Below are 71037 nucleotides of genomic sequence, written 5' to 3' on the forward strand. Positions count from 1 at the left end.
GCATTAAGAAATATATCTATCTCCTTCTTGAATACATCTAATGACTTGGCCTCCACTGCCTTCTGTGCAAGAGAATTCCACAGGTTCACCACCCTCAGTGAAGAAATTTTCTCCATCTCTGCTCTAAATGGCATACCCCATATCCTGAGACACTGACCCCTGGTTCTGGACTCCCCAGCCATCGGGAACATCCTCCCTGCATCTAGTCTGTCTAGTCCTGTTAGAATTTTATGTTTCGATGAGATCACCTCTCATTCTTCTAAACTCTAGTGAATATAGGCCTAGTCGACCCAATCTCTCCTCGTATGTCAGTCTTGCCATCCCAGGAATCAGTTTGGTAACCCTTCATTGCACTCCCTCTATGGTGAGGACATCCTTCCTCAGATATGGAGACCAAAACTGCACACAATACTCCAGCTGTGGTCTCACCTAGGCCCTGTACAACTGCAGTAAGACATCCCTGCTCCTGTACTCAAATCCTCTTGCAACGAACACCAACATACCATTCTCTTTCCTAATTGCTTACTGCACCTGAGTGTTTGCTTTCAGCCACTGGTGTACAAGGACACCCAGGTCCTCCCCTTTTCCCAATCTATCACCATTCAGATAATCTGCCTTTCTGTTTTTACAACCAAAGTGGATAACCTCACATTTATCCACGTTATACTGCATCTGCCATGTTCTTGCCCACTCACCCAACTTGTCTAAATCACATTGGAGCCTCTTGGCATCCTCCTCACAGCTCACATTCCACCCCAGCTTTGTGTCATCTGCAAACTTGGAAATGTTACATTTAGTTCCCTCATCCAAATCATTGATATATATTATGAATAGCTGGGGCCCAAGCACTGATCCCTGTGGTACGCCACTAGTCACTGCCTGCCACCTGGAAAAAGTCCTGTTTATTCCTACTCTGTTTCCTGTCTGTCAACCAATTCTCAATCCATGCCAGTATATTCCCCCCCCAATCCCATGTGCTTTAGTTTTGCACACTAACCTCTTGTGTGGGACATTATCAAAAGCCTTCTGAAAATTCAAATACACCACATCCACTGGGTCTCCCCTAGATATTCTACTGGTTACATCCTCAAAAAACTCCAGTAGATTTGTTAAGCATGATTTCCCTAGCATGATTTCCCTTTCATAAACCCATGCTGACTTTGTCCAATTCTGTTAATGCCCTCCAAGTGACTCTCTCCAAGCTGGTTTCTGTCCAGATCAGAATAGGACTGTAGAAAGGATTTTAAACTAGTAAGGGAGAAGCATTTGGGTGAATATAACAGCAACCCTCCAGGAGATCACTTATCCCTTAGGAGGTAGGAAGGTAATGTTAAATTTATTTAGAACCTTGGTGGGACCACACTTGAGCATTGTGTGCAACTCTGGTCTCCATAGTTTTAAAAAAAAAAATTGAAGCAGTGGAGAAAGTGTAGAAAAGATTTTTAAAAATGTTACTGGAATTGAGGGACAGTAACAAATCAGGAAAGATTGAGCAGGCTGGGGCTCGAGGAGACCGGATCGAAGTCTTTAAAATTATGAAATGGTTCGATAGGTTCTCCATATGCACCTTGTTTCCACTTGGTCAAGAAACGATAATACACCAGTCACAGGCTGTTATTTGTGAACTTTGGGGCCATTTCACTAGTCGAATTAATTTTCTTTTTACAGAGAATTGACAACATAGAAACAGGCCATTTGGTCCACCTTGTCTATGACAGCATTTATCCACCATATGGGCTTCCACCCATTCTAATTACACCTTCCCACCCTACCTCTGTATCCTGCTATTTCCTTCCCCTTATGTATCAAGCCTTAAATTGCATCAATGCTATTTGCTGCAATAATTCCATGTGGCAGCAAAAGAATTTCCTCCTAAATTTTTACTTGATCTGTTCGTGGCTTTTATATTTATGTTCCATTGTCCCAGAATCTCCCACAAGTGGAAACAAGGTGCATATGGTGATCCGATCGCACCCCCATCATAATTTTGAAGACTTCTACCTGGTCTCCTCTCAAAGAACCCCAGCCCGCCCAATCATTCCTGATAGTCATAGCCCCTCAATTGTAATAACATCCTTGTGAGTCTTTTCTACACTTCCTCCAGTGCTTCTATATCCTTTTCATACTATAGAGACCAGAACTGCACACAATGCTCAAGTGTGGTTTAACCAAGGTTCTATATAAATTTATCAGTACCTCCTGTGGGATAAATGGCCTCCTTCTAGGTTGCTGTTATATTCACCCAAATCCTTCTCCCTTACTAGTTTAAAATTCTTTCTACAGTCCTATTTATCTTGACCTGGACAGAAACCTGAGCGGAGAGAGTCATACATGAAGGTGGGGACAGTGGAGAAAGATGGGCATGGATTTGGGAGGTGATGTGTTGAAGGACCTGAGAGGATAATTTTCATGGACAGTAGGGTTGGTGGTGGGTTTTGGAGGGGATGATGGTGGTTTTGAAAGCGAGGTGGACAGCACCCAAGGAGGGAACCATTTACAATGTCAATTAGTATAGGGGCCAGGAAAGGAAGCTGGATGCCTTGCAGTTTAGTGGGAATGGGGTTGAGGAAATAGAAGGCTTAACTCATGATGTGTTGAGGGCGAGAGAAAAGAAACTAGAGCTCGTTACTAAGGTGGGATCAGGGACATAGTGCATGGAGACTTTACCTAATGCATCATCTGTATTTTTTCCTCCCCTGACCTGTACCCAAGGAATGTATGGTCTACAGGGCCAAAGAACAGAAAAATCAACATAGTCTCCCCATAGAAAATGTCAGCCTTGGTACTAACATGGACAAAAGAGCAAAATTCCAGGTGCGGAGAGTGTAATTGCACTTGACGTCAAAGCAGCATTTGACCAAATGTGGCACCAAGGAGCCCTAGTAAAGCTGAAGTCAGTGTGGACTGGGGGAAAACTATCTATTGGCTGGATAGTTATACCTAGCACAAAGGAAGATAGTTGTGGTTGTTGGAAGCCACTCATCTTGGCCCCAGGAGATAACTGCAGGAGTCCCTCAGGGCAGTGTTGTCGGCCCAGCTATCTTTAGCAATGATCTTCCCTCCATCAGGTCAGAAGTGGGGCTGTTCACTGCTGATTGCACTGTGTTCAACTCCATTTGCAATACTTCAGATAATGAAGCTGTCCATGCCCACATGAAGCAAGACCCGGACAACTTTCAGGTTTGGACTAATAGGCAGCCAGTAACGTTTGTGCCACACAAGCACCTGGCAATGTTTATCCAACAAGAAAGCATCTAACCACCTTCCCTTGACATTCAATGGCATTACAACAACTCGCATTTATATAGCACCTTTTAATGTAGTAAAAGGTCCTTCACAGGAGCATTAACAAAACTTGACACCAACCCACACAAGGAAATATTAGGACAGGTTGTCTAAAAGCTTGGTCAAAGGAGGTAGGTTTAAGGAGCAGAGAGAGATAGTGACTCAGGTTTGTCCTCCCCAAATGCATTACCTCACATTTCTCTGGTTTGAATTCCATTTGCCACTTTTCTGCCCCCCAACCCCGGCCTAGTCCATTGATATCTTCCTGCAGTCTACAGCTTTCTTTCTCACTCAACCGCACAGCCAATTTTTGTTTCATTGGCAAACTTCTTTAATTATGCCCCATACATTTAAGTCTAAATCATTGATATATACACACCACAAAAAGCAAATAGGCAAATTCCCAACTGTCCAGCCTTTGGCCCTCCGTTCACAACATTTCTGCAGCTACCGATCTGCTCAATCACACCCTCACATCCACCACGGATACCCTTGTCCCCATTAAAACCATTACCTCTCACCCTGGTCGTTCCTCCTGGCATGGCCCTCGTCTCCTCTCCCTTAAGTCCAAAGGAAGGAAAATTGAACGTTTATGGCAGACAACTGGTTTAGCCTTTCATCGCCAGATCTGGCTGGACCACAAAGCACTATCGGGTCCTGCTCTCCTCTGTCAAAACTGCTCACTATGCCAGGATCAGCCTGCTTCGCGTCTCCCCTACAAACCATCTTCTGAAACCCCTCTCCCCTGCTGCCTCCATCCTCACCTCCAACAAGTGCAAGGAGCTCATGGAATTCTTTGTCACCAAGATTGAGACTATCCGTTCAGCTGCCTCTGCCGCTTCCCTCCCTTCCTCTAGCCCACCGAGCCAAACTTCCCCCACGGTTTCTCCTGCCCTAGCCCTGAACTCGCATCTTTCTCTAGTTTCTCCCCTCATGCCCTCTCCAAGCTCATCTTGACCATGAGACCCACCTCCTGCTCCCCTGACCCCAATTCCTACCAAACTGATGACCACCCAACTTCCCTTCCTGGCCCCCCATGTTAGCTGATATTGTTATGGTTCCCTCTCCTCAGATACTGTCCCCCTTCCCTTCAATTCTGTCATCACCCCGCCTCCTCAAAAAACCCACCCTTGACCCCTTGGTCCTTGCAAACTACTGCCCCATCTCCAACCTCCCTTTCTCTCCATAGTCCTTGAACATGTTGTCGCCTCCCAAATCCGTGCCCATCTTTCCCGCAACTCCTCTAGTTTCACCTTCAGTGGGACATATTGGCCTTGGAGGGAGTGCAGCGTAGGTTTACTAGAATGATACCTGGACTTCAAGGGTTAAGTTACAAGGAGAGATTACACAAATTGGAGTTGTATTCTCTAGAGTTTCAAAGGTTAAGGGGTGATCTGATCGAAGTTTAAAAGATATTAAGGGGAACAGATAGGGTGGATAGAGAGAAACTATTTCCGCTGGTTGGGGATTCTAGGAGTAGGGGGCACAGTCTAAAAATTAGAGCCAGACCTTTCAGGAGAGAGAGATTAGAAAACATTTCTACACACAGGGTTATGGAAGTTTGGAACTCTCTTCCGCAAACGGCAATTGGTACTAGCTCAATTGCTAAATTTAGATGAGAGATAGCTTTTTGGCAACCAAAGGTATTAAGGGATATGGGCCAAAGGCAGGTATATGGAGTTAGATCACAGATCAGCCATGATCTTATCAAATGGCAGAGCAGGCACGAGGGGCTGAATGGCCTACTCCTGTTCCTAACTCCATGTTTGAATCCCTCCAATCAGGTTTCTGCACCTGCCACTGTACTGAAATGGCCCTTATCAAAGTCACAAATGACATCCTCTGACTGGTAAACTATCCCTCCTCATCCTTCTCTACCTGTCTGCAGCCTTTGACACAGTTGACCACGCCATCCTCCTCCAACCCCTCTCTCCTCCATCGTCCAGCTGGGTGAGACTGCGCTCGCCTGGTTCCATTCTTATCTGTCCAGTCGTCGCCAGAGAATCACCTGCAATGGCTTCTCTTCCCACTCCCACACCGTTACCTCTGGAGTCGCCCAAGGATCTATCCTTGGCCCCCTCCTATTTCTCATCTACATACTGCCCCTCGGCGACATCATCCAAAAACACTTCAGATTCCACATGTACGTTAACGACACCCAGCTCTACCCCACAAATAGCTCCCTCGACCCTTCCACTGTCTCATTTGTCACATTGCTTGTCCAACGTCCAGTAGTGGATGAGCAAAAGTTTCCTCCCAACTAAATATTGGGAAGACCGAAGCCATTGTCTTTGGTCCCCGCTGCAAACTCCATTCCCTAGCCACCGACTCAGTCCCTCTCCCTGGCCGAGGCTGAACCAGGCCGTTCGCAACCTTGGCGTCCTATTTAACCCCGAGATGAGCTTCTGACCACATATCTGCTCCATCACCAAGGCCACCTATTTCTACCTCCGCAACATCACCTGTCTCAGCTCATCTGCTGCTGAAACCCTCATCCGCCTGGAGGTAACAAAGGCATGGGACTAGTCCAATGATCTCCTGGCTGGCCTCCCATCTTCCACCCCCCATAAACTTAAGCTCATCCAAAACTCTGCTGCCTGTACCCTATCTCAAACCAAGTCCCGTTCGCCCATCACCCTTGTGCTCGCTAACCTACATTGGCTCCTGGTCTGGGAACACCAATTTTAAAATTCTCATCCTGGTTTTCAAATCCCTCCATGGCCTTGCCCCTACATCTCAACTCCTCCAGCCCAATAACCCTCCAAGATCTCTGCGCTCCTCCAATTCCTGCCTCTTGCACATCTGATTTTAGTCACGCCACTCTTGCCAGCTATGCCTTCAGCTGCCTAGACCCTTAGCTTTGGAAATCCCTCCCTAAACCTCACCGCCTCGCTACTTTAAAACGCTCCTTGAAACCTACCTCTTTGACCAAGCATTTGGCTATCTGTCCTAATACCTCATGTGGCTCAGTGTCAAATTTTGTTTGAAAACACTCCTGTGAAGCACCTTGGGATGTTTTACTACTTTAAAAAAGGTACTATATAAATGCAAGTTGTTGTAGTACTGAGCCCTGTGGAACCCCACTGGAAACAGCCTTTCAGTAACAAACACCCAGTGGCCATTACCTTTTACTTCCTGCTACTGAGCCAATTTTGGATCCAACTTGCTACTTTCCCTGGGATCCTATAGGCTTGTACTTTTCTGACCAGTCTGCCATGTGGGACCTTGTCAAAAACCTTGCTAAAGTCCACATACACTACATCAAACGCGCTAATCAACCCTCCTCATTGAAATTAAGGTGGCAATCAAGTTACTCAGACCACGACCTTCCCTTCACAAATCCCTGCTGACTGTCCTTGAATAATCTGCCTTACTAAAGGATGACCTACACTCTTCCCCCCCCCCCCCCCCCCCCCCCCAATAATGCCCACCATTGAGGTTAGATCTGTGCCCTGAAGCTCACGATCTTCCGATTCAGTTTGCAGCTGCACTGAAACACTCCTGACCAAAGGGTGTAAAGAGGCAGCAGTAAGACTTCAGGGTTAATCATTTATAAGTACATGGCTAATGATGTAGCAGATATACAATTCTCATCTTGGTTGAATTGATAGTCATTAAGCTTCTTTTCATGTGCATGAAGTTGGCAGCACCTAATCCTTAGGAGAGTGATAATGTCAGTCAGAAGTCAGCCTATTTCCTGAAATGGAGGATTTCCCACCCTACACTTGGACCTCACTTCTTTTTGGACAGAAACACTGACCCAAGAAAGCTACCTATGCAGGTAGGATAGGTGATTCTTTGCACATCTAAGCATCACTATTACTTTAAAAAGTGAGTAACAAAAGGCAACAGCTTGATCCATTTTCTGCTTTTGCAAACAAACTAAGTCACCCACGTATTATTTCCCAGGATTTAAAAAGTCAAACTTCTATGGTCTAACCCTCAAAACATTGGGTGTTAATGCATATTGTAATCAGGAAGTGCTTTGGGCCTCAGTTATTTATAATAAATATTAATGACTTAGATGAAGGAACTGAGTAATGTAGCCTAGCATGCTGACAATACAAAGCTAGGTAGGAAATTGAGCTGTGAGGAGGACAACCTGTCTATAGCCCTTTGCAGACCAAGTGAGTGGGCAAGAAGGAGTATATTGTGGGGAAATGGGAGGTTATTCATGTTCATAGGAATAGAAAAAATATTTTTAAAAAGGGTGAGAAACTATTAAATGTTGGAGTTCAGAGAAACTTGTGCACCCTCATACAAGAAAGTTAGCATGCAGGTACAGTAAGCAATAAGGAAGGCAAATAGCATGTTGGCTTTATTGCAAAGGTGGGTTGGAGTACAAGAGTAAGGAAGTCTTACTACAATTGTATAGGACTCTGGTGAGACCACACCTGGGGTACAGTGTACAGTTTCAGTCTCTTTACCCAAGGAAGGTTTGCAGGTGGTGGAATGAGGGTTCACTAGATTCATTCCTGGAATATGAGGAGAGAATTGAGCCTATACTCTACTTTAGAAGAATGAGAGGTGATCTCATTGAAACAAGATTGAGGGAGCTTGACAGGGTAGATGCTGAGAGGTTGTGTCCCCTGGCTGGAGAGCCTAGAACTAGGGGGCAGAGTCTCATTCTAAGGATTTAAACATTTAAGACTGAGATGAGGAGGAATTTCTTCACTCTGGGTTGTGGATGCTGTGTCATTGACTATTCAAGGCTGAGAGATTGAGACTATGGGAAATAGGGGAAAAAAAACAGGCAGGGAAGTGGCGTTGAGGTCAAAGATCAGCAATGATCTTATTGAATGGTAGAGCCGGTTTGAGGGGCCCTATGGCCTACTCCAATTTCTTCTTGCTCTTAAAGTCAAAAACTAACCATGCCAGCTGGCACAAGCCTGCAAAGTTGGGGGGGGGGGGGTTGGTGCAGAGAACTTCAGACTCAGTGGGTGCTTGATTAGGTAGTTATGTCTGACATAGTTTACCTTCACTCAGTTTCTACCTCCAAGTAATATTTCATTAACTACCTTTGTCACCATGATTTTCTCTACTAGCCATTTCATGGGTCACATCAACACCCAAAGTCACATTTCTCACTATCGGCTTTATTTCTGTTCAGTGTCTACAGTTCAATCTCATTACATTGAGAAGTGACAACTCTTGGTTTCTTCATCCTGTAAACTGCAACCATCACCACCACCAGGGACAGCGACACCACCACCAAGCCAACGCCTGCTCCACGCAGAACCCGAGAAGGAGACCCAGCACCGTCTATTGGAGACACAAGATGTTATATTCTGAAGGTGACCTCAGTGACCTATTGGAGAGACTCCACTTACCATTCTCTTCAAGCAGCTTCTTAGACTGACGATTCTCATCTTTCAGAAAAATGATGGGACCAGGAGCACTCACCAAGGTTCCCTCGTGGTCATCTGTACTCCTGCGTCTCTCTGTTGGGGGGGGGGGGGGGGGGGGGAAAAGAGGAAAAAAAGATAGTTATAGTCTAGACCTGACCCCACTTTCCAACCTGGTCACCCAGGGACCACCTGAAAAGAAAAAGCCTACTGACTGCACATGGAGATCAGACATTACCTGCTACATAGGCAGATACCAACCCACATCAGAACATTTGCACTTCCAGTTCAATGTTAACAATGATGGTCACTGAGCTGGACAGTACCTAGGCTCAGGAATGTAGTCAGCCCCTGGAGATACTGGTTAAGAGTTGTAATTCCCAATTAGAGACAAGACATCCTTCCCATTGAGGTAGGGGTTGTTCACACGGAGGGATAACGCTTACTTGCAGGGTACAATCAGATATTCCTTAGAGATCAGAAGATTTACAGCACAGAAAGGCCATTCGGCCCATTGTGTCTGCGCTGACTGAGAAATGAGTCACCCAGCCTAATCCCACTTTCCTGCATTTGGTCTGTAGCCCTGCAAGTCACAGCTCTTCAGGTGCACATCCAGGTTTTTTTATATTTAAAAAATTGGGTTTCTACTTCTACCACCCCCTCAGGCAGAGAGTTCCAGCCACCACCCCCCAAACTCTGCGTGAACAACACTTATTTCTGCTCTAATCCTTCTACCAATCGTTAAATCTATGCCCCCTGGTATTGATGCCTCTGCTAAGGGTAGTCATGATGTGGAGATGCCGGTGATGGACTGGGGTTGACAATTGTAAACAATTTTACAACACCAAGTTATAGTCCAGCAATTTTATTTTAAATTCACAAGCTTTCGGAGGCTTCCCCCTTCCTCCGGTGAATGTGGAATCCTCCTTCGTCACATCGTTCACCTGAGGAAGGGGGAAGCCTCCGAAAGCTTGTGAATTTAAAATAAAATTGCTGGACTATAACTTGGTGTTGTAAAATTGTTTACAATCTGCTAAGGGAAATAGGTCCTTCCTATCCACTATGCCCCTCAACCTCCTATTCCAAGGAGGACAACACAAGCCTATCATAACTCAAATTCTCCAGTCCTGGCAACATCCTTGTAAATCTCCTCTGTACCCTATCTAGTGCAATTACATCCTTCCTGTAATGTGGTGACCAGAAATGTATGCAATACTCAAACTGTGGCCTAAACTAGTGTTTTACACAGTTCCAGCATAACCTCCCTGCTTTTACATTCTATGCCTCAGCTAATAAAGGAAAGCTTTCCATATGCCTTCTTAACCACCTTATTTTTCTGTCCTGCTACCTTCAGGGATCTGGACATACATTCAAAGGTCCCTCACTTCCTCTACACCTTAGTATCCCCCACCATTTATTGTGTATTCCCTTGCCTAGTTTGCTCTCCCCAAATGCATTACCTCACTTCTCTGGACTGAAGTCAATTTGCCACTTTTCTGACCAGTCCATTGATATCTTCTTGCAGTCTACAGCTTTCCTCCTCACGGCCTCATCTGCAAATTTCTTAATCATGCCCCCTACGTTTGAGTCTAAACCTTTAATGTATACAAAAGCAAAGGATCTAGTACAGAGCCCTGCAGCACCCCACTGGAAACAGCCTTCCAGTTGCAAAAACACCTGTCTAAGATTACCCTTTGCTTCCTGCCACTGAGCCAATTTGCAACATTCCTGGATCCCATGGGCCTTTACTTTTGACCAATCTGCCATGTGGGACCTTGTCAAAAGCCTTGCTAAAAATCCATGTCGACTACATCAGTAGTGCTAACCTCATCGATCAAATTAATCAGACAACCCCCCCCCCCTTAAATCCTTCAACCCAAGTAATTTATTCTTTCCAATTAGAAACAAACTCCGGAGCAGGAAGATAGGAGATTAAATCTTTAAAAAGGAACTCACTTGTGCCACATTTTGATGTGCAGTCATCCTTAGCAGAGGGAGAGCAAACCTCAGCAGTGCAGTGCAAGTAAACCTAGAAGGGAAAGGAGTTATTTTAAGGGAGAGATTCATGTGGATGAACCAGGTTGTTCTACAAGGAGCCAATAAAGGGTTTCATTGGCTCTAACTCCTTCCTACAGTTTGCTACCTGTCCAGTTAGAGGCTGGGCCGAGTCTCCATCCAGGAAAACAAAAGTCTTCACTTCAAACCGCTTGTGATGGGTTGGGAACGTCAGGCCAGAAAACACGTCCACTGGGTGTAGGAGGGTCTGGTAGTCATCACCCTCATAGGGGCACCTGCAACAGGAGGGCTGGTCAGTGGGAGCAGGAGAGGACCTTAAATGGTAGTTTTTGGCATTGGTGATGTGTTTCCCCTCATTTGAAAGAATGAGCTTGAACAAATGACCATCTTTGTCCATCCCATTGCTCTAAAGCTGGGGTTACCAATATATTAGAGACAGACCTAGATGTTATGTGCACAGATCATTGAAAGGTTAATGACCAATGTAGAGAAGCTGTAGCTTTAGCTAACAGGGTATAGGTTATATTAATAAAACTATTAATTACAAATCAAAGGACACCCTTTCATTATCAGATCACTGGTAAGACCAGAGAATACTGGGCCCAGTTTTAGTCCCCTCACATGGAGGGGTATTATCATGTACTTGGAGAAGGTTCAGAAAAAAGCTAAGAGATTCTGAGCTCAAACAACTTTAGCTACTCAGACTCAAAGAACAGAGTCTATTTGCTCATGACCAACATAGATTAGAGATGACCTGAATGGGCACACTATCCAACCCTTTGATAGCTTATTCAGTCTGACCAATTGGGGAGGACCAGACAAATTACACAAGAGTAGGGATTAAATGGATGTTTGGTGGTTCTTTTCTCCACCCGCACCAGCTGGTTTAGTGGGTGTTGACACTGCCTGCAAGAGGAAGCTCGACTGGTTCTTAATTGAGAGATCATATAGAAGGCAAGTGTCTCATTAGATAACACTTGGTCCATGGGATCTCCTGGACTGGGTTCAATTGCCTGAGGGGGTTGGAAAGGAGTTCCAGAGCATTTGAACTTCTAAAACAGTCAGCCCTTCCTTACCCATCCACCAGTAGACTCCATTGCACCTCATGGTTCGGGGCTGGGACAGGAGTCGCCCAGCAGTCATGCAACCTCAGGACAATCATTGGGTCAGTGCGGTCCTGGACACGAACCTCCACAAACACTGGGTCCTGAAGGATACTCTGAATGGGGTACTCACTATCCACATACCAGGATCTGTAGTCACCACCTGAAAGGCAGACACAAGAACCAGTCACTCCCTCCACTGGTACATTCCCAGTGCTTCCATTCACCATTACCCAGAGCTGTTGTACCTTTTGCAATTCTCAGTTCCAGTTGCAGAATCCCCTCCTCAGAAGCAGGAGGTGGTGGAGAAACAGTGTAAACTGTGACATTGATTTGCAGGCCGGTCTCTTGCCTCCCCTTGTACTTGCACTGGACATGCAGGCTGTAAAGACATTGTGGCAGATTGAGCTTCATTCAGTAACACTTCCCTCAAACCTGCCTACTCCCCACCATCCCCATCCTACCTGAAGGTGCTGTCCCGGGTTATCGAGCCCCGTTTCCCAGTCAGAATCTGCCTCTTGCCCAACACATCTGTTTCATACACCAAGCTTCCATTCTCCTCCTACAATCAGAACACTGGTTAACACGGAGCTGGTTCATTCACCGAGACTGCTCGGCCCTTCAATACTCACCCGCTTGGTCGAGCCACAAGAGGTAATCGGGAAACGGAAGATCACAAGTTGGGCAGTGGTCAGTTTAGGCCTGCACTCCGCTTCTTGTCCATCTTTCACATACACAGATGACAGGTTGAGGGCAGGACGGGTCAGGTTCTTGGAGATCACTAGGATGAACTGGCCATCTGCTGTACACACTGAAAGAGAATTCATTTCATCCCATGAGGGTCAGGGGCTTCTCATTAGTGGAGAAAGTAGGCATCTCAGACCATAGATTGGAGGGACTGAGTCTCAAAAGCTACAAACCAGCTCAGAGCTGAAACAGGAGCAGAATCCAAGCGGAAACAACCATTTATTTAATTAGTGGAGTGAGCAAGGATGCATTTAATACATTGGGTCCAATTGGTGGCATCTTGCTCAGTCGAGCTCTGTAGCAGCGTGTTGTATAAATTGCCCTATCAGCAGTCAGTTGGGAGAGTGCACTTCCTCCGACTGCATTCATCTCAATCCAGCTCATGGCAAAAATGGAGCTCAATGTCAGAGGGCATCTTGTGAGGACCTGGAAAACAGTTTTGACCCAGCACTTGCAATTTTACTCCATGGGGAAAAAAAAACAAATTTAAGTGTTGCCTTTATTGGCAAAAGTTAAAATAGGCAAGACTGAGTTTCCCCAGAAAGACAGCTCCATAAGTTCCTCCTGTTAATGACTGTCAATTATATTGATGTTGCCTTCTTGAGAAAGCTATAATTCTAAATCATTGTGTCAATTAGATACTTTGCCCCATGGTACCCACCATGTCAAATTTGCCCCTGCTCGAAATGAAGACACACCATTCCTTTCTCTCCCACTGTTCAATTCACAGTGGTGGAAAATTAATAATCAACTCATTAAAGAATCCACTTGAAGGAATATTTTAAAGCCAACTGAGGAGACGCCATGTTCTCAGTAACAACTACCCATCCTAATACAGGAACCAACTGACCAGTCAAACTACAGTGCCCTGAAGCCCTGAAGACTTCCCCAACACAGTTAGCACATCACCAATTCTACTAAAAGGCAAACTTCACTTCCAGATGTTCCTGCACCAGGAGGATCAACTTGAAAACCAAACTGGCTTAGTGAAACAGGTTTGAGATTTACTGTCAGACTATAAATGCACCACAACCTGTACTTTGTTCATAGATTGTGTTAAAACATTCCCAACAGCCATCTGATCAACACTCAGCACAGCAATAGTTTCACCCACTGTAGATTGTCAGCACCACCTGGTTACTTTACTTCAACTGACCCAAAGGAGACACCATTTCCTCATGGAGCAAGTTCTCTCATACCCAGCCAATTCCTTCCAACACCAGTCACCCCGATCCTCAGCTTCATCTAGGGACACCTGCCTTCAATGTGCTGAATGAACAGCCATACACCTTGATGCTCTACTTAGTTAAATACAATACACCAAGCGGAATCAACCGCTTCACAGGACTCCACGGGAGGGAGTTTGCTCAACAGACATATCCACCTTTACACAGAATGAAACAGCAACAAGACCGTGTAGTTGCTGACTGGATAATTGCCTAATGTACAAGTTAGATTTCTCCCCCTCCCCACAAGTATCTCCTCTAGAATGGGGGAGAGGAGCTGTTTGATACCTGGGCTGTTCCTCAGACTGTAGAAGCAGGGATGGACATTGGAGCTCCGCGGGTCAAAGCAACAACCCTGAGCGGTGCACTCGGTGCTGTTAATCCCTGGGTGGCCGCAGTCAAATCTCCAGCCTGGCTCTGTTGGACAAACATCATCTCCCAGGAGCAGTGGGTGGGCTCGGAGTAAGGAGAGCCCGGCCAAGAGCCAGAGAGAAAGCACCCAATGATCCATCTCCGTTACTGCAAGTAGACTAATCATCTCCTCCAACACCAACCCGTTTTATAGCCGGGCTCCGAGTGCGGCAGGGAATTGGGGGCCAATCCCGGGTTGGGGCGGGTTCCTGTTTCCACGGGTTCCTCGGGAAGCTGGTTTCCATTTTTGATCAGCTCGACCTGTCAGCCTGTCCCCGCTGGTCCCCAAGTCTCAGATTCGTCTCCCAAAGGACATCCCAGCGACTGACCCTCGGGCCCATTGCACTCACTTCCTCTGCTCGAGTATCAGAAAGTTGGAGCTTGGAGCCTTCCTGCAGGATTTGAAGACAGAATATCGGCTGATATTGGTGTTTGTCAGTCTTGATATGTGCACCTTGTCTGCCACGTTTGCCGACAGAACAACAGTGACTACACTTTAAAAGTAATTCATTGGATGTGAAGTGTTTTGAAATGTCCTGAGCATTTGATCAGTCGCAATATAAATGTAAGTTCCTTCTTTCCCCAATTTCAGATTGACCATTGCTTTTTGCCCTCATTGACAATTAATTTGTGTCCCATCTTGTACCATGAGCCCTCACTCAGCAACTTTCTGTCCGGGATTAGAAACACAGGACAAGACTTTTCAAAGACTTCAAAGGCCTCAGCCATGCCCTCTGTCTCCATGCGTAGATCTTTTTGGTCCCTAATCGGCCCCACCCCTCCTCTTACTACCCGTTTACTATTTATGCCTATAGAAGACTTTTGGATTCCCTTTTATGTTAGCCTTCAGCCTATTCTCATACTCTCTCTTTGCCCCTCTTATTTCCTTTTTCACTTCTCCTCTGTACTTTCTATATTCAGCCTGGTTCTCACTTGTATTATCAACCTGACATCTGTCATAAGCCCCTTTGTCTGCTTCATCTTACTCTCTCTCTCTTTTGTCATCCAGAGAGCTCTGGCTTTGGTTGCCCGACCTTTCCCCCTCGTGGGAATGTACTTAGACTGTACCCGAACCATCTCCTCTTCCGGCGCGGAAACGATGGGCCGAATGGCCTCCTTCTGTGCCGTAAATTGTCTATGACTCTATGAAAGGCCGCCCATTGTTCGATTACTGTTTTGCCTGCCAATCTTTGATTCCAAAACAATCCATACAAGTTTAACATAACTTCTCTGCTTTTCAATTCTATCCCTCTAGAAATGAACGCCAGTGCTTGGTTTGCTTTTTTCAAAGGCCTTATTAACCTGCGTCTTACTTTGTGATGTGTATCTGTAACCCCAGATCCCTCTGCTCCTCTACCCATTTAAACTCTTATTATCCAAGCATTATGTGGCTCCCTTAGTCTTCCCAGCAAAATGTAATACCTTAGACTTGCCTATATTGAAATTAATTTGCCAATTACACGCCCATTCTGCAAGTTTATTAATGTCTTCCTGTATTTTGTCGCGGTCCTTCTCGGTATTAAGTATAACCCCCGCAAATTTTGAAATTGTATTTCCGATGCCCGAGTCCAAATCATTTTTGTAAATGGTGAACAACAGTGATTCCAGTACCGATCCTTGTGGAACATCACTTCCCACCTTTGGTCAGTCTGAGTAACTACCTTTAACCCCTACTCTCCGTTTCATAGCCAGCTTGCTATCCATTCTGCCAATTGTCCACTGCCTCCACATGCTCTGACCTTAGTCATGAGTCAACTATGCAGTACATTATCAAAGACCTTTTGAAAGTCCAACATATATTGTATCTACTACATTACCCTTGTCTACCCTTTATAAGACCATAAAAGATAGGAGCAGGAGTAGGCCATTCAGCCCCTCAAGCCTGCTCCGCCATTTAATGAGATCATGGCTAATCTGATTTTTACCTCAACTCCACTTTCCTGCCCTTTCCCCATATCATTTGACTCCCTTGCTGATCAAAAATTGTCTAACTCAGCCTTGAGTGTATTCAATGACTCAGCCTCCATAGCTTTTTGGGGTAAAGAATTTCAAAGATTCACGGCCCTCAGGGAGAAGAAATTCCTCCTCATTTCTATCTTAAATGGACGACCCCTTATTCTGAGACTATGCCCCCTAGTTTTAGATTCCCCCATGAGGGGTAACATCCTCTCAGCATCTACCCTATCGAGTCCCCTCAGAATCTTGTATGTTTCAATAAGATCTCCTCTCATTCTTCTAAGCTCCAATGAGTATAGACCCAACCTGTTCAATCTTTCCTCATAAGGCAACTCTTCCATACCTGGAATCAACCTAGTGAACCTTCTCTGAACTACCTCCAATGCAAGTATGTCCTTCCTTAAATAAGGGCACCAGAACTGTACGCAGTACTCCAGGTGTGATCTCACCAGCACACTGTACAGTTGTAGCATGACTTCCCTGCTTTTATACTCCATCCCCCTCAAAATGAAGGCCAATATTCTGTTTGCCTTCCGGATTACCTGCTGCACCTGTATGTTGACTTTTTGTGTTTCATGTACGAGGACACCCAGATCCCTCTGTACTGCAGTGTTTTGTCGTATTTCTCCATTCAAATAATATTTTGCTTTTTTATTTTTCCTCCCAAAGTGGATGACTTCACATTTTCCCATATTATATTCCATCTGTCAAATTTTTGCCCATTCGCTTAACCTGTCAGTATCCCTTTGCAGACACTTTGTGTCCTCATCGCAACTTGCTTTTCCACCTATCTTTGTATCATCAGCAAATTTGGCCACAAGACACTCTGTTCCTTCATCCATGTCATTGATATATATTGTAAATAGTTGAGGCCCCAGCACTGATCCCTGTGGCACCCCACCAGTTACAGATTGCCATTTTGAAAATGACCCTTTTATCCTGACTCTTTGTTTTCTGTTAGTTAGCCAATCCTCTATCCATGCCAGTATATTACCCCCAACACCATGAGCTCTTATCTTGTGCAGTAATCTTTTATGTGGCACCTTATCGAATGCCTTTTGGAAATCCAACTTTTCTGCATCCATTGGTTCCCCTTTATCCTCCCTGGCGTTACTTCCTCAGCTCCAGAACTAGCTGCGCCTCTAGCCAAGCTGTTCCAGTACAGCTACAACACTGGCATCTACCCGACAATGTGGAAAATTGCCCAGGTATGTCCTGTCCACAAAAAGCAGGACAAATCCAATCCGGCCAATTACCGCCCCATCAGTCTACTCTCAATCATCAGCAAAGTGATGGAAGGTGTCGTCGACAGTGCTATCAAGCGGCACTGACTCACCAATAACCTGCTCACCAATGCTCAATTTGGGTTCCGCCAGGACCACTCGGCTCCAGACCTCATTACAGCCTTGGTCCAAACATGGACAAAAGAGCTGAATTCCAGAGGTGAGGTGAGAGTGACTGCCCTTGACATCAAGGCAGCATTTAACTGAGTGTGGCAAAATCCTGGAACTCCCTTCCTAACAGCACTGTGGGAGAACCGTCACCACACGGACTGCAGCGGTTCAAGAAGGCGGCTCACCACCACCTTCTCGAGGGCAATTAGGGATGGGCAATAAATGCTGGCCTTGCCAGCGACGCCCATATCCTATGAACGAATAAAAAAAAAGAACTCTAATAAGTTTGTCAGACATGATTTCCCCTTCATAAAACCATGTTGACTCTCCTTGATTGTATTATGAATCTCCAAATGTCCTGCTACTACTTCCTTAATAATGGATTCTAGCATTTTCCCAATGACAGATATGAGGCTAACTGGTCTATACTTACCTGCTTTCTGTCTCACTCCCTTCTTGAATAGGGGTGTTACGTTTGCGGTTTTCCAATCCGCTGGGATCTTTCCAGAATCTAGTGAATTCTGGAAGATTACAACCAATGCATCCACTATCTCTGTAGCCACTTCCTTTAAGACCCTTTCGGTTAAAGACTTCAGTAAATTTGGTCAAGCATGACCTTCACTTTTGAAATCTGTGCTGACTATTTATTATATTTTTGGTTTCTAGATATTTTTCTATTACAGCTTTGAGTAAGGATTCCATTACCTTTCTACCACCGAATTAAGCTAATTGTCTATAGTTTCCAGGACTGGTTCTATCTTCCTTTTTAAATATAGGAATCACATCAGCAGTCTGTAAGTTCTCTGGCTACTCCCTTTTCTAATGAATTTTTATATATATGTAATAATGCCTCTGCTATCTCTTCCCTAACTTCTATTAATATGCACGGATGCAATCCATTCGGACATGGGGTCTTATCCTCTCTAACTTTGATTAGTTTATCAATGTTCTCCCCCTTTCGATCTTCAATGTCTTTATATCTTTTTTGATCCCTTCTTCTAATGTCCTGCTCACCATGTTAGTCTCCCTGGTAAATACTGAGGCAAAGTAATTATTTAACATTGTTGCCATTTCACACTCATTACCTGTGAGTTTATCGTGTGTATCCCTTAGTGGCCCTATCACTATCCTGATTTGCCTTTTGTTATTTATGTGTCTGTAGAATACTTTACTATTTCTTTTTATATTCCTTGATAATTTAATTTCATCGTTTCCTTTTGCCTTCCTAATTGGTTTTTTAAACTTCTTTCCGAATCTTTTTGTATTCCCTCCTCATCCTCTCCTCTGTTGTCTTTAGTGTACTTAGTTGCAATATTGCTCTTATTTGTTTATTTATCCATGGTTTATCATTACTGGCTGGTTTGTTCTTGATTTTTATGGGATATATTTCTCCTGGACTCTATTAATCACTGTTTTAAATGTTTCCCACTGCTGTTCTATCTCATTATTTATCAGTAAATTTTTTTTGTTTATTTTCCCCTTGTTCCAGGCTCATCCCCTGAAAATCAGCTTTCTTCCAATTTATTACTTTGGTCTTTGTTTTACTTTTGTCCTTCTCAATCTTTATCTTAAACCTGATTATGTTTTGATCACTATTACCAAGATGTTCTCTTATCTGTTCTGGTTCACTTCCCATTACTAGATCCAGCTGTGATTCCTCTCTTGTTGGGCAATTTACATACTGGGTAAGAGAGGAGTCCTGCACACATTGTAAAAACTCCATTCCCTGTACCTCTTTATCTACCTCTTCGTGCCAGTTTATTTGGGGACAGTTAATATCTTCCATGATCATTATTCTATGCCCTTTACTCATTTCACAAATTTCTTCCTCCACCTCCTTTCCACTATTAGGTGGTCTGTAGTATACCCCCATTAGTGTGATCGATCCCTTCTTATCTTCTATTTCAATCCATATGGATTCTGTTTCTATCCTTCTCTTAGTTATGTCCCTTTTTTCTACTCCCATTATGTTATCTCTAATTAGTACGGCTACTCCACCCCTCCTCCCCCTTCTTCCTTCCCTATCCTTTCTGATTAGGTTATAACCTGCAATATTTAGTTGCCAGTCCTGTTCTTTATGTAGCCATGTTTCAGTTATTCCTACTACATCTGGTTCCTCACTATGGATTATTGCCTCCAGTTCCCCAGTTTTATTTTAAACGCTCTGAACATTGATGTCGAGGCAGTTTAATTCATCTTTAATGGTGGTTCCTTTACTTTATTTTAACAGTCCTTTTATACTTCTGTTTTATAACTGCATTTGTTCCTTGACTGTTCATGTTATCTTTATTCCTTACCCTGGTCTGACCTTTACACCCAGGGCCCCAAACACTCCTTCCAGGTGAAACAGTGATTTACTTGTACTTCTCTCAATTTACTATACTGTATTCGCTGCTCACAATGCGGTCTCTACATTGGGGAGACCAAACCCAGACTGGGCGATCGCTTTGCTGAACATCTCCGCTCTGTCCACAAACGTGACCCTCACCGGCCGGTCACTTGCCATTTTAATTCCCCGTCCCATTCCCACTCTGACCTCTCTGTCCTCAGCCTCTTACACGGTTCCAATGAAGTTCAACATAAGCTCGAGGAACAGCACCTCATCTTTCATTCAGGCACTTTACAACCTTCCGGACTCAACATTAATTTCAATAACATCAGATCATAACCACTGCTCCCATTTTTTCGGTCAGCCAGTGCTGGTAATGATTCTGCTGCTGCCATTTACAGCTACTCCTGATCAATCTTTTGTTTCTTTACCTGTCCCATTCCCACCCTCCTTGCCTTGCACCATCATCCATTTAGTTATTTAATCACTTTTGCCCTCTATCCTATCACAGACCTTCCCTTTTATTCTTTCCTCCCTCTCCCCCTTTCCCTGACTCTGTACTTGCTTAAAAACTTTAACTCTTTAACATCTTCCAGTTCTGACAAAAGGTCTTTGACCTGAAACATTAACTCTGTTTCTTTCTCCACAGATGCCGCCTCACTTGCTGAGCTTCTCCAGCATTTTCTGTTTATATTTAAAAATCATAGAATCGTAGAAAGCTTACAGCACGGAAGGAGGCCATTTGGCCCAACGATTCTGTGCCGGCTCTATGCGACAGCAATCCAGCTAGTCCCACTCCCCTGCCCTATCCCGGTAGCCCTGCAAATATTTTCCTTTCAAGTACTTATCCAGTTCCCTTTTGAAGGCCATGATTGAATCTGCCTCCACCACCCCCTCAGGCAGTGCATTCCAGATCCTAACCACTCACTGCTTAAAAAAGTTTTTCCTCATTTCACCTGTGATTCTTTTGCCATTCACCTTAAATCTATGTCCTCTGGTTTTTGACCCTTCTGCCAATAGGAACAGTTACTCTCTATCTACTCTGTCTGGACCCTGCATGATTTTGAATACCTCTATCAAATCTCCTCTCAACCTTCTCTGTTCCAAGCAGATCAACCCCAGCTGTTCCAGTCATTCCACGTAACGAAAGTCCCTCATCCGTGGAATCATTCCAGTAAATCTTTTCTGCACCCTCTCTAAGGCCTTCTCATCTTTCCTCAAGTGTGGTGCCCAGAACTGGACACGAAACTCCATTTGTGGTCGAACCAGTGTTTTATAAAGGTTCATCATGACTTCTTTGCTTTTGTACTCTATGCCTCTGTTTATAAAGCCCAGGCTCCCATATGCTTTTTTAACTGCTTTCTCAACCTGCCCTGCCGCCTTCAACGATTTGTGTACAAATACCCCCAGATCTCTCTGTTCCTGTACCCCTTTTAGAATCATGCCCTCTAGTTTATATTGCTTCTCCTCATCCTTCCTATGGAAATGTATCACTTTGCATTTTTCTATGTTAAATTTCATCTGCCATGTGTCCGTCCCTCTAATACTGAGTGTCTGTAGCCATCCCTAGTAACAGTCCCTGATACAGGCTTCTAATTTGTACAATATGTGTGGTTACATACTAAATGTATTTCATGATAGATACATTGCTTAAAGTCAATTCTTTGGTATTTGTTACACTTTTAGCACACACCTGCATAATCTAACACCACCTCACACTTATCTATATGGACATTCATTTGCCAATTACACGTCCAGTCTCCAAGTTTATAAACGTCTTCTTCCATTGACACATCCCTCCTTTGTGTTAACTACACCCTCCAATTTGGTGTTGTCCGCAAATTTAGCTACCGATTCCCGAGTCTAAATCGTTAATGTAAATTGCGATCATTGGTCCCAACACTGATCCCCGTGTATCACCACTTCCCACCATTTGCCAGTCTGAGCAGCTACCCTTAACCCCTACTCTCTGTTTTCTGTCGATACTAAAAAGCAGATAACTGTGATTCCTTGGAAATTTTTGGCTCCAGGTCACAGGACAGTAAATGGATTCGTTGTCTGTTGGATGAGCTTTTCCTGATATCAAAGGGTCGTTACTTCTGGCTCAGTCTAGAATATCTGGAGCTGTGAAATCTCTGTGCTCAGGTGTGTTTGTGAACTTGTACAAATCAATAGCACTGGAAGTGAAGGGTCAAGGATTCAGGCTCGAGTCATCTACAGGAATACCCTCGTTGTGATTTCAGGATCTGAGGCTGGTGAATCCAAGATTTTGTTCCCCTGTGATTCTTTTGAGTGTCACATGACTCTTTGCTACTGGATCATGAGATGATGTGCCAGGTAGCCTGTGGTCACCAGCTATGGATTTGCTGGAACACATTATTCTCTTTACCCTTCATACCAGTCCTGAATCATAACTTGAGCAGACACCTGTGGGGGAAAAAACAAACTCACAGCCTGCTGCCCTATTTAACTGGAGAGTTTATTACTGTTGGATTGTCTTCAGATGGTTCAGGCTGGAACCTGATTCTCAAGTCTGCCCACCTTATAGCAATACAGCTCAGGACCGATTGTAACTTCTTGATTGGCCAAACAGAAGCCTATCAGCTGCTATGTTGACAAGAACATTGATTATTAGCCCCAATTCTACTGCATTACTGCTCAATGAAAGCACAGGAGCCTCTATTTATCGATCCTGCTGTGCATGATTTCCAAGCATTATGGTCCAAATCATTGCCTCCTCGAATGTTCACCTGCCTTAATGCATCGGTCACAACTGTCAGACTAGCAATTCTTACATTCGTGGGTGTAACAAGAGCTGTGATCTAGTGATACCTGTTGGCAGCAAGTTCCCCAAATGTCTTGGCATTGCATTTCTTAGTAATTGGAGGACATGTAGCTCTCTGTATTGTTGCATAAGTAAAACCAGGCACACATGACATCATGGTCCTTTATCCTGTAAAGCCCAGTCTGTACACCCATGTGCTCATTTGTGGACAGGTGACCAAAAGCTTGGTTAAAGAGGTAGGTTTTAAAGAGCGTCTTAGAAGTGGAGCTAGGGTATAGGGAGGAAATCCTAGAGCTTAGGGCCTAGCTAGCTGAAGGCATGGCCATTAATGGTGCAGCGATTAAAATCAGTGATGAACAAGAGGCCAAAATTGAAGTGCACAGATCCGAGGGTTGTAGGTCAGAGATGGGGAGGGGTGACGCTTTGGAGTGATTTGAAAACAAGGCTGAGAACATTATCAGACCGGGAGCCAGTGAGCGTTGGGTGAATGGGACTTGGACAGAATTCGGATACAGACAGTAGAGTTTTAGATGAGATTAACTTTACAGAGAGTGTAAGAAAGGATGCCAGCCAGGAGAGTATTGGAATAGTCTAAGGTTTAAAAAAGGCATAGCTGAGTTTTCAGCAACAGTTGAGCTGAGGCAGGAGCGGAGATGGGGGCGTTTCCATGCCGAATCTCCCACCATCAACCGTGTTTGTCCCTCCAGCAAGATCAAAAGTTATTAGAACCTAGACTGCTGGCGGTCTTTATACAACACCAACTGAGCTGCTACAATTTTTTGCTTTGACCACATCCTCCATGAAGATTTGTCCCTCAGCTTACAGAGGATGTTAATGGGTTCAATAACCCATGAAGTGCAATAGAAAGTTGTCACGTTAACTGTTACAGAAGCAGCATCGTGGAATTCTACAGGCAATAAATCCAACAACCCGAAAAGGCAGAAGAGAATTATTTCCTGGTTGAGAAATTGTTAGTTTTCAAATCTCAATTTGTATGTGCCCACTAATACCACTTCTAAATCTTCCCTATGCTTTCAACACTAGTACCTTATTCTTTCAAGAGACACCAAATTTGCTATACAGTGATGAAACCAGCTCCTAAACTCCACCAAGAACACTCTCTACAAACAACTATAGCACAACCTTACCTTGAACATTAGGGACATGCACATATGGTGCTTGCCCTTAATGGCAGTCTATGACATATTCTCCATACAACAGCTAAGGCCGTTGGTTAATCCCAAGAGTATTAAAAAAGTGATAATCACGTCAGCTGAGGCCCAAGATAGTTCTACTGCCAGAATTCCACTGGATTGCAGATATCCTGTACCTATGTTCTGCCATGTAGGCAGTGGCAAGATGTTGCTGTATTAGGGCATTGAGACAGCATCATCTATGCTCATTCCAGCTATGCCCCCCACTACAGGGCACTGCTTCAATGTGATCAGCCTGACATCAAGGAGATCTGTGAAGCTGGGTCTTGATTATTGCTGGCCAATCCCCAACTCAGTCAGAAGAGAAATACTGTTCCACTAAATGTCTACCAGACCGCTATAGGGAGGAGTCTGAGCATCTGTAGGAAAAATCCTCAACTGTCCTCGGTTGAAATGACATTGCAACAATTACTACCCGATATAAAAGCACGGTCAGCATGCAGCCCATAATAGGCATATGGAAAACAATGAGATACTATGCAATTTAAGACATGTTAAGTGCACAAAAGGTGACTTTAGACCCATGGTTCCCAAAGCTCTCCACTACTGGGGTTTTCAAGTCATGTCTGGGGCTGTTGTAGACTCCTTGATAGTGAGTGATTGCTATGATTAGTCCATTGCATCATGCAATTCTCAGGATGGTAGAAGGCAAACTAGATGGACCTTGGCCTTGTCTAGCAATTCCAATGGCTAACCAGGTAACTACATCTATTGGGTTGCTTTTTGTACAATGAGCAAGGGTAAGGAATTAGAGCTTTACAGCACCACAAGATTCCAAAGCACTCCATAACCCATGAGTAAATTATGTAGTGAAACACAGTAGCCAATTTGTACAAACAGAATTTAAGATCTTGAGGGAGGGCCTTGGTTTAACTTCTCAGACCAACAATGCAGCACTCCGCTCCTGGCCAAAGGGTGTAAAGTGTATATGATGCAGCAGTGCGACCTCAGGGTCAAGCATTTAAAAGTACCTGGTTAATGATCTAGCAGATGCACTTAATACAATTCTCAACCTGGTTGAACTGATCTGAAGGTCATTAAGCTTCTTTCCATGTGCATGAAGTTGGTAGTGACTGGTGGATTAGCCCTAGGCAGGGAGAACTCCTGTTTACAAGATTTCCCTTATTTCTTTTGAGAAATTCTACAGCCCCATCACAAAACAACTCACTGGCTTCTCACTCAGGAGGAGAGGAGCAACATTCAGTAATGTCAGTTAGAAGTAACTGATGTCAGCTTCTTTCCTGCAGGATCAGAGGATTCCCCACCCTGCAAAATATGACACCTGGAGCACAACTGTTTTTAAATTTAAGCATGGGATGTGGGTGGTACTAGCAAGGCTAACATTTATTGCCCATCCCTAATTGTCCTTGAGCAGGTGGTGGTGAGCTGCCTTCTTGAACCACTACAGTCCATGTGGTGAAGGTTCTCCCACAGTTCCAGTTAGGTGGGGAGTTCCAGGATTTTGACCAGCAATGAAGGAATGGCAATATATTTCTAAGTGAGGAGGATGTGCAACTTGGAGTTTGGCGAGGGGGTGGGAAAACCATGTAGGTGGTGGTCCCATCAGCCTGCTGCCCTTCAAGATGGTACTGTGGGTTTGGTCAATGCGGTGGAAGAAGCCTTTGCAAGTTACTGCAATTAACCTTGTAGATCATATACACTGCAGCCATGGGGCTGCAGTGGTGGAGGGAGTGATTTAAAGTGGTGGTTGGGGTGCCAATCAATTGGGCTCCTTTGTCCTGGATGGTGTTGAGCTAGAGAGTGTTGTTGGAGCTGCATTGACCCCTGAAAGCTACTTCTGCAGGTAGGATAGGTGATTCTTCATATCTAGTCACCACTGTCACCTTTGTGAGGTCTTAAAAAGACATCTTGATCAATCTTCTGCTTTTGAAAACAAACAAAGTCACCTACATGTTCTTTCCCAGGATTTAAGGGTCAAACTTCTGTGGTCTAATCCTCAAAAGAACCAAGAGAAAGAAATTTAGAGCAGAGCAGGGAGGCCCAAAACATTGAGTATTATGCACTTTGTAATCAGGAAATGCATTAGAGCAAGATTAATTCAAAAGCCAACTGACAGGGGGGGGGGGGGGGGGAAGTGCAGAGAACCTCAATTAACTAATGGGACACAAGGGTGTGCTCAATTAGATAGTCTGACTGTTTACCTTCACTGAGTCAGTTTCTACCTTCTCCCTCCCAATGAGATTTCATTAACTATCTTTGTTATCATGACTTTTGCTACTAGCCATTTCATGGGTCACATCAACACCCAAAGTCACATTTCTCACTATCTGCTTTATTTCTGTTCAGTGTCTACAGTTCAATTACATTGAGAAGTGACAGCTCTTGGTTTCTTCATCTTGTAAACTGCAACCATCACCACCAACAGGGACAGCAACACCACAACAAAGCCAACGCCTGCTCCACGCAGAACCAGAGAAGGAGACCCAGCACCGTCTATTGGAGACACAAGATGTTATATTCCGAAGGGTTCACAGTGACCTATTGGAGAGACTCCACTTACCACTCTCTTCAAGAAGCTTCTTAGACTGACGATTCTCATCTTTCAGAAAAATGATGGGACCAGGAGCACTCACCAAGGTTCCCTCATGGTCATCTGTACTCCTGCGTCTCTCTATTGGAGAGAGATATATAGTTAGCAGATAGTCTTGGACTTGACCCCATGTTCCAACCTGGACATCCAGGGACCATCTGAAGAGAAAGAAAAAGCCTACTGACTGGATAGAGATCAGATTACCTGCTATATAGACAAAGACCAACCCACATCAGAACATCAACACTTCCAGTTAAATGTTAGCAATGATGGACACTGAGCTAGACAGTACCTAGACTGTCAGGAATGTAGTCAGGCCCTGGAGATTCTCATTAAGTGTTCTAGCTCCCAATTAGAGACAAAGATATCCTTCCCATCGAGAGTGGGATGGAGTGATAATGCTTACCTGCAGGGTACAAATCAGATATTCTGTCAACCCAAGTAATTTATTCTTTCCAATTAAAAAACTTCAGCAGGAAGTTGGAGATTAAATCTTTAAAAAAAAGGAACTCACTTGTGCCACATTTGGATGTACAATCATCCTGAGCAGAGGGAGAGCAAACCTCAGCAGTGCAGTGCAAGTAAACCTGGAAGGGAAAGTTATTTTAGAGAGATTCATGTGGATGAACCAGGCTGTTGTACAAGGAGCCAATAAAGGGTTTCATTGGCTCTAACTCCTTCCTACAGTTTGGTTACCTGTCCAGTTAGGGGCTGGGCTGAGTCTCCATCCAGGAAAACAAAAGTCTTCACTTCAAACCGCTTGTGATGGGTTGGGAACATCAGGCCAGAAAACACATCCACTGGGTGTAGGACAGTCTGGTAGTCATCACCCTCATAGGGGCACCTGCAACAGGAGGGCTGGTCAGTGGGAGCAGGAGAGGTATTGATATACTGAACAATGGTAGTTTTTGGTGACAAGGATTAAAGTTTTTCATCCATTCCAGTGCTCATTGAGAATTAGAAGTGAGTAACCATCGACATCCACCCCAGGGCTACAATTTATCTATTTGTTCACCCCATTGCTCTAAAGCTGGGGTCATCCATTCAGTATTGTTCCCTACAATACTTGGAAGAAAAAAAAGAGGTAGAGAGAGAAAGATTATGTATTTGTGCACAGATCACTGAAGGTTTATGACCAATGTTGAGAAGCTGTAGCTAAAGCAAACAGGGTATTGGGTTGTAATAATCGAACTATTCACTACAAAAAAAACCAGTCATTATACAGGTCACTGGTTAGATTGTATCTGGAGTACTGGGCCCAGTTTTGCTCCAGTCACATGGTGAGTGAATATCATGTCCTTGGAGAAGGTTCAGAGGGAAGCCAAGACCAATTCCTGGCTTAAACAACCTTAGATACTCAGACTCAAAGAACAGAGTCGATTTACTCATGACCAGCATAGATTCGAGATGACCTGATTGGGCACACTATCCAATCCTTTGATAGCTTATTCCAGTCTGACATTGGAGAGGATCAGCAGACAAACGACACAAGAGTAGGGATTAAAGGGATGTTTGCTGGTTCTTTCCTCCCAACAGAGAGTAGAGTCTCTGGAATACATTGCCAGCTGGTGTGGTGGGCAATGACTCTCTGCCTTCAAGCGGGAGCTGAATCGGTTCTTAACTGGGGCAGAGATTGCATCATATAGAAGGAAAGTGTCAAGAAAACTTGGTACATGGGATCTCCTGGACTGGGTTTGATCACCTGAGGGGGTTGGAAAGGAATTAGAGTATTTGAACTTCTAAAACAGTCAGCCCTTCCTTACCCATCCACCAGAAGACTCCATTGCACCTCATGGTTCGGGGCTGGGACAGGAGTCGCCCAGCAGTCATGCAACCTCAGGACAATCATTGGGTCAGTGCGGTCCTGGACACGAACCTCCACAAACACTGGGTCCTGAAGGATACTCTGAATGGGGTACTCACTATCCACATACCAGGATCTGTAGTCACCACCTGAAAGGCAGACACAAGAACCAGTCACTCCCTCCACTGGTACATTCCCAGTGCTTCCATTCACCATTACCCAGAGCTGTTGTACCTTTTGCAATTCTCAGTTCCAGTTGCAGAATCCCCTCCTCAGAAGCAGGAGGTGGTGGAGAAACAGTGTAAACTGTGACATTGATTTGCAGGCCGGTCTCTTGCCTCCCCTTGTACTTGCACTGGACATGCAGGCTGTAAAGAGATTGTGGCAGATTGAGCTTCATTCAGTAACACTTCCCTCCAACCTGCCTTCTCCCCACCATCCCCCTCCTACCTGAAAGTGCTGTCCCGGGTTATCGAGCCCCGTTTCCCAGTCAGAATCTGCCTCTTGCCCAACACATCCGTTTCATACACCAAGCTTCCATTCTCCTCCTACAATCAGAGCACGGGTTAATACGGAGCTGGTTCATTCACCGAGACTGCTCGGCCCTTCAATACTCACCCGCTTGGTCGAGCCACAAGAGGTAATAGGGAAGCGGAAGATTACAAGTTGGGCAGTGGTCAGTTTAGGCCTGCACTCCGCTTCTTGTCCATCTTTCACATACACAGATGACAGGTTGAGAGCAGGACGTGTCAGGTTCTTGGAGATCACTAGGATGAACTGGCCATCTGCTGTACACACTGCAAGAGAATTCAATTCATCCCATGAGGGTCAGGGGGCTTCTCATTAGTGGAGAAAGTAGGCATCTCAGACCATAGATTGGAGGGACTGAGTCTCAAAAGCTACAAACCAGCTCAGAGCTGAAACAGGAGCAGAATCCAAGTGGAAACAACCATGATTAGTTAGTGGAGTGAGCAAGGATGCATTTATACTCTGGGTCCAATTGGTGTCATCCTGCTCAGTCAAGGTCTGCAGGAGCGTGTTGTATAAATTGCCCAGTCAGGTGATGGCACGTCCTCCGACTGCATTCATCTTAAATAAAGAGCAGGGCAAAAATGGAGCTCAATGTCAGAGGACATCTTGAGGACCTGGAAAACAGTTTTGACCCAGCACTTGCAATTTTACTCCATGGAAAGTCAAATTTAAGTGATGCCTTTATTGGCTAATTCAAAATAGGAAAGACAGAGTTTCCCCAGAAAGACAGCTCCATAAGTTCCTACTGTTCAGGAGAAAACATCAATATAATTGGCAGTCATTGAAAAAGCTATAATTCTAAATCATTGTGTCAATTAGACACTTGCTCCATGGTGGCCACCATGTCAAATTTGCCCCAGCTCTAAATAGAGAGACCATGCCTTTCTCTCCCACTGTTCAATTCAGTGGTGGAAAGTTAATAATCAATTCATTAAAGAATCCACTTGAAGGAATATTTGAAGCCAACTGAGGAGATTCCATGTTCACACTAACAACTACCCATCCTAATATAGGTGAACCAACTGACCAGTGAACCTACAGTGCCCTGAAGCTCTGAAGGCTTACCCAACAGTTAGCACATCACCAATTCGACTAAAAGGCAAACTTCACTTCCAGATGTTCCTTCACCAGGTGGATCAACCAGGACACCAAACATGAAGCACAGGTTTGTGATTTACTGTCAGACTATAAATGCACCACAATCTGTACTTTGTTCATAGATTGTGTTAGAACATTCCCAACAGCCATCTGATCAACACTCAGCACAGCAATAGTTTCACCCACTGTAGATTGTCAGCACCACCTGGTTACTTTACTTCAACTGACCCAAAGGAGACACCATTTCCTCATGGAGCAAGTTCTCTCATACCCAGCCAATTCCTTCCAACACCAGTCACCCCGATCCTCAGCTTCATCTAGGGACACCTGCCTTCAATATGCTGAATGAACAGCCATACACCTTGATGCTCTACTTAGTTAAATACAATACACCAAGCTGAATCAACCGCTTCACAGGACTCCACGGGAGGGAGTTTGCTCAACAGACATATCCACCTTTACACAGAATGAAACAGCAACAAGACCGTGTAGTTGCTGACTGGATAATTGCCTAATGTACAAGTTAGATTTCTCCCCCTCCCCACAAGTATCTCCTCTAGAATGGGGGAGAGGAGCTGTTTGATACCTGGGCTGTTCCTCAGACTGTAGAAGCAGGGATGGACATTGGAGCTCCGCGGGTCAAAGCAACAACCCTGAGCGGTGCACTCGGTGCTGTTAATCCCTGGGTGGCCGCAGTCAAATCTCCAGCCTGGCTCTGTTGGACAAACATCATCTCCCAGGAGCAGTGGGTGGGCTCGGAGTAAGGAGAGCCCGGCCAAGAGCCAGAGAGAAAGCACCCAATGATCCATCTCCGTTACTGCAAGTAGACTAATCATCTCCTCCAACACCAACCCGTTTTATAGCCGGGCTCCGAGTGCGGCAGGGAATTGGGGGCCAATCCCGGGTTGGGGCGGGTTCCTGTTTCCACGGGTTCCTCGGGAAGCTGGTTTCCATTTTTGATCAGCTCGACCTGTCAGCCTGTCCCCGCTGGTCCCCAAGTCTCAGATTCGTCTCCCAAAGGACATCCCAGCGACTGACCCTCGGGCCCATTGCACTCACTTCCTCTGCTCGAGTATCAGAAAGTTGGAGCTTGGAGCCTTCCTGCAGGATTTGAAGACAGAATATCGGCTGATATTGGTGTTTGTCAGTCTTGATATGTGCACCTTGTCTGCCACGTTTGCCGACAGAACAACAGTGACTGCACTTTAAAAGTAATTCATTGGATGTGAAGTGTTTTGAAATGTCCTGAGCATTTGATAAGGTCCTATTCCTGTTCCTATCGTATGCTGGAGGGGAACGTGTGCAGATGGGGGTAAAGTGTCCCTAACATTTTGGTGCTTTACCGCCTACCAGTCCCATCCCTGTGTTCCTCATTCAGGAATGGCTAATTGATTCACAGCTGTTTTGACCATTTGTTTGTGGTGGGAGAGGTTGAGTTGCTCTCCAACTGGGGTACGCACCTTCTGGCTAGGAGCGAGCCTTTGGCTTAGTGGGAGCATTCCTGCCTCTGAGTCAGGAGGTGATGGGTTCAAACCCCACTCCAGACAGTCCCAGTGACTGGAGACCGGAGCTCTGGCTCTGAATTTGGGGTGATACTGATGCCTGGTGGGTGTGGGGGAGCCCTCATCGAATGGGTTGTACGAGCCCATAAAACCATACTAGACTAACCATACTATCGGCTGGTATAAAGTTGGTTATGGCCATGGAAGGAGTGATCCCGGCCTGTCAGACTGTTTATCAGCCTCTGAATCTTTCCACTATTTCACACGTTCTCCAAGGGAAGACTGTGAAGATATAGAGATTACCACAACTTTCTAGCTGTGAGAACTGAGGAGTACAAGCTGGAAACACAGAGGAAGTCCATCAGCGCATGAAGAGAGAAAAGGTGGGTGTTTCAGACTGGCGGCCAACATAAAAGGAAATGCAAAAGTCTTCTAAAGGCAGGGAAACAGTAAACGGGTAGTAAGAGGAGGGAGGAGTGGGGCCGATTAGGGACCTAAAGGAGATCTACTCATGGAGGCAGAGGGGATGGCTGAGGTATTAAATGAATAATTTGCATCTATCTTTACCAAGGAAGAAGATGCCGCCAGAGTCTCAGTAAAGGAAGATATATTTGAGATACTGGATGGGCTGAAAATTGTTAAAGAAGACGTACTAGAAAGGCTGGCTGTACTTAAAGTAGATAAGTCACCCGGTCCGGATGGGATGCATCCTAGGTTGCTGAGGGAAGTAAGGGTGGAAATTGCGGAGGTACTGGCCATAATCTTCCAAACAGATACAGGGGGTGGTGCCAGAGGACTGGAGAATTACAAATGTTACACCCTTGTTCAATAAAGGTTGTAAGGATAAACCCAGCAATTAGAGGCCAGTCAGTTTAACATCAGTGGTGGGGAAACTTTTAGAATCGATAATCCGGGACAGAATTAACAGTCACTCGGACGAGTGTAGATCGATTAGGGAAAGCCAGCACGGATTTGTTAAAGGCAAATCATGTTTAACTAAACTGATTGAGTTTTTTGATGAGGTAACAGAGAGGGTCGATGAGGGGAATGCAGTTAATGTGGTGTATATGGACTTTCAAAAGGCGTTTGATAAAGTGCTGCATGGGAGGCTTATCATTAAGATTGCGGCCCATGGAATAAAGGGGGCAGTAGCAACATGGATACAGAATTGCAAAGTGACAGGAATCAGAGAGTGGTGGTGAATGGTGGTTTTTCAGACTGGAGGGAGGTGTACAGTGGTGTTCCCCAGGGGTCGGTGCTGGGACCACTGCTTTTCTTGATATATATCAGTGACTTGGACTTGGGGTGTACAGGCCACAATTGCAAAATTTGCAGAAGACACAAAACTTGGAAAGGTGGTAAACAGTGAGGACGATAGTGATAGACTTCAAGAGGATATAGACAGGCTGGTGGCATGGGCGGACACGTGGCAGATGAAATTTAAAGCAGAAAAATGCTAAGTGATATATTTTGGTAGGAAGAATGAGGAGAGGCAATATAAACAATAAGTACTTGACTGGAGAAGCTGGGGTTGTTTTCCTTGGAACAGAGAAGGTTGCGAGGAGATTTGATGGAGGTATTCAAAATCATGATGGGTCCAGACAGAGTAGTTAGAGAGAAACTGTTCCCATTGGGGGAAGGGTCAAGAACCAGAGGACATAGATTTAAGGTGATAGGCAAAAGAACCAAAGGTGACATGAGGAAAAACTTTTTTGCACAGCGAGAGGTTAGGATCTGGAATGCACTGCCCGAGGGGGTGGTGGAGGCAGATTCAATCATGGCCTTGAAAAGGGAACAGGATAAGTACTTAAAAGGAAAAAATTTGCAGGGCTATGGGGAAAGGGCGGGGCAGTGGGACTAGCTGGATTGCTCTTGCATAGAGCCGGCATGGACTCGATGGGCTGAATGACCTCCACCTGTGCTGTCATCTTTCGATAATTCTATGATTTTTTTAATATTCGTTCATGGGATGTGGGCGTCGCTGGCGAGGCCGGCATTTATTGCCCATCCCTAATTGCCCTTGAGAAGGTGGTGGTGAGCCGCCTTCTTGAACCGCTGCAGTCCGTGTGGTGAAGGTTCTCCCACAGTGCTGTTAGGAAGGGAGTTCCAGGATTTTGACCCAGCGACGATGAAGGAACGGCGATATATTTCCAAGTCGGGATGGTGTGTGACTTGGAGAGGAACGTGCAGGTGGTGTTGTTCCCATGTACCTGCTGCTCTTGTCCTTCTAGGTGGTAGAGTTCGTGGGTTTGGGAGGTGCTGTCGAAGAAGCCTTGGCGAGTTGCTGCAGTGCATCCTGTGGATGGTACACACTGCAGCCACTGTGCGCTGGTGGTGAAGGGAGTGAATGTTTAGGGTGATGGATGGGGTGTCAATCAAGCGGGCTGCTTTGTCCTGGATGGTGTCGAGCTTCTTGAGTGTTGTTGGAGCTGCACTCATCCAGGCAAGTGGAGATTATTCCATCGCACTCCTGACTTGTGCCTTGTAGATGGTGGAAAGGCTTTGGGGAGTCAGGAAGTGAGTCACTCGCCGCAGAATACACAGCCTCTGACCTGCTCTCGTAGCCACAGTATTTATATGGCTGGTCCAGTTCAGTTTCTGGTCAATGGTGACCCCCAGTATGTTGATGGTGGGGGATTCGGCGATGGTAATGCCGTTGAATGTCAAGGGGAGGTGGTTAGACTCTGACTTGTTGGAGATGATCATTGCCTGGCACTTATCTGGCGCGAATGTTACTTGCCACTTATGAGCCCAAGTCTGGATGTTGTCCAGGTCTTGCTGCATGCGGGCTCGGACTGCTTCATTATTTGAGGGGTTGCCAATGGAACTGAACACTGTGCAATCATCAGCGAACATCCCCATTTCTGACCTTATGATGGAGGGAAGGTCATTGAAGAAGCTGCTGAAGATTCTTGGGCCTAGGACACTGCCCTGAGGAACTCCTGCAGCAATGTCCTGGGGCTGTGATGATTGGCCTCCAACAACCACTACCATCTTCCTTTGTGCTAGGTATGACTCCAGCCACCAGAGAGTTTTCCCCCTGATTGCCATTGACTTCATTTTACTAGGGCTCCTTGGTGCCACACTCGGTCAAATGCTGCCTTGATGGCAAGGGCAGTCACTCTCACCTCACCTCTGGAAGTCAGCTCTTTTGTCCATGTTTGGACCAAGGCTGTAATGAGGTCTGGAGCCGAGTGGTCCTGGCGGAACCCAAACTGAGCATCAGTGAGCAGGTTATTGGTGAGTAAATGCCGCTTGATAGCACTGTCGACGACACCTTCCATCACTTTGCTGATGATTGAGAGTAGACTGATGGGGCGGTAATTGGCCGGAGTGGATTAGTCCTGCTTTTTGTGGACAGGACATACCTGGGCAATTTTCCACATTGTCGGGTAGATGCCAGTGTTGTAGCTGTACTGGAACAGCTTGGCTAGAGGCACAGCTAGTTCTGGAGCACAAGTCTTCAGCACTACAGCTGGGATGTTGTCGGGGCCCATAGTCTTTGCTGTATCCAGTGCACTCAGCTGTTTCTTGATATCACGTGGAGTGAATCGAATTGGCTGAAGACTGGCTTCTGTGATGGTGGGGATATCGGGAGGAGGCCGAGATAGATCATCCACTCGGCACTTCTGGCTGAAGATGGTTGCAAACGCTTCAGCCTTGTCTTTTGCACTGACGTGCTGGGCTCCGCCATCATTGAGGATGGGGATGTTTACAGAGCCTCCTCCTCCCGTTAGTTGTTTAATTGTCCACCACCATTCACGACTGGATGTGGCAGGACTGCAGAGCTTTGATCTGATCCGTTGGTTGTGGAATCGCTTAGCTCTGCCTATAGCATGTTGCTTCCGCTGTTTAGCATGCATGTAGTCCTGAGTTGTAGCTTCACCAGGTTGGCACCTCATTTTTAGGTACGTCTAGTGCTGCTCCTGGCATGCTCTTCTACACTCCTCATTGAACCAGGATTGATCCCCTGGCTTATTGGTAATGGTAGAGTGAGGAATATGCCGGGCCATGAGATTACATATTGTGCTGCAATACAATTCTGCTGCTGCTGATGGCCCACAGCATCTCATGGATGCCCAGTTTTGAGCTGCTGAATCTGTTCTGAATCTATCCCAATTAGCACGGTGGTAGTGCCACACAACACGTTGGATGGTATCCTCAGTGCGAAGACGGGACTTCGTCTCCACGAGGACTGTGCGGTGGTCACTTCTACCAATACTGTCATGGACAGATGCATTTGCGACAGGTAGATTGGTGAGGACAAGGTCAAGTAAGTTTTTCCCATTATGTTATTCCTAATTAGTACAGCTACTCCACCCCCCCTGCCCCTTCTTCCTTCACTATCCTTTCTGATTATGTTCTAGCCTGTAATATTTAGTTGCTAGTCCTGTTCTTTATGTAGCCATGTTTCAGTTATTCCTATTACATCTGGTTCCTCACTATGGCTTATTACCTCCAATTCCCCAGTTTTATTTTGGATACTGTTTTTTTTATTTGTTCATGGGATTGGGCGTCGCTGGCAAGGCCAGCAATTAATGCCCATCCCTAATTGCCCTTGAGAAGGTGGTGGTGAGCCGTTTGGTGAAGGTTCTCCCACAGTGCTGTTAGGTAGGGAGTTCCAGGATTTTGACCCAGTGACGGTGAAGGAACTGCGATATATTTCCAAGTTGGGATGGTGTGTGACTTAGAGGGGAATATGCAGGGGTGGTGTTCCCATGTGCCTGCTGCCCTTGTCCTTCTAGGTGGTAGAGGTCGTGATTTTGGGAGATGCTGTCAAAGAAGCCTTGGCGAGTTGCTGCAGTCATCCTCTAGATGGTACACACTGCAGCAACAGTGCGCCGGTGGTGAAGGGAGTGAATGTTTAGGGTGGTGGATGGGGTGCCAATCAAGTGGGCTGCTTTGTCCTGGATGATGTTGAGGCAGTTTAATTCATCTTTAATGGTGGTTCCTTTGCTTTATTTTTAACAGTCCTTTTATATTTCTGTTTTATAACTGTATTTGTTCCCTGACCTTTACCTTCATCCTGTTTCTTTAACCTTTAAGCTTTTGTTCTCTCCACCAGTACCCTCCCCCAGTCTTGCTAGTTTATAGCCCTCTGCACTCCCCTATTTATCCTTTCCACTAGGACTCTGGTCCCATTCTAGTTCAGGTGGAGCCTGACCCAGTGGTACAGCTCCTTCCTGTCCCAGTACTGGTGCCAGTGTCCCATGAAATGGATCCCCTCCCCCCACACCAATCTTTCAGCCACACATTCACCTTCCTGATCTGCCTATCCCTGGGCCAATTAGCATGTGGCTCGGGTAGTAAACCAGAGATTACCACCCATGAGGTCCTGCTTTTTAATTAAGTTCCCAGCCGCTGATATTTCCTTAGCAGGACCTCTTCCTTGTAATTCCTTATTTCATTGATGCCGACATGCACCACGACAACTGGATCCTCCTCCTCCAATTCCAAGTTCCGCTCCAGTTGCTCCGAGACGTCCATTACTTTTGCACCAGGTAGGCAACACACCCTCCTGGACTCGGTCGCGACTGCAGAGGACACTGTTTATCCCCTTGATTACGGAATCTCTATGACTACAATCTTTCCATTCTGATCCTCCTCCCTTGGACTGCGATATGCTCCACGGTGCTATGGTTACCATTCTGGGCATCCTCCCTGAAGCCTTCATCCTTTTCAGCATCCCAGTACACCTTTTCTCTACTTGTGAATCTCCCGTAGTGTTGATTACTGAGGCTAGTCTCTGGAGCACGGTAGCGATTAGTTGCTAACCTGACCTGTTCTCTTGGATACGCCAAGGGTAAACATGTTAGGGTCTAAGCACAGACACAGGCCATTCGAACCAATGCATCGAGGATGGAGTTTATGCTCCACATGAGCCTCCTCCGTCCCTCCTTCAAATCACCCTATTCCTTTCTCCCTCCTGTGCTCCAATAGCTTCCCCTTAAATGCATCTATACTATTCACCTCAACTACTCCTTGTTGTGATTTCAGGATCTGAGGCTGGTGAATCCAAACTTTTGTTCCCCTGTGATTCTTTTGAGTGGCACACGGCTCTTTACTACTGGGTCATGATATGATGTGCCAGGTAGCCTGTGGTCACCAGCTATGGATGTGCTGGAACATATTATTCTCTTTATCCTTCATACCAGTCCTGAATCACAACATGATCAGGCATCTGTGGGGGGAAAAAACAAACACAGAGCCTACTGCCCTATTTAACTGGAGAGTTTATTACTGTCAGATTGTCTTCAGATGGTTCAGCCTGATTCTCAAGTCTGCCCACCTTGTAGCAATACAGCTTGAGACTGGTTGTTGCTTCTTGATGGGTTTTGGTTTGGCCAATCATCAGCTGCTATGTTGACAGGAGCATTGATTATTAGCCCCAGTTCTACAACATTACTGCTCAATGAAAGCACAGGAGCCTCTATTTATTGATCCTGCTGTGCATGATTTCCAAGCTTCATGGTCCAAATCATTGCCTCCTCGAATGTTCACCTGCCTTAATGCATCGGTCACAACTGTCAGACTAGCAATTCTTACATTTATCGGTGTAACAAGAGCTGAGATTTAATGATGCCTGTTGGCAGCAAATTCACCAAATGTCTTAGCATGGCATTTCTTGGGAATTTAGTGACCGGGAGACTCGTAGCTATCTAATGTCGCATAAGTGAAACCAGCTACACGAGACATCATGGTCCTGCGAAGCCCAGGCTGAACACCCATGTGCTCATTTGGGGGTTTTCTCCAACCTCCTTAAATTTGCTCTTTAGGTTGCACCTGTCCTCAACTAAAGGTGCTAATTCAATTAATTTAAATTTCTCAATTCTTTATTTACTCTGTTAGTGGCTCTTATGCCCCCTTGGCCCAGACTCGCCCACAAGTGGAAACAAGGTGCATATGGAGAACCTATCAAACCCATTCAGAATATTAAAGACTTCTATCAGGTCTCCTCTGAAGAGCCCCAGCCTACACAATCTTGCCCGATAGTTGCTGCGCATCAATTCGAGTAACATCCTTGTGGATCTTTTCTACACTTTCTCCAGTGCTCCAATATCCTTTTTTTTCCACTATGGAGACCAGAGTTGCACACAATGCTCGAGTGTGGTCTACCCAAGGTTCTATATCAATTTAACATTACCTTCCTACCTCCCAAGGGATAAGTGGCCTCCTTCTAGGTCGCTATTATATTCACCCAAATCCTTCTCCCTTACTACTTTAAATTTCTTTCTATAGTCCTATTTATCCTGACCTGGTTAGAAACCTGATTGGAGAGGTCACAGATGAAGGTGGGGAGAAAGATGGGCTTGGAGAGGTGATGACAAATTCAGACTTGAGGAAAATAGGGCAGCAGCTTGCAAAGACAGAAGGGGACGATGGGGTTTTGAAAGGGAAGAGGACGGTACCTGAGGAGAGGGAACTATTTACAGTATCAACTAGTTTGGGGGCCAGGGAAGGAAGCTGGGTGCCCAACAGTTTAGTGGGAATGGGGTTGAGGGAACAGGAAGCTGCTCTAATGAGTGTTGAGAGGGCATGAGGAGAGACACTAGAGCTCAGTAGTAGGGATGAGGGGGAAAAAAAAGAAACAAACAGGATATAATGGGTGGGGATTGGGGTAATACATCCTTTAATACTTCCCTTTATTAGTCAAGGCATAGAATAAGAGCAGGGGTGGGGAGGGGAGAGGCCATGGAGGGATTTGAAAATAAGGATGAGAATTTTAAAAAAGCAAGCATTGCCAGTCTGGGAGCCAATGTAGGTCAGCGAGCACAGCGGTGATGGGTGAACAGGACTTGGAGAGTTAGGATACTGGCAGCAGAGTTTCTGCTAAGCTCAAGTTTAGAGGGCGGAAGATGGGAGGCCGGCCAGGAGAGCATTGGAATAGTCAAGTCTAGAGGTAAAAAAAGTCAGCTGAGGGTTTCAGCACCAGATGAGCTGAGGCAGGTGCGGAGACAGACAATGTTTCCATGACGAACCTCCCACTAGCGAATGTTATTAGAACATTGACTGCTGGAAGTCTATACAACACAGCTGCTATAATTTTTTTTTGTATTGAATGTATCTGCCATGGAGATTTGTCCTCAACTCAGGAGGTGTTAAATATAAAACAGAAAATGCTGGAGAAGCTCAGCAAGTGAGGCAGCATCTGTGGAGAAAGAGACAGTTAGCATTGCAGGTCAAAGGTCTTTTGTCAGACCAGGAAGGTGTTAACGAGTTTACAGTTTTTAAGCCAGTACAGAGCCAGGGAAAGGAAGGGGGGAAAGACCTGTGATAGGGTGGAGGGCAGGAGTGATTAAATGACAAAAGGGATGATGGTACAAGGCAAGGAGGGTGGAAATGGGACAGGTTAAGAAACAAAAGATCAGTCTAGAGGAGCTGTAAATGGCAACAGCAAAACCATAACCAGCAGCTGCAGTCCCACAAATAAAATGGGAGCAGGGGTTATGATCTGAAGTTATTGAAATCAGTGTCAAGTCCAGAAGGTTGTAAAGTGCCTAAGTGAAAGATGAGGTGCTGTTCTGAGCTTCACTGGAACAGTGCAAGAGGCTGAGGACAGAGAGATCAGAGTGGGACGGGGAATTAAAATGACAAGTGTCTGGTAGGTTAGGGTCACACTTGCAGACTGAGTGGAGGTGTTGAGCAAAGTGATCACCCAGTCTGCATTTGGTCTACAATGTAGATGAGATTGCATTGTGTGCAGCAAATACAGTATACTAAAGTGAAAGTACAAGTAAATCGGTGTTTCACCTGGAAGGAATGTTTGGGGCCCTGGACAGTGGCAGGTGTTGCATCTCCCATGGGAAGGTGCCTGGGGAGGAGAGCGGGTGATGGAAGAGCGGACCAGGGTGTCGGAGGGAGTGGTCCCTTCGGAATGCTGAAAGGGGAGGGGAAGATGTGTTTGGTGGTGAGATTGTGCTGGAAGGTGATCTGTTGAATGTGGAGGCTGTTGGGGGCAGAAGGCGAGGACAAGGGGGACACTCATGGTTCTGGGAGGGAAGGGATGAGGGCAGAAGTGCAAGAAAAAGGATGGACACAGTCAAGGGCCCCGTCAACGACAGTGGAGGGGAACCCTCAGTTGATCAGAAAGGAAGACATAGTGGAAGCCGGCATAGTCAGAACAGATGTGATAGACAGAAGGGAATAGAATCCCAGGAAGCAGGGTGGGAGGAAGCATAATCAAGGTAGCTGTGGGCTTATAGATATTGGTTGACAACCTTTCCCCAGAATGGAGACAGACATTGAGGAATGACCATGTGAAGGAGAGGGAAGAGTGGAAATGGGAAGCGAAGTTGATCATAGAAAATAGGAGCAAGAGTTGGCCATTCAGCCCTTCTCAGCTATTCAAAATGATAGTCTAACTCAGTACCCTGTTCCCACTTTCCCCCCCATTAACTTTAAGAAATATATCTGTCTTAAATATATTTAATGACTTGGCCTCCACTGCCTCCTGTGGAGGAGAATTCCACAGGTTCACCACCCTTTAAGTGAAGATATTTCTCATCTCTGTTCTAAATGGCATATCCCGTAGCCTGAGACTGTGACCCCTGGTTCTGGATTCCTCATCCATCGGGAGCATCCTCCCTGCATCTAGTCTGTTTAGTCCTGTTAGAATTTTATGTTTCGATGAGATTACCTTTCATTCTTCTAAACTCGTGAATATAGGCCTAGTCAACCCAATCTCTCCTCATACGTCAGTCCTGCCATCCCAGGAATCAGTCTGGTAAACCTTCGTTGCACTCCCTCCATGGCAAGGACATCCTTCCTCAGATAAGGAGACCAAAACTGCACACAATACTCCAGATGTGGTCTCACCAAGGCCCTGCTCCTGTACTCAAATCATCTTGCAATGAACACCAACATACCATTTGCCTTCCTAACTGCTTGCTTTCTTTTCCCAATTGTGCTTGTTGCACCTCCCCTTTTCCCAATCTATCACCATTCAGATAATAATCTGCCTTTCTGTTTTTACAACCAAAGTGGATAACCTCACATTTATCCACGTTATACTGCATCTGCCATGTTCTTGCCCACTCACCCAACTTGTCTAAATCACATTGGAGCCTGTTTGCATCCTCCTCACAGCTCACATTCCACCCCAGCTTTGTGTCATCTGCAAACTTGGAAATGTTACATTTAGTTCCCTCATCCAAATCATTGATATATATTGTGAATAGCTGGGGCCCAACCACTGATCCCTGTGGTACCCCACTAGTCACTGCCTGCCACCTGGAAAAAGACCCATTTATTCCTATTGTTTCTGTGTCAACCAATTCTCAATCCATGCCAGTATATTCCCCCCAATCCCATGTGCTTTAATTTTGCACACTAACCTCTTGTGGGACCTTATCAAAAGCCTTCTGAAAATCCAAGTACACCACATCCACTGGTTCTCTCCTATCTATTCTACTAGTTACATCCTCAAAAAACTCCAGTAGATTTGTTAAGCATGATTTCCCTTTCATAAACCCATGCTGACTTTGTCCAATCCCATTAATGCCCTCCAAGTGTTCTGTTATCACATCCTTTAATAGACTCTAGCATTCCCCCCCCCCCCCCCCCCCCGCTGATGTTAGGCTAACTGGTGTGTAATTCCCTGTTTTTTTTTCTCTCCTCTTAAAAAAAAGTGGGGTTACATTTGCCACCCTCTAATCTGTAGGAACAGTTCAAGTCTATAGAATTTTGGAAGATGATCACCAATGCATCCACTATTTCCAGGGCCACTTCCTTTAGTACTCTGGGATGTAGATTATCAGGCCCTGGGAATTTGTCAGCCTTTAGCCCCATTAATTTCCCTAGCCCTATTTTTTTTTACTAATACTGGTTTCCTTCAGATGCAAAACAGCATACAGTTTTGGTGTCCATACTTAAGAAAAGACATACTTGCTCTCGAGGCAGTACAAAGAAGGTTCACTCGGTTAATCCCTGGGATGAGGGGGTGGACATATGAGGAGAGGTTGAGTAGATTGGGACTCTACTCATTGGAGTTCAGAAGAATGAGGCAATCTTATTGAAACATAAGATTGTGAAGGGGCTTGATCGGGTGGATGTTCCCAAGGATGGGTGAAACTAGAACTAGGGGGCATAATCGTAGAATAAGGGGCTGCTCTTTCAAAACTGAGATGAGGAGAAACGTTTTCACTCAGAGGGTGGTAGGTCTGTGGAATTTGCTGCCCCAGGAAGCTACATTAAATAAATTTAAAACAGAAATAGACAGTTTCCTAGAAGTAAAGGGAATTAGGGGTTACGGGGAGCGGGCAGGAAATTGGACATGATTTTAGATTTGAGGATGGGACCAGATCAGCCATGATCTTATTGAATGGCGGAGCAGGCTCGAGGGGCCGATTGGCCTACTCCTATTTCTTATGTTCTTATGTTCCTCCCTCTCACTAGACCCTTGGTTCCCTAACATTTGCAGGAGGTTATTTGTGTCCTCCTTTGTGAGGACAGACCAAAGTATGTGTGTAATTGTTCTGCCATTTCTTTGTTCCCCATTATAATTTCCCCCATTTCTGACTGCAAGGGATCTACATTTGTCTTCACTAATCTTTTATCTCGACATATTTATAGAAGCTTTTACAGTCAGTTTTTATGCTCCCTGCTAGTTTACTCTTCCCCCTTCCCCTTAATCACTCTTTGTTCTCCTTTGCTGAATTCTGAACTGCTCCCAATCCTCAGGCTTGCTGCTTTTTCTAGCAATTTTATATGTCTCCTCTTTGACTCTAATACTATCCCCAATTTCTTTTGTAAGCCACAGTTGAGCCATCTTTCCTGTTTTATTTTTGCACCAGACTGGAATGAATAATTGTTGTAATTCCTGCACATGTTCTTTAAATATTAGCGATTGCCTATCCACCGCCATCCCTTTGATTAAAGTTCCCCAATCTATCATAGCCAACTCGCACCTCATACTTCTGTAATTTCCTTTATTTAGATTCAGGACCCTAGTTTCAGATTCAATTACTTCACTCTCCATCTTAATGAGGAATTCTATCATGTTATGGTCGCTCTTCCCTAAGGGACCCCGCACAGATTGTTAATTAATCCTCTCATTGCACAATTCCCAGTCTAGGATTGCCTGTTCTCTAGTTGGTTCCTCAACATATTGAGGAAGAAATCCATCATGTACACTACAGGGATTCCTCCCCCACAGTATTATTACTAGTTTGGTTTGACTAAATCTATGTATATTAAAGTCACCCATGATTATAGTTGTACCCTTCTTGCAAGCATCTAATTTCCTGTTTAATGCCCTCCCCTACATCACTGTTTGGGGACCTATAGACAACCCCCACCAATGTTTTCTGCCCCTTAGTATTTCTTAGCTCTGCCCATACAGATTCCACATTGTGATTCTGAGTCAATATCCTTCCTCACTATTGCACTGATTTCCTCCTTTACTAACAATGCTACCCCACCTCCTTTCCCTTTTTCCCTGTCCTTCCTAAATATTGAATACCCCTGGATGTTCAGTTCCCATCCTTGGTCACCCTGCAGCCATGTCTCCGTAATCACAACTATCATACCCATTAATATTGGCGCTGTTAATTCATCTGCCTTATTGCGAATGCTCCACGCATTAAGACACAATGCTATTAGCAATCTTAAAAACAAGTTTAGTCATCTTATTAGTTTGCACTATGGCCCTATTTGTTTTTTGTCCTTGTTTTCTCTGCCTTCCACTATTGCTTCTTCCCTTTGTCTTTTGTTTCCCCCTGTCTCCCTGCTCAGGTTCCCAGCCCCCTGCCATTGTAGTTTAAACCTTCCAACAGCACTAGCAAACACCCCCGAGGACATTGGTCCCGGTCCTGCTCGGGTGTAACCCGTCCCGCTTGTACAGGTCCCACCTTCCCCAGAACCAGTCCCAATGTCCCAGGAATCTAAATCCCTCCCTCCTACACCATCCCTGCAGCCATGCATTCATCAGGTCTATTCTCCTGTTCCTATACTCACTAGCATGGGGCACTGGTTGTAATCTTGAGATCCTGCTTTTTAATTTAACTCCTAAAATTCACCTTGCAGGACCTCATCCTTTTTTTGCTTTTAAAAAGCAATGTCGTTGGTACTGATATGGACCACAACATCCTCGACCCTAGCACCAGGGAGGCAACATACCATCCTGGAGTCACGTTTGCAGCTGCAGAAACACCCATCTGTTCCCATTACAATTGAATCCCCTATCACTATAGCCCTACCACTCTTACTCCTCCCCTCCTGTGCAGCAGAGCCACCTGTGATGCCCGAACTTGGCTCTTGCTGCTTTCCGCTGATAAGCCATCTCCCCCAACAGCATCCAAAGTGGTATATCTGTTTGAGGGGGAGATGTCCCCAGGGAACTCCTGCTCTACCTGCCTAGTCCTTTTACTCTGCCTGGTCACACATTTCCTTTCTGCCTGCGTAATCTTTACCTGCGGTGTGACCACCTCACTGAATGTGCTATCCACGATCGTCTCAGCATCATGGATGCTCCACAGTGAATCCACCTGCAGCTCCATACAGAACATAAGAAATAGGAGCAGGAGTAGGCCAATCAGCCCCTCGAGCCTGCTCCGCCATTCAATAAGATCATGGCTGATCTGATCCTAACCTCAAATCTAAATTCATGTCCAATTTCCTGCCCGCTCCTCGTAACCCCCAATTCCCTTTACTTCCAGGAAACTGTCGATTTCTGTTTTAAATTTGTTTAATGATGTAGCTTCCACAGCTTCCTGGGGCAGCAAATTTCACAGACCTACTACCCTCAGTGAAGAAGTTTCTCCTCATCTCAGTTTTGAAAGAGCAGCCCCTTATTCTAAGATTATGCCCCCTAGTTCAAGTTTCACCCATCCTTGGGAACATCCTTACCACATCCACCCGATCAAGCCCCTTCACAATCTTATATGTTTCAATAAGATCGCCTCTCATTCTTCTGAACTCCAATGAGTAGAGTCTCGATCTACTCAACCTCTCCTCATATGTCCACCCCCTCATCCCCGGGATTAACCGAGTGAACCTTCTTTGTACTGACTCGAGAGCAAAGGTGTCTTTTTTTAAGTATGGGCACCAAAACTGTATGCAGTATTCCAGGTGCGGTCTCACCAATACCCTATATAACTGCAGCAATACCCCCGTTTTTATGTTCTATCCCCCTAGCAATAAAAGCCAACATTCCGTTGGCCTTCTTGATCACCTGCTCCAAAATGCAGTTAGCCAGTAGCTGCAGCTGGACACTTCCTGCACACATGGTCACCAGGGACACTGGTAGTGTGCATGACTTCCCATAGTGCAGGAGGAGCATATCACAGGTGCAAGCTGTGCTGCCATGACTTGCCTTAGATTTACACTGCGTTCACCTCTCAGACTCTCCTGTCTCACTTGTGACGTTGCACAGTAGTTTTCTCTTATTGCAGGTCCGCTGCCGCTCTGGAAAAAGTTAGGAAAAGCAAGGCAAAGCAGCACCTCCTTCCCCCACACCCAAACTCTCAGCTGCTCACTCTGCCCTGTTGCAGAGTGAAATTCTCCAGTTTGGAGAGAGTAGGAAGCTGCACCAATACCTCTTTCTGGTACATTGAGGGAGGGGGAACCTGTGTAGGACTGGAACAAGGAATGTTCCACAATGCTGGTATAGCTGGGACTCATAGCACCACCTTTTATTTGGAGGTGGTGAGGGGAGTCAAAGGAGAATTTGTTCAACGCAAGAACAAGTTCAACTAGGCAGAGGAGGGTGGATGGGGAGTGGTTGCGCCTCTGTTCGAGGAACGGGAGGGCCCCACAGGCTGTCCTGCTGGGGACTGGAGATGTAGGGAGACTGGACGGCCATGGTAAAAAAGGAGATGGTTAGGGCTGGGGGAACTGGAAACTGTTAGTGGTGCAGGGAGTCAGAAGAGACTGGCCAAGGGGAGAAAAAAAAAGTCGAGATAGTAGGAAATAAGTTCCCTGGGGCAAGAACAAGCTGAAACAGTTGGTCTCCCAACTGTTAACATCTTCCATTTGATGCAAGGAATCTGACCTGAAATGTCAGGTGTTTTTCTCCAGATGCTGCCTCACTTGCTGAGCTTGTGTTTTTATTTGATTGCCAGCATCTGCAGTACTTTGCTTTTGATGAGACGATGTGGATGGTTAAATAACCCATGAAGTGCAATAGAAAGTTGGAGTTAATTATTGAAACAGCATCAAGTTGTACAGGCAATAAATCCAACAACTTGAAAGACAAGAGAATTATTTCCTGGCTGAGGAATTGTTACAAAGCTAGACTGAAAGCTGTATGTGCCCATTAATACCACTTCTAAATCTTCCCTATGCTTTCAACACTAGTGCCTTCTCCTTTCAAGCAAACCCAATCTGCTACTCACTAGTGATGAGACAGATCCTAAACTCCACCAAGAACACTCTCCACAAACAACTATAGCACAACCTTACCTTGAACATTAGGACATGCATATGGTGCTTGCCCTTAATGGCCATGTATGACAAACTAAACTAAGATGGTTGACTGTTAATGCTCTTGGGATTAAGGTGATAATCATGTCTGCTGCCAGAATTCTACTGGATTGTGGCTATCCTGTACCTGTGTTCTGCTATTTAGGCAGTGGCAAGATGTTATTGTATTGGGGCAGAGACAGCATCCTCTATGCTTATTCCAGCCCTGCCCCCACTGCAGGGCACTGCTACAATGATCAGCCTGACATCTAGGAGATCTGTAAAGCTGTGCCTTGATTATTGCTGGCCAATCCCCAACCAGAAGAGAAACACTGTTCCACTAAATGTGTACTAGACTTCTATAGGCAGGAGCCTGAGCATCCGTCGGGAGGGGAAGAAACCAACTGCCCTTAGTTGAAAGGACATAGTGGTTATGTTACTGGACTAATAATCCAGAGACATGAGTTCAAATCCTGCCACAGCAGCTGGGGAATTTAAATTCAGTTAATTAATAATCTAGAATTAAAAAACCAGCATCAGTAATGGTGGCCATGAAATTACTGGATTGTCGTAAAAACCCATCTGGTTCACTAACGCCTTTTAAGGAAACCTGCCATCCTTACCTGGTCTGGTCTACATGTGACTCCAGACACAGCAATGTAATTGATTCTTAATTACCCTCTGAAATGGCCTAGCAAGCCACTCAGTTGTAAAATCTCACTAAAAAGTCAAGACTAAAACCAGATGGACCACCCAGCATTGGACACGTCAAAGACAAACCAAGCCCCGTCGACCCTGCAAAGTCCTCCTCACTAACATCTGGGGACTTGTGCCAAAATTGGGACAGCTGTCCCACAGACTAGTCAAGCAACAGCCTGACATAGCCATACTCAGAATCATACCTTTCAGCCAAAGTCCCAGACTCTTCCATCACCATCCCTGGTTATGTCCTGTCCCACCAGAGGTGGCAGTACAGAGATACTGTCAGGAGGGAGTGGCCCTGGGAGTCCTCAACATTGACTCCAGACCCCATGAAATCTCATGGCATCAGGTCAAACATGGGCAAGGAAACCTCCTGCTAATTACCACCTACCATCCTCCCTCAGCTGATGAATCAGTCCTCCATGTTGAGGAAGCACTGAGGGTAGCAAGGGCACAGAATGTATTCTGGGCAGGGGACTCAATGTCCATCACCAAGAGTGGCTCGGTAGTACCACTACTGACTGAGCCCTGAAGGACATAGCTGCCAGACTGGGCCTGCAGCAGGTGGAGAGAACCAACGCGAGGGAAAAACCTACTCTACCTCGTCCTCACCAATCTACCTGTTGCAGAAGCATCTGTCCATGACAGTATTTGTGCAGTGGTCACTCCTACCGTCATTAGAGACCGAGTCCTGTCTTCATACTGAGGACACCATCCAATGTGTTAAATGGCACTACCACCGTGCTAAATGGGATAGTTTCAGAACAGATCTAGTAGCTCAAAACTGGGCATCCATGAGACACTGTGGGCCATCAGCAGCAGCATTGTATTCCAGCACCATCTGTAACCTCATGGCCCGGCATATCCCCCACTCTACCATTACCAACAAGCTTGGGGGGGGTGGGGGGAAAATCAACCCTGGTTCAATGAGGAGTGTAGAAGAGCATGCCAAGAACAGCACCAGGCATACCTAAAAATGAGGTGCCAACCTGGTGAAGCTACAACTCAGGACTACATGCATACTAAACAGCAGAAGCAATTCAACTACAAACAAATCAGATCAAAGCTCTGCAGTCCTGCCACAGTCCAGTAGTGACTGATGGTGGACAATTAAACAACTAAGGGGAGAAGGTGGCTCTAAACATCCCCATTCTCAATGACGGCGGAGTCCAGCACATGAGTGCAAAAGACAAGGCTGACGTGCTTGCAACCATCTTCAGCCAGAAGTGCCGAGTGGATGATCCATCTCGGCCTCCTCCCAATATCCCCACCATCACAGAAGCCAGTCTTCAGCCAATTCGATTCACTCCATGTGATATCAAGAAACAGCTGAGTGCACTGGATACAGCAAAGGCTATGGGCCCCGTACAACATCCCAGCTGTAGTGCTGAAGTCTTGTGCTCCAGAACTAGCCGCGCCTCTAGCCAAACTGTTCCAGTACAGCTACAACACTGGCATCTACCCGACAATGTGGAAAATTGCCCAGGTATGTCCTGTCCACAAAAAGCAGGACAAATCCAATCCGGCCAATTACTGCCCCATCAGTCTACTCTCAATCAGCAAAGTGCTATTAAGCAGCACTTACTCACCAATAACCTGCTCATCGATGCTCAGTTTGGGTTCCGCCAGGACCACTCGGCTCCAGACCTCATTACAGCCTTGGTCCAAACATGGACAAAAGAGCTGAATTCCAGAGGTGAGGTGAGAGTGACTGCCCTTGACATCAAGGCAGCATTTGACTGAGTGTGGCACCAAGGAGCCCTAGTAAAATTGAAGTCAATGGCAATTAGGGGGAACTCCAGTGGCTGGAGTCATACCTAGCACAAAGGAAGATGTGAGTGGTTGTTGGAGACCAATCATCTCAGCCCCAGGACATCACTGCAGGAGTTCCTCAGGGCAGTGTCCTAGGCCCAACCATCTTCAGCTGCTTGATCAATAACCTTCCCTCCATCATAAGGTCAGAAATGGGGATGTTTGCTGATGGCAGTGTTCAGTTCCATTTGCAACCCCTCAGATAATGAAGCAGTCCATGCCTGAATGCAGCAAGACCTGGACAACATCCAGGTCTGGGCTGATAAGTGGCAAGTAACATTCATGCCAGACAATGATCATCTCCAACAAGAGAGTCCAACCACCTCCCCTTGACATTCAACAGCATTACCATCGCTGAATCCCCCACCATCAACATCCTGGGGAGGGAGGGGGCGGTCACCATTGTCCAGAAACTTAACTGGACCAGCCACAAATACTGTGGCTTCAAGAGCAGATCAGAGGCTGGGTATTCTGTGGCAAGTGACTCAACTCCTGACTCCTAAAGCCTTTCCACCATCTACAAGGCACAAGTCAGGAGTGTGATGGAATACTCTCCACTTGCCTGGATGAGTGCAGCTCCAACAACACTCAAGAAGCTAAACACCATCCAGGACAAAGCAACCCGCTTGACTGGCACCCCATCCACCACCCTAAACATTCACTCCCTTCACCGGTGCACTGTGGCTGTAGTGTGTACCATCCACAGTATGCACTGAAGCAACTTGCCAAGGCTTCTTCAACAGCACCTCCCAAACCTGTGACCTCTACCACCTAGAAGGACAAGGGCAGCAGGCACATGGGAACACCACCTGCACATTCCCCTCCAAGTCACACACCATCCGGACTTGGAAATATATTGCTGTTCAGTCATTGTCACTGGGTCAAAATCCTGGAACTCCCTTCCCAACAGCACTGCGGGAGAACCTTCACCACACGGACTGCAGCGGTTCAAGAAGGTGGCTCACCACCACCTTCAAGGGCAATAAATGCTGGCTGTGCCAGTGATGCCCACATCCCACGAACAATTAAAAATGGCATTCCAAACAAATACCACTCATCATTGCAGTCCATGGGAAACATTTACGATATGTGGTAAGTGTACACAGGGCTCTGAAGGAACAGGTGACACTGGACCTATGGTTCCCAAAGCTCTCCACCACTGGAGAGTTCCTCCAGTTGAGGATGAAGAGGGGTAAAATTAGTTAACAACTCCATCATGCAATTCTCAGGATGGTAGAAGGCAAATTAGAGGGACCTTTGCCTTATCTGGCAATTCCAATGGCTAACAGGTAACTACATCTATTGGGTGGCTTTTTGTACAATGAGCAGGGGTAAGGAAATCAGTTTTATAGCACCACAAGATTCCAAAACACTTCACAACCCATAATTTACTACTGCAGTGCAGTCACTTATGTAGTGAAACACAGTAGCCAATTTGTACAGATCAGAAGATCTTGAGGGGAGGGCCTTGGTTTAATATCTCAGACCAACAATGCAGTGCTCAGCACTGACATATCCTAGATCTGCACTCTGAAGCTCATGTTCTGATTCAGTGCACAGCTAAAATGAAACATTCCTGGCCAAAGGGTGTAAAGTGTTAACGAGGCAGCAAAGACCTCAGGGTTGAGCATTTAAAATTACCCAGTTAATGTAGCAGATATGCAATTTGCATCTTGGTTGAACTGATGGTCATTAAGCTTCTTTGTACATGCATGAAATTGGCAGTGACTGATGGGCCCTCCCTGCCTAGGGATAATGTTGAACAGATTTCCCTTTTGCCTCAAATTCTACAGCCCCATCAGAAAACTCACTGGCCTCACTCAGGAGAGGAGCAACATTCAGTATTGATGTCAGTCAGAACAGATGTCAGCCTATTTCCTGCAACAGGATTCCAACTCTACAACATCCAACACCTGGAGTTCAGGTAGGATCAGTGATGCTCCTCAGCTGGGCACCACTGTTGCCTTTGAGAGTCAGTTTAAAAAATCTTGAGCCATCTACTTTTGCAAGCAAAGTAAGCCACCTACATATTTTGTCCTAGGATTTAAAAAGGGGAAACTTCGATGGACGAATCCTCAAGAAATTTAGACCGCAGCAGGGAGGTCCCAAAACATCAGGAAATGCATCACAGCGAGGGGAATTCAAAACCCAACTGTATCGCTGACAAATGCCTGAGGTGGGGAAGCAGAAAGCCTCAGTTAACTTTAACTAGACACAAGGGTGCAGGATTAGATAGTTACCATGTCTGACTGTTTACCTTCAGTCAGTTTCTACCTTCTCCCTCCCATTAGTGAGATTTCATTAACTACTTTTGTCACCATGATTTTTGCTACTAGCCGTTTCATGGGTCACATCAATACCCAAAGTCACATTTCTCACTATCGGCTTTATTTCTGTTCAGTGTCTACAGTTCAATCTCAATTACATTGAGAAGGGACAGCTCTTTGTTTCTTCATCCTGTAAACTGCAACCATCACCAACAGGGACAGCGACACCACAACAAAGCCAACGCCTGCTCCACGCAGAACCAGAGAAGGAGACCCAGCACCGTCTATTGGAGACACAAGAAGTTATATTCGGAAGGGTTCACGGTGACCTATGAGAGACTCCACTTACCATTCTCTTCAAGCAGCTTCTTAGACTGACGATTCTCATCTTTCAGAAAAATGATGGGACCAGGAGCGCTCACCAAGGTTCCCTCATGGTCATCTGTACTCCTGCGTCTCTCTATTGGGGAAAATGAGATAGTTAGCAGCTAGTCCTGAGCCCATGTTCCGGCCTGGATATCCAGGGACCATCTCAGAAAGAAAAAGCCTAGTGACTGGAGGTCAGAGACTACTAGTTATATAGACAGACCAACCCACATCTGCATTTCCAGTTCAATGTTGCAATGATGGGCACTGAGCTAGACAGGAATGTAGTCAGGCCCTGGAGATACTGGTTAAGAGTTGTAGCTCCCATTTAGAGACAAAGACACCCTTCCCATTCAGGGAGGGGTTGGTCACACTGGGAAGGATGGACAAACTCACCTGCAGGGCACAAATCAGTTATTCATTCTTTGATTAGAAAAATCTAGATTAGGAAGTAACCCTAATTCAGCAAGAGATTAAATCTTTTAAAAAAAGGAACTCACTTGTGCCACATTTGGACATACAATCATCCTGATCAGAGGGAGAGCAAACCTCAGCAGTGCAGTGCAAGTAAACCTAGAAGGGAAAGGAGTTATTTTAGGGAGAGATTCATGTGGATGAACCAGGCTGTTCTACAAGGAGCCAATAAAGGGTTTCATTGGCTCCAATCCTTCCTACAGTTTGGTTACCTGTCCAGTTAGAGGCTGGGCTGAGTCTCCATCCAGGAAAACAAAAGTCTTCACTTCAAACCGCTTGTGATGGGTTGGGAATGTCAGGCCAGAAAACACATCCACTGGGTGTAGGAGGGTCAGGTAGTCATCACCCTCATAGGGGCACCTGCAACAGGAGGGCTGGTCAGTGGGAGCAGGAGAGGTATTTGATCTACTGAGAAGGAGAGTCTTAAAATGGTACTTCTTGGCATTGGTGACAAGGATTACAGCATTCAATCCAGGGCTCATTCTTTTAATGAGAAAGTAGTAATCATCTACATCTAATTTGTTCACCCCATTGATCTAGAGCTGGGGTCATCCATTCAACTCCTAGTTTAATGAGAGAGAGTGTTAGGTGTTCTGTGCACAGATCATTGAAGGCTCATGACCAATGTTGAGAAGCTGTAATTACAGCCACCAGGATATTGGGCTGTATTAATAGAACTAGTCACTACAAATCAAAAAGGACTTCAGTCATTATCAGGTCACTGGAATACTGGGTGCAGTTTTGATCCCTCACATGGGGAGTGATCATCATGTCCTTGAAGGTTCAGAGGAAAGCTAGGTGACCAATTCCTAGGTTAAACAAGCTTAGCCTCAAAGAACAGAGTCCATTTACTCATTAGCCGCATAGACTTACATGGCCTGATAGAGGACTATAATAAAAGGGTTGGATAGTGTGTCCATTGATTATTACAGTCTGACAAATTGTGGAGGACCAGCAGACAAGCTACATAAGAGTAGGGATTAGATGGATGGAGAGGGGTGGCGAGAGAACCACTTAAGTAGTGAGTCTCTGGAATACATTGCCAGCTGGTGTGGTGGGTGCCAACACTCTGCCTTCAAGAGGGATATGGATTGGTTCTTAACTGGGGCAGAGATTGCATCATATAGAAGGTAAGTGTCTTCAGAGAACACTTGGTCCATGGGATCTCCTGGACTGGGTTCGATCACCTGAGGGGTTCAAAAGGAATTTGCCAGAGCATTTGAAGTTCTAAAACAGTCAGCCCTTCCTTACCCATCCACCAGTAGACTCCATTGCACCTCATGGTTCGGGGCTGGGACAGGAGTCGCCCAGCAGTCATGCAACCTCAGGACAATCATTGGGTCAGTGCGGTCCTGGACACGAACCTCCACAAACACTGGGTCCTGAAGGATACTCTGAATGGGGTACTCACTATCCACATACCAGGATCTGTAGTCACCACCTGAAAGGCAGACACAAGAACCAGTCACTCCCTCCACTGGTACATTCCCAGTGCTTCCATTCACCATTACCCAGAGCTGTTGTACCTTTTGCAATTCTCAGTTCCAGTTGCAGAATCCCCTCCTCAGAAGCAGGAGGTGGTGGAGAAACAGTGTAAACTGTGACATTGATTTGCAGGCCGGTCTCTTGCCTCCCCTTGTACTTGCACTGGACATGCAGGCTGTAAAGAGATTGTGGCAGATTGAGCTTCATTCAATAACACTTCCCTCCAACCTGCCTTCTCCCCACCATCCCCCTCCTACCTGAAGGTGCTGTCCCGGGTTATCGAGCCCCGTTTCCCAGTCAGAATCTTCCTCTTGCCCAACACATCCGTTTCATACACCAAGCTTCCATTCTCCTCCTGCAATCAGAACACGGGTTAATATGGAGCTGGTTCATTCACCGAGACTGCTCGGCCCTTCAATACTCACCCGCTTGGTCGAGCCACAAGAGGTAATAGGGAAACGGAAGATCACAAGTTGGGCAGTGGTCAGTTTAGGCCTGCACTCCGCTTCTTGTCCATCTTTCACATACACAGATGACAGGTTGAGAGCAGGACGGGTCAGGTTCTTGGAGATTACTAGGATAAACTGGCCATCTGCTGTACACACTGCAAGAGAATTCAATTCATCCCATGAGGGTCAGGGGCTTCTCATTAGTGGAGAAAGTAGGCATCTCAGACCATAGATTGGAGGGACTGAGTCAAAAGCTCCAAACCAGCTCAGCTGAAACAGGAGCAGAATCCAAGTGGAAACAACCATGATTAGTTAGTGGAGTGAGCAAGGATGCATTTATACTCTGGGTCCAATTGGTGTCATCCTGCTCAGTTGAAGTCTGCGGGAGCATGTTGTATAAATTGCCCAGTCAGGAGACTGCATTCATCTTAAATAAAGATAAGGGCAAAAATGGAGCTCAACGTCAGAGGGCATCTTGAGGACCTGGAAAACCGTTTGACCCAGCACTTGCAATTTTACTCTATGGAAAGTCAAATTTAAGTGATGCCTTTATTGGCTAATTCAAAATAGGAAAGACAGAGTTTCCCCAGAAAGACAGCTCCATAAGTTCCTCCTGTTAAGGAGCAGGATCAATATAATTACAAAGCTATAATTCTAAATCATTGTGTCAATTAGACACTTGCCCCATGGTACCCACCATGTCAAATTTGCCCCTGCTCTAAATGAAGACACACCATTCCTTTCTCTCACTGTTCAATTCACATTGGTGGAAAATCAATAATCAACTCATTAAAGAATCCACTAGAAGAAATATTTAAAGCCAACTGAAGAGACTCCATGCACTCAGTAACAACTACCCATCCTAACAGTGACTCAATTGACCAGTCAACCTAAAGTGCCCTGAAGCTCTGCAGACTTCCCCAACACAGTTAGCACATCACCAATTCTACTAAAAGGCAAACTTCACTTCCAATATTCCTTCACCAGGTGGATCAACCCAGAGACCAAAGATGAAGCACAGGTTTGAGATATACTGTCAGACTATAAATGCAACACAACTTGTACTTTGTTAGTAGATTGTGTTAGAACATTCCCAACAGCCATCTGATCAACACTCAGCACAGCAATAGTTTCACCCACTGTAGATTGTCAGCACCACCTGGTTACTTTACCTCAACTGACCCAAAGGAGACACCATTTCCTCATTGAGCAAGTTCTCTCATACCCAGCCAATTCCTTCCAACACCAGTCACCCCGATCCTCAGCTTCATCTAGGGACACCTGCCTTCAATGTGCTGAATGAACAGCCATACACCTTGATGCTCTACTTAGTTAAATACAATACACCAAGCGGAATCAACCGCTTCACAGGACTCCACGGGAGGGAGTTTGCTCAACAGACAGATCCACCTTTACACAGAATGAAACAGCAACAAGACCGTGTAGTTGCTGACTGGATAATTGCCTAATGTACAAGTTAGATTTCTCCCCCTCCCCACAAGTATCTCCTCTAGAATGGGGGAGAGGAGCTGTTTGATACCTGGGCTGTTCCTCAGACTGTAGAAGCAGGGATGGACATTGGAGCTCCGCGGGTCAAAGCAACAACCCTGAGCGGTGCACTCGGTGCTGTTAATCCCTGGGTGGCCGCAGTCAAATCTCCAGCCTGGCTCTGTTGGACAAACATCATCTCCCAGGAGCAGTGGGTGGGCTCGGAGTAAGGAGAGCCCGGCCAAGAGCCAGAGAGAAAGCACCCAATGATCCATCTCCGTTACTGCAAGTAGACTAATCATCTCCTCCAACACCAACCCGTTTTATAGCCGGGCTCCGAGTGCGGCAGGGAATTGGGGGCCAATCCCGGGTTGGGGCGGGTTCCTGTTTCCACGGGTTCCTCGGGAAGCTGGTTTCCATTTTTGATCAGCTCGACCTGTCAGCCTGTCCCCGCTGGTCCCCAAGTCTCAGATTCGTCTCCCAAAGGACATCCCAGCGACTGACCCTCGGGCCCATTGCACTCACTTCCTCTGCTCGAGTATCAGAAAGTTGGAGCTTGGAGCCTTCCTGCAGGATTTGAAGACAGAATATCGGCTGATATTGGTGTTTGTCAGTCTTGATATGTGCACCTTGTCTGCCACGTTTGCCGACAGAACAACAGTGACTACACTTTAAAAGTAATTCATTGGATGTGAAGTGTTTTGAAATGTCCTGAGCATTTGATCAGTCGCAATTTCCCCAATTTCAGATTGACCATTGCTTTTTGCCCTCATTGACAATTAATTTGTGTCCCATCTTGTACCATGAGCCCTCACTCAGCAACTTTCTGTCCGGGATTAGAAACACAGGACAAGACTTTTCAAAGACTTCAAAGGCCTCAGCCATGCCCTCTGTCTCCATGCGTAGATCTTTTTGGTCCCTAATTGGCTCCACCCCTCCTCTTACTACCCGTTTACTATTTATGCCTATAGAAGACTTTTGGATTCCCTTTTATGTTAGCCTTCAGTCTATTCTCATACTCTCTCTTTGCCCCTCTTATTTCCTTTTTCACTTCTCCTCTGTACTTTCTATATTCAGCCTGGTTCTCACTTGTATTATCAACCTGACATCTGTCATAAGCCCCTTTGTCTGCTTCATCTTACTCTCTCTCTCTTTTGTCATCCAGAGAGCTCTGGCTTTGGTTGCCCTACCTTTCCCCCTCGTGGGAATGTACTTAGACTGTACCCGAACCATCTCCTCTTCCGGCGCGGAAATGATGGGCCGAATGGCCTCCTTCTGTGCCGTAAATTGTCTATGACTCTATGAAAGGCCGCCCATTGTTCGATTACTGTTTTGCCTGCCAATCTTTGATTCCAAAACAATCCATACAAGTTTAACATAACTTCTCTGCTTTTCAATTCTATCCCTCTAGAAATGAACGCCAGTACTTGGTTTGCTTTTTTCAAAGGCCTTATTAACCTGCGTCTTACTTTGTGATGTGTATCTGTAACCCCAGATCCCTCTGCTCCTCTACCCATTTAAACTCTTATTATCCAAGCATTATGTGGCTCCCTTAGTCTTCCCAGCAAAATGTAATACCTTAGACTTGCCTATATTGAAATTAATTTGCCAATTACACGCCCATTCTGCAAGTTTATTAATGTCTTCCTGTATTTTGTCGCGGTCCTTCTCGGTATTAAGTATAACCCCCGCAAATTTTGAAATTGTATTTCCGATGCCCGAGTCCAAATCATTTTTGTAAATGGTGAACAACAGTGATTCCAGCACCGATCCTTGTGGAACACCACTTCCCACCTTTGGTCAGTCTGAGTAACTACCTTTAACCCCTACTCTCCGTTTCATAGCCAGCTTGCTATCCATTCTGCCAATTGTCCACTGCCTCCACATGCTCTGACCTTAGTCATGAGTCAACTATGCAGTACATTATCAAAGACCTTTTGAAAGTCCAACATATATTGTATCTACTACATTACCCTTGTCTACCCTTTATAAGACCATAAAAGATAGGAGCAGGAGTAGGCCATTCAGCCCCTCAAGCCTGCTCCGCCATTTAATGAGATCATGGCTAATCTGATTTTTACCTCAACTCCACTTTCCTGCCCTTTCCCCATATCATTTGACTCCCTTGCTGATCAAAAATTGTCTAACTCAGCCTTGAGTGTATTCAATGACTCAGCCTCCATAGCTTTTTGGGGTAAAGAATTTCAAAGATTCACGGCCCTCAGGGAGAAGAAATTCCTCCTCATTTCTATCTTAAATGGACGACCCCTTATTCTGAGACTATGCCCCCTAGTTTTAGATTCCCCCATGAGGGGTAACATCCTCTCAGCATCTACCCTATCGAGTCCCCTCAGAATCTTGTATGTTTCAATAAGATCTCCTCTCATTCTTCTAAGCTCCAATGAGTATAGACCCAACCTGTTCAATCTTTCCTCATAAGGCAACTCTTCCATACCTGGAATCAACCTAGTGAACCTTCTCTGAACTACCTCCAATGCAAGTATGTCCTTCCTTAAATAAGGGCACCAGAACTGTACGCAGTACTCCAGGTGTGATCTCACCAGCACACTGTACAGTTGTAGCATGACTTCCCTGCTTTTATACTCCATCCCCCTCAAAATGAAGGCCAATATTCTGTTTGCCTTCCGGATTACCTGCTGCACCTGTATGTTGACTTTTTGTGTTTCATGTACGAGGACACCCAGATCCCTCTGTACTGCAGTGTTTTGTCGTATTTCTCCATTCAAATAATATTTTGCTTTTTTATTTTTCCTCCCAAAGTGGATGACTTCACATTTTCCCACATTATATTCCATCTGTCAAATTTTTGCCCATTCGCTTAACCTGTCAGTATCCCTTTGCAGACACTTTGTGTCCTCATCGCAACTTGCTTTTCCACCTATCTTTGTATCATCAGCAAATTTGGCCACAAGACACTCTGTTCCTTCATCCATGTCATTGATATATATTGTAAATAGTTGAGGCCCCAGCACTGATCCCTGTGGCACCCCACCAGTTACAGATTGCCATTTTGAAAATGACCCTTTTATCCTGACTCTTTGTTTTCTGTTAGTTAGCCAATCCTCTATCCATGCCAGTATATTACCCCCAACACCATGAGCTCTTATCTTGTGCAGTAATCTTTTATGTGGCACCTTATCGAATGCCTTTTGGAAATCCAACTTTTCTGCATCCATTGGTTCCCCTTTATCCTCCCTGGCGTTACTTCCTCAGCTCCAGAACTAGCTGCGCCTCTAGCCAAGCTGTTCCAGTACAGCTACAACACTGGCATCTACCCGACAATGTGGAAAATTGCCCAGGTATGTCCTGTCCACAAAAAGCAGGACAAATCCAATCCGGCCAATTACCGCCCCATCAGTCTACTCTCAATCATCAGCAAAGTGATGGAAGGTGTCGTCGACAGTGCTATCAAGCGGCACTGACTCACCAATAACCTGCTCACCAATGCTCAATTTGGGTTCCGCCAGGACCACTCGGCTCCAGACCTCATTACAGCCTTGGTCCAAACATGGACAAAAGAGCTGAATTCCAGAGGTGAGGTGAGAGTGACTGCCCTTGACATCAAGGCAGCATTTAACTGAGTGTGGCAAAATCCTGGAACTCCCTTCCTAACAGCACTGTGGGAGAACCGTCACCACACGGACTGCAGCGGTTCAAGAAGGCGGCTCACCACCACCTTCTCGAGGGCAATTAGGGATGGGCAATAAATGCTGGCCTTGCCAGCGACGCCCATATCCTATGAACGAATAAAAAAAAAAGAACTCTAATAAGTTTGTCAGACATGATTTCCCCTTCATAAAACCATGTTGACTCTCCTTGATTGTATTATGAATCTCCAAATGTCCTGCTACTACTTCCTTAATAATGGATTCTAGCATTTTCCCAATGACAGATATGAGGCTAACTGGTCTATACTTACCTGCTTTCTGTCTCACTCCCTTCTTGAATAGGGGTGTTACGTTTGCGGTTTTCCAATCCGCTGGGATCTTTCCAGAATCTAGTGAATTCTGGAAGATTACAACCAATGCATCCACTATCTCTGTAGCCACTTCCTTTAAGACCCTTTCGGTTAAAGACTTCAGTAAATTTGGTCAAGCATGACCTTCACTTTTGAAATCTGTGCTGACTATTTATTATATTTTTGGTTTCTAGATATTTTTCTATTACAGCTTTGAGTAAGGATTCCATTACCTTTCTACCACCGAATTAAGCTAATTGTCTATAGTTTCCAGGACTGGTTCTATCTTCCTTTTTAAATATAGGAATCACATCAGCAGTCTGTAAGTTCTCTGGCTACTCCCTTTTCTAATGAATTTTTATATATATGTAATAATGCCTCTGCTATCTCTTCCCTAACTTCTATTAATATGCACGGATGCAATCCATTCGGACATGGGGTCTTATCCTCTCTAACTTTGATTAGTTTATCAATGTTCTCCCCCTTTCGATCTTCAATGTCTTTATATCTTTTTTGATCCCTTCTTCTAATGTCCTGCTCACCATGTTAGTCTCCCTGGTAAATACTGAGGCAAAGTAATTATTTAACATTGTTGCCATTTCACACTCATTACCTGTGAGTTTATCGTGTGTATCCCTTAGTGGCCCTATCACTATCCTGATTTGCCTTTTGTTATTTATGTGTCTGTAGAATACTTTACTATTTCTTTTTATATTCCTTGATAATTTAATTTCATCGTTTCCTTTTGCCTTCCTAATTGGTTTTTTAAACTTCTTTCCGAATCTTTTTGTATTCCCTCCTCATCCTCTCCTCTGTTGTCTTTAGTGTACTTAGTTGCAATATTGCTCTTATTTGTTTATTTATCCATGGTTTATCATTACTGGCTGGTTTGTTCTTGATTTTTATTGGGATATATTTCTCCTGGACTCTATTAATCACTGTTTTAAATGTTTCCCACTGCTGTTCTATCTCATTATTTATCAGTAAATTTTTTTTGTTTATTTTCCCCTTGTTCCAGGCTCATCCCCTGAAAATCAGCTTTATTCCAATTTATTACTTTAGTCTTTGTTTTACTTTTGTCCTTCTCAATCTTTATCTTAAACCTGATTATGTTTTGATCACTATTACCAAGATGTTCTCTTATCTGTTCTGGTTCACTTCCCATTACTAGATCCAGCTGTGATTCCTCTCTTGTTGGGCAATTTACATACTGGGTAAGAGAGGAGTCCTGCACACATTGTAAAAACTCCATTCCCTGTACCTCTTTATCTACCTCTTCGTGCCAGTTTATTTGGGGACAGTTAATATCTTCCATGATCATTATTCTATGCCCTTTACTCATTTCACAAATTTCTTCCTCCACCTCCTTTCCACTATTAGGTGGTCTGTAGTATACCCCCATTAGTGTGATCGATCCCTTCTTATCTTCTATTTCAATCCATATGGATTCTGTTTCTAGCCTTCTCTTAGTTATGTCCCTTTTTTCTACTCCCATTATGTTATCTCTAATTAGTACGGCTACTCCACCCCTCCTCCCCCTTCTTCCTTCCCTATCCTTTCTGATTAGGTTATAACCTGCAATATTTAGTTGCCAGTCCTGTTCTTTATGTAGCCATGTTTCAGTTATTCCTACTACATCTGGTTCCTCACTATGGATTATTGCCTCCAGTTCCCCAGTTTTATTTTAAACGCTCTGAACATTGATGTCGAGGCAGTTTAATTCATCTTTAATGGTGGTTCCTTTACTTTATTTTAACAGTCCTTTTATACTTCTGTTTTCTAACTGTATTTGTTCCTCGACTGTTCATGTTATCTTTATTCCTTACCCTGGTCTGACCTTTACACCCAGGGCCCCAAACACTCCTTCCAGGTGAAACAGTGATTTACTTGTACTTCTCTCAATTTCGGATACTGTATTCGCTGCTCACAATGCGGTCTCTACATTGGGGAGACCAAACCCAGACTGGGTGATCGCTTTGCTGAACATCTCCGCTCTGTCCACAAACGTGACCCTCACCGGCCGGTCGCTTGCCATTTTAATTCCCCGTCCCATTCCCACTCTGACCTCTCTGTCCTCGGCCTCTTACACGGTTCCAATGAAGTTCAATGTAAGCTCGAGGAACAGCACCTCATCTTTCGTTCAGGCACTTTACAACCTTCCGGACTCAACATTAATTTCAATAACATCAGATCATAACCACTGCTCCCATTTTTTCGGTCAGCCAGTGCTGGTAATGATTCTGCTGCTGCCATTTACAGCTACTCCTGATCAATCTTTTGTTTCTTTACCTGTCCCATTCCCACCCTCCTTGCCTTGCACCATCATCCATTTAGTTATTTAATCACTTTTGCCCTCTACCCTATCACAGACCTTCCCTTTTATTCTCTCCTCCCTCTCCCCCTGTACCTGACTCTGTACTTGCTTAAAAACTTTAACTCTTTAACATCTTCCAGTTCTGACAAAAGTATTTTGACCTGAAACATTAACTCTGTTTCTTTCTCCACAGATGCCGCCTCACTTGCTGAGCTTCTCCAGCATTTTCTGTTTTTATTTAAAAATCATAGAATCGTAGAAAGTTTACAGCACGGAAGGAGGCCATTCGGCCCGACGATTCTGTGCCGGCTCTAAGCGACAGCAACCCAGCTAGTCCCACTCCCCTGCCCTATCCCCATGGCCCTGAATTTTTTTCCTTTCAAGTACTTATCCAGTTCCCTTTTGAAGGCCATGATTGAATCTGCCTCCACCACCCCTTCAGGCAGTGCATTCCAGATCCTAACCACTCGTTGCTTAAAAAAATTTTTCCTCATGTCACCTTTGGTTCTTTTGCCAATCACCTTAAATCTATGTCCTCTGGTTTTTGACCCTTCCACCAATGGGAAAAGTTTTTCTCCAGCTACTCTGTCTAGACCCTTCATGATTTTAAATACCTCTATCAAATCTCCTCTCAACCTTCACTGTTCCAAGGAGAACAATCCCAGCTTCTCCAGTCTATCCACGTAACTAAAGTCCCTCATCCCTGGAATCATTCTAGTAAATCTTTTCTGCACCCTCTCTAAGGCCTTCACATCTTTCCTAAAGAGCGGTGCCCAGAATTGGACACAAAACTCCATTTGTGTTCGAACCAGTGTTTTATAAAGGTTCATCATGACTTCCTTGCTTTTGTACTCTATGCCTTTGTTTATAAATGATGTGGAGATGCCGGTGATGGACTGGGGTTGACAATTGTAAACAATTTTACAACACCAAGTTATAGTCCAGCAATTTTATTTTAAATTCACAAGCTTTCGGAGGCTTCCTCTTTCCTCAGGTGAACGAAATGAAATCCTCGAAATGAAATCGCATTTATAATTCACAGAACAATGCTTGGTGATTACAGACAGTTTTTTCAACTGCCATTTATAAAGCCCAGGCTCCCATATGCTTTTTTAACTGCTTTCTCAACCTGCCCTACCACCTTCAACGATTTGTGCACGTGTACCCCCAGATCTCTCTGTTCCTGTACCCCTTTTAGAATCGTGCCCTCTAGTTTATATTGCTTCTCCTCGTCCTTCCTACGGAAATGTATCACTTCGCATTTTTCTGCGTTAATTTCATCTGCCATGTGTCCGTCCCTCTAATACTGAGTGTCTGTAGCCATCCCTAGTAACAGTCCCTGATACAGGCCTCTAATTTGTATAATATGTGCGGTTACATACTAAATGTATTTCATGATAGATACATTGCTTAAAGTCAATTCTTTGGTATTTGTTACACTTTTAGCACACACCTGCATAATCTAACACCACCTCACACTTATCTATATGGACATTCATTTGCCAATTACACGTCCATTCTCCAAGTTTATAAACGTCTTCTTCCATTGACACATCCCTCCTTTGTGTTAACTACACCCTCCAATTTGGTGTTGTCCGCAAATTTTGCGACTGATTCCCGAGTCTAAATCGTTAATGTAAATTGCGATCATTGGTCCCAACACTGATCCCCGTGTATCACCACTTCCCCCCTTTTACCAGTCTGAGTAGCTACCCTTAACCCCTACTCTCTGTTTTCTGAAAATACTAAAAAGCAGATAACTGTGATTCCTTGGAAATTTTTGGCTCCAGGTCAAAGGACAGTAAATGGATTCGTTGTCTGTTGGATGAGCTTTTCCTGATATCAAAGGGTCGTTACTTCTGGCTCAGTCTAGAATATCTGGAGCTGTGAAATCTCTGTGCTCAGGTGTGTTTGGGAACTTGTACAAATCAATAGCACTGGAAGTGAAGGGTCAAGGATTCAGGCTCGAGTCATCTACAGGAATACCCTCGTTGTGATTTCAGGATCTGAGGCTGGTGAATCCAAGATTTTGTTCCCCTGTGATTCTTTTGAGTGTCACATGACTCTTTGCTACTGGGTCATGTGATGATGTGCCAGGTACCCTGTGGTCACCAGCTATGGATGTGCTGGAACATATTATTCTCTTTACCCTTCATACCAGTCCTGAATCACAACTTGAGCAGACACCTGTGGGGGGGAAAAAACAAACACAGAGCCTGCTGCCCTATTTAACTGGAGAGTTTATTACTGTTGGATTGTCTTCAGATGGTTCAGGCTGGAGCCTGATTCTCAAGTCTGCCCATCTTATAGCAATACAGCTCAGGACCGATTGTAGCTTCTTGATAGCAGCTGATGATTGGCCAAACCAAAACCTATGTTGACAGGAGCATTGATTATTAGCCCCACCTCTACAACATTACTGCTTCATGAAAGCACAGGAGCCTCTATTTATCGATCCTGCTGTGCATTATTTCCAAGCTTTATGGTCCAAATCATTGCCTCCTCGAATGTTCACCTGCCTTAACGCATCGGTCACAACTGTCAGACCAGCAATTCATACATTCGTGGGTGTAACAAGAGCTGTGATCTAGTGATACCTGTTGGCAACAAGTTCACCAAATGTCTTCGCATTGCATTTCTTAGTAATTGGAGGACGTGTAGCTATGTGTAATGTTGCATAAGTAAAACCAGGCACATGTAACATCATGGTCCTTTATCATGTAAAGCCCAGGCTGTACACCCATGTGCTCATTTGTGGAGTTTTCTCCAACCTCCTTAAGTTTGCTCTTTGGGTTGCACCTGTCCTCAGTTAAAGGTGCCAATTCAGTTAATTTAAATTTCCTCCAAAATTCTTTATTTAGTCTGTTAGTGGCTCTTCTATTTATGCCCCATTGTCATGGACTCTCCCACAAATGGAAACAAGGTGCACCTGGAGAACCTCTCGAACCCTTTCAGAATTAAAGACTATCAGGTTTCATGTCAAGAGCCCCAACCTATTCAATCTTTCCTGATGGTAACAGTGGTAAATCTTTTCTGCACTTCCTCCAGTGCTTCAAATATCCTTTTTTCACTATGGAGACAAGAGCGGCACACAATACTTAAGTATGGTCTTACCCAGGTTCTATATCAATTTAACATTACCTCCCAAGGGATAAGTGGCCTCCTTCCAGGTTGCTATTATATTCACCCAAATGCTTCTCCCTTACTAGTTTAAAATCCTTTCTACAGTCCTATTTGTGCTGACCAGGCCAAAAAAAAAACCTGATTGGAGAGATTCACAGATGAAGGCAGGGGAAAAAGTGAGCATGGAGAGGTGATGATATGTTCAAGGACTCAAGGAAAATGGGGCAGCAGTTTAAGAGGGCAGAAGGGTTGATGGTGGTCTTGAAAGGGAGGAGGACAGTACCTGAGGAGAGGGAATCATTTACAATGTCAATTAGGAAAGGAAGCTGGGTGCCCAGCAGTATAGTGGGAATTTGGAGGGGGGGGTTGGAGGAGCAGGAAGCTGGTCTAATGATGAGTGTTGCAAGGGAATGAGGTGAGAAACTAGAGCTCAGTAATGAGGGTGGGGAGAAAGACAACAGTGGGTGGACACTGGCCAATACATCATCTGTAATTTTTCCTCCTGATGTTTGTGCCTAGGGAATAGATGGCCTAAAGAGGCAAAGATCAGAAAAAAAAACATAGTCTCCCAATAGAAAATGTCCACAAGAAGCAACACCAACTCCCTGCCAGTCATAATCAGGTGGTTCTGACCCATTGCTAGTTTGGATTTAACTGGTTGCCCAACAAGCTTTTAGTAGCTTCAGCCTTCTTGTCTATAGCAGGAAGCCACTTTTTATGATTCCTCCTTAATGGCTAATATGGCTAAGAGACACTCAATTGTGGATGAGTATGGACATGGTGTAGACTATCTAACCAATAGCTTTAGTAACTAGCCTTTGTTAACAGTTGTCTGCTTTTAATATGTACATGGACACCAAATGGCTGCGTGCACTGTAAATCCTTGTGGAACTTGCTTAATATCAACTAGGAGCAGTTGCTTCAAGTGTAGAATGTTGAACTAAATAAGTGATGGATGGAGTTATGAACAGTTCTGTAAATCAGCACAGACTCACCTCTCATCTGCTTCCCCCCTGCTCATCTCCAGACCTCATTACAGCCTTGGTACAAACATTGATAAAAGAGCTGAATTTCAGAGGGGAGGAGAGTGAGTGCCCTTGACATCAAAGTAGCATTTGACTAAGTATGGCACAAAGGAGCCCTAGTTAAAAACAAGTCAGTCAATAGGGGGGAGGGAGGGAGGGAAAGAGGAGAAGATCAGGAGGAAACTCTCCAGTGGCTGAAATCATACCTAGCACACTCATTGCAGCCCCAGGACATTGCTGCAGGAGTTCCTCAGGGCAGTGTTCTAGGCCCAACTATCTTCCCTCCATCATAAAAAGGGATGAAGTGGGGATGTTTGTAGATAATTGCACAGTGCTCAGCTCCATTTGCAATTCCTCAGACCTGGACAACATCCAGGCTTGGGCCGATAAGCTCCAAATAACATTCTCCTCATACAAGTGCCAATGACTACCTCCAATAAGTGAGTCTAACCACCTGGCCAGTCAATGTCATTACAACAACTTGCATTTATGTGGCACCTTTAACATAGTAAAATTCCCAAGGCACTTTGCAGGAACATTAACAGAATTTGATACTGAGCCACATGAGATATTAGGACAGGTGACCAAAAGCTTGGTCAAATAAACAGGTTTTAAGGAGCATCTTAAAAAAAAAGAGGGACTTCCAGAGCTTAGGCAGCTGAAAGCATAATCACCAATGAAAAATCAGGGGTGCACAAAAGGCCAGAATTGAAATGCACAGGTCTGAAGGTTGTAGGAGGTCAGAGATAGGGAGGGGTGACACCATGGAGTGATTTGAAACCAAGGATGTGAATTTTAAAATCTAGCATTACCAGACTGGGAGCCAATGTAGGTCAGTGAGCACATGGGTGCTGGTGAACAGGACTTGGAGAAAGTTAGGGTACAGACAGTAGAGCTTTGGATGAGCTCAAGTTGAGTGGAAGATGGGAGGCCAGCCAGAAGAGTATTGGATTAGTCAAGTCTAAGGTTAAAAAAGGCATAGGTGAGGATTTGAGCAACAGATGAATGAGGCAGGAGCAGAGACAGGCAATGTGTCCATGCCAAATCTCCCACTATCAACTGTATTTGTGCCACCTGCAAGATCAAAAGTTATTAGTACCTAGACTGTTGGAAGTCTTTATACAACACTAACTGAGCTGCTACAATTTTGCTTTGACCACATCCCCCATGAAGATTTTCCCTCAGCTTACAGAGGATGTTAATGGAATCAATAACCCATTACATGCAATAGAAAGTTGTCACATTAACTGTTACTGAAGCAGCATTGTGGAATTCTACAAGCAATAAATCCAACAATCCTGAAAAGGCAGAAGAGAATTATTTTCTGGCTGAGAAACTGTTAGTTTTCAAATCTCAATTTCTATGTGCCCACTAACACTTTTACACCTTCCCTATGCTTTCAACACTAGTGCTGTAGTGGAGCTCCATCCATGGCAGGATCACTGACCCCAGAAAGCTAGCCATGCAGGTAGGATAGGTGATTCTGCTCATATCTAGGCATCACTGGTGCCTTTGAGGTCTCAAAAAAACATGCTCCATCTTCTGCTTTTGCAAACAAACTAAGTCAGCTACATATTCTGTTCCAGGATTTAAGAGTCAAACTTCTATGGTCTAATCCTCCAAAGAAAAATTGAGGGCAGCAGGGAGCCCCAAAACATTGGGCATTATGCACTTTGTAATCAGGAAATGCATTAGAGCAAGAGGAATTCAAAAACCAACTATCGCTGACAAGCCTGAGGTGGGGGCAGGTACACCCGAGAACCTCAGTTAATTTTAACTGGACACAAGCAGGATTAGATTGAAGGTAAACTGTCAGTAACAGTTCCTACCTTCTCTTGCCCATCAGTGATATTAACTCTACCTTAGTCACCATGATTTTCTCTACTAGCCATTTCATGGGTCACATAAACACCAAAAGTCACATTTCTCACTATCTGCTTTATTTCTGTTTAATCTCATTACATTGAGAAGTGACAGCTCTTGGTTTCTTCATCCTGTAAACTGCAACCATCACCACCAACAGGGACAGCGACACCACAACAAAGCCAATGCCTGCTCCACGCAGAACCGGAGAAGGAGACCCAGCACCGTCTATTGGAGACACAAGACGTTATATTCTGAAGGGTTCACAGTGACCTATTGGAGAGACTCCACTTACCATTCTCTTCAAGCAGCTTCTTAGACTGGTGATTCTCATCTTTCAGAAAAATGATGGGACCAGGAGCACTCACCAAGGTTCCCTCATGGTCATCTGTACTCCTGCGTCTCTCTGTTGGGGAAATGAGATAGTTAGCAGATAGTCCTCGACCTGACCCCACTTTCCAACCTGGACATCCAGGGATCAGGACCAAGAAAAAAGCCGACTGACTCGACATGGAGCAACATTGGAGATCAGAGACTGTTTTATAGTCAGAAACCAACCGATATCAACATCTACACTTCCAGTTCAATGTTAGCAATGATGGGCACTGAGATAGACAGTACCTAGACTGTCAGGAATGTAGTCAGGCCCTGGAGATACTGGTTAAGAGTTCTAGCTCCCAATTAGAGACAAAGAAATCCTTCCCATTGAGGGAGGGATGGAGTGATAATGCTTACCTGCAGGGTACAAATCAGATATTCCTTCAACCCAAGTAATTTATTCAAGCTCAAATTAGAAAAACTCTGCAGCAGGAAGTAGGAGATTAAATCTTTAAAAAGGAACTCACTTGTGCCACATTTGGACATACAGTCATCCTGAGCAGAGGGTGAGCAAACCTCAGCGGTGCAGTGCAAGTAAACCTAGAAGGGAAAAGAGTTGTTCAGGGAGAGATTCACGTGGATGAACCAGGCTGTTGTACAAGGAGCCAATAAAGGGTTTCATTGGCTCCAACTCCTTCCTACAGTTTGGTTACCTGTTCAGTTAGAGGCTGGGCTGAGTCTCCATCCAGGAAAACAAAAGTCTTCACTTCAAACCGCTTGTGATGGGTTGGGAACGTCAGGCCAGAAAACACGTCCACTGGGTGTAGGACAGTCTGGTAGTCATCACCCTCATCGGGGCACCTGCAACAGGAGGAGGGCTGGTCAGTGGGAGCAGGAGAGGTATTGATCGACTGATAAGGGGACCTTAAGTTTTAGTTTTTTGGCATTGTGACCCCAGGTTAGAGTTCAATCTTTCAATTAGATAAAGAAGTAACCATCTACATCCACCCATCAGCTACAATTCAACAATTTGTTCACCCCATTGCCCTAAAGCTGGGTCATCCATTCAACTTCATTTAATAGGAATTAGGACAGGGAACAATACTGAAGGTTGAGAGAGACAGATGCAGGTGTTATTGTGCACAGATCATTGAAGGTTCATGACCAATGTAGAGAGGTTATAGTTCTCTTGATACAACCCAATAGGTTATTGAGTTGCATCAATAGAACTAGTCACTGCAAAAATCAAACACCATTTGGTCATTATCAGGTCACTGGTTAGACTGCATCTAGAGTACTGGGCCCAGTTTCAGTCCTCACATGGTGGGTGATTGTGTACTTGCAGTTTTCCTCTGGACCTTCGCCAAGACCCATTCCTAGCTTAAACAATCTCAGCTACTCAGAACAGAGTCTATTTACTCTTGACAAGCAAACTTAGGTAATGAGGTCTATAAAATGACAGGTCAAATAGCTTATTCCAGTCTGACCAATTGGGGAGGACCAGCAGACAAACGACACAAGAGTAGGGATAAAATGGATGTTTTGTGTTTCTTTCCCCCACCAGAGTGCAAATGTATTGGCAGCTGGTGTGGTGGGTGCCAACTCTTCAAACACAAGCTAGACCAGAGATTGCATCATAGAAGGCAAGTGTGTTTCTAGCTAACACCTGGTCCATATGATCAAGGGGGGATGGGAAGGAGTTTTCCAGGGTATTTCAACATCTAAAACAGTCAGCCCTTCCTTACCCATCCACCAGTAGACTCCACTGCACCTCATGGTTTGGGGCTGGGACAGGAGTCGCCCAGCAGTCATGCAACCTCAGGACAATCATTGGGTCAGTGCGGTCCTGGACATGAACCTCCACAAACACTGGGTCCTGAAGGATACTCTGAATGGGATACTCACTATCCACATACCAGGATCTGTAGTCACCACCTGAAAGGCAGACACAAGAACCAGTCACTCCCTCCACTGGTACATTCCCAGTGCTTCCATTCACCATTACCCAGAGCTGTTGTACCTTTTGCAATTCTCAGTTCCAGTTGCAGAATCCCCTCCTCAGAAGCAGGAGGTGGTGGAGAAACAGTGTAAACTGTGACATTGATTTGCAGGCCGGTCTCTTGCCTCCCCTTGTACTTGCACTGGACATGCAGGCTGTAAAGACATTGTGGCAGATTGAGCTTCATTCAGTAACACTTCCCTCCAACCTGCCTTCTCCCCACCATCCCCCTCCTACCTGAAAGTGCTGTCCCGGGTTATCGAGCCCCGTTTCCCAGTCAGAATCTGCCTCTTGCCCAACACATCTGTTTCATACACCAAGCTTCCATTCTCCTCCTACAATCAGAGCACGGGTTAATACGGAGCTGGTTCATTCACCGAGACTGCTCGGCCCTTCAATACTCACCCGCTTGGTCGAGCCACAAGAGGTAATCGGGAAGCGGAAGATCACAAGTTGGGCAGTGGTCAGTTTAGGCCTGCACTCCGCTTCTTGTCCATCTTTCACATACACAGATGACAGGTTGAGGGCAGGACGGGTCAGGTTCTTGGAGATCACTAGGATGAACTGGCCATCTGCTGTACACACTGCAAGAGAATTCAATTCATCCCATGAGGGTCAGGGGCTTCTCATTGGAGAAAGTAGGCATCTCAGACCATAGATTGGAGGGACTGAGTCTC

The 71037-nt window shown here is 45.2% G+C and overlaps 3 protein-coding genes across 5 annotated transcripts in view; all 3 read right to left on the bottom strand.

Moving 5' to 3' along the window:
* Positions 1 to 8360: 8360 nt before the first annotated feature.
* Positions 8361 to 14239, bottom strand: LOC137299719 (zona pellucida sperm-binding protein 4-like). The gene is made up of 9 exons (XM_067968656.1): positions 14011 to 14239; positions 12382 to 12560; positions 12214 to 12311; positions 11998 to 12131; positions 11723 to 11912; positions 10774 to 10921; positions 10587 to 10659; positions 8616 to 8726; positions 8361 to 8547 (listed from the first exon to the last, which is right to left on the bottom strand). The coding sequence occupies exons 1-9, from the start codon at positions 14231 to 14233 to the stop codon at positions 8399 to 8401; spliced, it is 1305 nt and encodes a 434-aa protein (XP_067824757.1). The 5' UTR covers positions 14234 to 14239; the 3' UTR covers positions 8361 to 8398.
* Positions 14240 to 25914: 11675 nt separating this feature from the next.
* On the bottom strand, positions 25915 to 56020 carry LOC137299360 (zona pellucida sperm-binding protein 4-like). 3 transcript variants are annotated; one of them, XM_067968050.1, is made up of 9 exons: positions 30382 to 30610; positions 28785 to 28963; positions 28617 to 28714; positions 28401 to 28534; positions 28126 to 28315; positions 27059 to 27206; positions 26877 to 26949; positions 26333 to 26443; positions 25915 to 26265 (listed from the first exon to the last, which is right to left on the bottom strand). In XM_067968050.1, the coding sequence occupies exons 1-9, from the start codon at positions 30602 to 30604 to the stop codon at positions 26129 to 26131; spliced, it is 1293 nt and encodes a 430-aa protein (XP_067824151.1). In that variant the 5' UTR covers positions 30605 to 30610; the 3' UTR covers positions 25915 to 26128. The 3 variants fall into 3 exon arrangements, with proteins under 3 accessions (XP_067824151.1, XP_067824150.1, XP_067824152.1); XM_067968049.1 differs by lacking the exons at positions 26333 to 26443; positions 26877 to 26949; positions 27059 to 27206; ... (3 more) ...; positions 28785 to 28963; positions 30382 to 30610 and adding exons at positions 51827 to 51937; positions 52344 to 52416; positions 52530 to 52677; ... (3 more) ...; positions 54228 to 54406; positions 55792 to 56020 and having other exon boundaries at positions 25920 to 26265; XM_067968051.1 differs by lacking the exons at positions 25915 to 26265; positions 26333 to 26443; positions 26877 to 26949; ... (4 more) ...; positions 28785 to 28963; positions 30382 to 30610 and adding exons at positions 51587 to 51761; positions 51827 to 51937; positions 52344 to 52416; ... (4 more) ...; positions 54228 to 54406; positions 55792 to 56020.
* Positions 56021 to 68103: 12083 nt separating this feature from the next.
* The window catches only part of LOC137299359 (zona pellucida sperm-binding protein 4-like), a 4428-nt gene continuing 1494 nt past the window's right edge, over positions 68104 to 71037 (bottom strand). The window contains exons 2-9 of the mRNA XM_067968047.1: positions 70766 to 70944; positions 70598 to 70695; positions 70382 to 70515; positions 70107 to 70296; positions 69075 to 69222; positions 68889 to 68961; positions 68339 to 68449; positions 68104 to 68271 (exon numbers count right to left, since the gene is read on the bottom strand). Of these exons, the coding sequence (XP_067824148.1) occupies positions 68120 to 68271; positions 68339 to 68449; positions 68889 to 68961; positions 69075 to 69222; positions 70107 to 70296; positions 70382 to 70515; positions 70598 to 70695; positions 70766 to 70944 (1085 nt within the window). The 3' untranslated portion in view covers positions 68104 to 68119. The remainder of the gene's footprint in view (positions 68272 to 68338; positions 68450 to 68888; positions 68962 to 69074; positions 69223 to 70106; positions 70297 to 70381; positions 70516 to 70597; positions 70696 to 70765; positions 70945 to 71037) is intronic.

This window comes from Heptranchias perlo, chromosome 29 (assembly GCF_035084215.1).
Source record: "Heptranchias perlo isolate sHepPer1 chromosome 29, sHepPer1.hap1, whole genome shotgun sequence".
In the NCBI taxonomy this organism is placed as follows: domain Eukaryota; kingdom Metazoa; phylum Chordata; class Chondrichthyes; order Hexanchiformes; family Hexanchidae; genus Heptranchias; species Heptranchias perlo.

Bases quoted from the DNA above. Each gene is read 5' to 3' on its own strand.
- LOC137299719 (XM_067968656.1), bottom strand. From the start codon at position 14,233: ATGGATCATTGGGTGCTTTCTCTCTGGCTCTTGGCCGGGCTCTCCTTA. The intron at 10,660-10,773 runs GTAGCAAACTGT...TTTCCCTTCTAG, and splicing joins CCCAGCCTCTAACTGGACAG to GTTTACTTGCACTGCACTGC. The intron at 8,727-10,586 runs GTGAGTTCCTTT...CCCCCCCAACAG, and splicing joins CACATCAAAATGTGGCACAA to AGAGACGCAGGAGTACAGAT.
- LOC137299360 (XM_067968050.1), bottom strand. From the start codon at position 30,604: ATGGATCATTGGGTGCTTTCTCTCTGGCTCTTGGCCGGGCTCTCCTTA. The intron at 28,715-28,784 runs GTGAGTATTGAA...CTCTGATTGTAG, and splicing joins CTTGTGGCTCGACCAAGCGG to GAGGAGAATGGAAGCTTGGT. The intron at 28,535-28,616 runs GTAGGAGGGGGA...ATCTCTTTACAG, and splicing joins ACCCGGGACAGCACTTTCAG to CCTGCATGTCCAGTGCAAGT.